Genomic DNA, 72089 nt, shown 5'->3' with positions numbered 1-72089 from the left:
AGACTGGGCCCGCCCTTTAATCTCGGCAGTGCTGTCAGACATCTCCGGGCTGCCCTTTTCCCTGTGTTGACAGTGATCCTTTCCCCCTGTCCAGTGGTTCTTCGTATGAAGGCTTCCTTGTGACATTAACTGACGTTTCTCTAGACAAGAATTTATTTGAGGGTAAATCGGCAGCCACAACCATAAATCTCCAGGAACCCGAGAATTCAGAGAGGGCACAGCCGCAGATGTTACAAAAACAGAGAGCTGGGAAGGGAATGCTTCCCACCCTGCCCTCGTGTTCTGACGCCTGGTGGTGCTCATTGGGTCCCCTTCAGCACAGTGGACTCTTGCCACCAGTATGTTGACCTCCAAAACTTTGCTATGCATTTGTTCAGATAATAATATGCATACCTTGTCATTGATTTATTTACTTCTCAATGTACTCTCAAAATAGTGCATCCGGTTAGGCAGACGCATAAGGTCTAGCTCATGCTGCACATGTGTATTCATCCCAACATCATGCCAACACACCTTTCAAGCTTCTTCCTGTGTTCACTCACTTATAACTTCCAGACGATTCGTTATGTAGATCAGTACTTGGATACGGGCTTTCCCTGGAAGGAGGCACCCCTCAAGGATGAAGGGCAAGTGAAGGTCATCTTCTGGCAGCCCTCACAACAGCAGGGAGAAAAATGCCCTCTTTCCTATAGATCTGGGTGGTCCATCACATTATCGACCACACACTTCAGTGGTTACTCAATTTACAAGGTTTACAGGAGATCAATGGATTACAAACCTTTTTTTTTTTTTAAAGAAACAGTACTTTTTGTTCCAAACAATAGCTTATGCAACATCTTTTTATATAACAAGGCCAAAAGCAGCTGCTTTCTCAGAATGTCCAAGAAATGACCCCTGAGATAACTCCACAGCTATTTAGATACCCAGTGTTTCTTGAAACACATTGGAAAACCTACTAGATGGATAACTGCAAAGCTTGGCTGATCATCAGAATCAACTGAAAATTTTTTCTTAAAAAAGCAAAACCACACAGATTCTTGGGCTTTGCACTTAGATATTCTCGTGGTCTAATTAGGATATTAATATATAAAGACACACATACACATGTAAATATTTATTACCTGCTGCGTGGAAAACACGTAGGTGTTTGGGATAGATTGGTGAACAAAACAAGACATCCTAGCAGACTGACAATAAACAATACACATGATAAATAAGTCGTTTTTAGTGAATGTTGCAAGATCATAAGTGCCATGAAATAAAGAAAAAGGAGAGCAGAGTAGGCAGAATCCAGAATGTCATGGAAGAAGGAATGGAGGTTGCGATTTTAAATAGAGGGGTTTAGATTAGTGTTGTTGAGAAGGTGACATTTTATAAGGGAGCTAACGGTGTGGTTACCTGGTTATCTGTTCCAGTTAACAGATAATTGGGTTCCTCAATTATGGCAACACTGACATGTGGGACTGGATGACGCCTTGTTGTAGGGGCTGCCCGATGCTTTGTAGGATGTTCAGCAACATCCCTGACCTCCACCCTCCAGATGCCAATAGTATCCTACCCTCCAGCTGCTGTAACAAAATGATCCCTATATTGCCAAAGGTATCATGAGGCCCAAATCACCCTGGTTAAGAACCACTGTAATAAACTGCATAAATAACTTTGTCTTTTTCTATATGAATGTTACCTCAGCACTGACTAGTATGGGATCCATCTTCCTGTTGAATCATAAAATGTTATTTTTGTTAAACAGTAAGTCCTCATATTTTTGAGGGTCAGAGTCCTACTCTATTATGTTTCAAAAATGTATCTCTCGCTGAATAAATATTCCCTTAATTACTATAACTTTGCAAGTCTTGCTGTCTCTTAGGGCAACTTCTTCATCCTTATTCTTCTTTTAAATTAACTTAACTGTTCTTGGCTTTATACCCTCTTCCATATGCATTTTCAGCCCAGCTTGTCACAGTCTATAAAAAACTGTGATGGGATTATGAGAGGAATTCATTAAATTTATAGATTAATTTAGAGGGAATTGACACCTTTATGAAATTGATTCTTCCCATCCATGACCAAAAGTATCTCTCCCCATTTATTTAGGACTGTTTTATGTCCTTCAGTAAAGATATTATTCATTTTCTTCATATAGGTCTTGGACCTTTTTGATAGATTTATTTCCGGCTATGTGATAGGTTCTGTTGCTAATGTGAACAGTGTCTTTAAAAACAATTAGTACATTTCCTTAATTGCTGTTTCTAGTGCATAGGATTGCAATTAATTTTTGTAGTTTCAATAGGCCAATCTTGCTTATTCTTTCTAGAAATTTCCTTTAGATTCTATTTAATAGTCCAGGAGGACAATCATATAATCCATGGATTATGAAAAAAAAATTCCTTTCCAATTCTTTTACTTATTGATTTTTGTTGTTTTTTTGCTTGGGTTTCATTCTGTTTCTGATCTTAAAGTGATTGATTCTAATATTTTATCTTAAGTGCAGTCATTGAAATACCTTTGTTGTTAGGTATCCTTTATTAAGTTAACGATGATCCCTTCCATATTCATTTTGCTATGAGTTTTCTCTCTCATGCCATTAAATATTATCCAATATTTTTTTATCTATTGAGATGATCATGTGATTTTCTCTTTTATCAATGAATGCAATAATTACATTAACAGATTTTTCTAAATTTAACCATTCTTACATTCCTGGAACAAATACTCTCTAGAAAAGAGAGCAATCCCACTTTGCAAATAAGAAAGCATCTGTTATATTTCTAGAGTGCTCATCCCTAGAGGAAGTAACCTGTGGAGGCTGACCCAGGTTTACAGCAACCTGAAGCATATTCCATTTGGCGTCTGCCTATAATAATAATCATGTATATCTTTGAATAAAAATCAGCTATAACATGAATATTTAAAATGAAATCAGCTATAACGTGAATATTTAAAATGAAAAAGAAACTATAAAAATTACAAATTTAAAAAGCTGATGAATATCACAAAATCTAGAAAAGTGACTTAACAGTTTTATTCTTCAACTGCTTGATGTTACACCACTTTAACACTTTTTTTGGGATATTTTTTGGCACATAGTCTTTAAGAGACAATGATTTTAAAATATTTTCTATGTAGATTCTGGAAAAATAATTCAGTCTTTCCTTTTAGCATGAACAATCAAAATTAGTTTTTAAAAATTATTGATAGTGAGTATTCATAAAATGTGCAATCTCCATGCATACACCCTCGCTGTTGTGAATTTCTGCTTCATGTCTGTCCTCTATGAACTCCACCAGAGTTCTAATCAATTCTATTTGGCATGATTTCCATAAAGGTTATGGGTGCATTTATAAGTATATATAAGCTGCATTATTGGAATATTTATAACAGAAGAAAACTTTTTTTTTTTTTAATAAATCCTCTCATGATATTTGGGAGAAATTTCCAGAGACTAGCTTCTGGCTCCACAAAATTCAAACTTGTGTCTCTCCCATGGCTCACACACTACCATTACTGAGATCTGAAGGATACCTTGAGACTGTGATAACACTTCTGGTGGGGTACTTTGACATTGTGTCATGGTGAATCGTCACAGTGGGCAGGAGAAGTATTTCTGGAAGCCATTCCCACACTGGGAATGACAGTAACTTAATTATACACAGAAGTGACTTTAACCAACTTAACTATATGTCACTAAATTAAAAATAAATGCATCCCCAAAAATGCTCGTGACAAAATTACTATCAGTTGGCACAAGGGGAAGTATGAAGAAAACTAGTGGAGGTAGAGAGAAACAGTGGTCTTAATGATCAGATCAAACAAATTTTACAAAAAACCTGTCACCATATGCCATTGCTAAGGCCTGTTCCAGGGCCTCGGGGAGAACCTGTGCCATTTCAGGACCTTGAAACTTGAAATTTATTAGCTTCATGGTTAATCCACCATGGTAAGGCCCACACATTGAGTATTTAAATAAATAAAAACAATTGAAAGTGTAATGTGTGGCATTAGTAAGCTTATGTGGCCTATTTCACAATGTATTGCCTTTGCAGCCTTGTGAAGGGGGGACAGAAGCTCAACTTTGCACAGAACATTTACCTCTATTCTGCTAATTAAAATAAGATGCTCATAAATCCTCTCTCTGATACAGAGCTCGCTCACTGAGACAAAGGCAAGGAAAATTAACTTTAAGAAAATGTCTGATAATTAAGTTTCAATTTCCCTTCCCATCCTGAAAATTTGCTTTCTTTTCCTACAGATAGAAATCAGTTAACCTTTTTTCCAAACTCACATAGCTCCCACTAATACTTGATAATAATGAAATGAGCACTACGAGGTCTTGCATATGACGATTCTTCATTTACTCAGTGACCAAGGATAAATAATAATTTCTAAGTGTTTTAATCCCAAAGCATTCATTTCCATTTGTTTTAACAGGGAGGTCTTTGGAAATAGTGAATAGATGTTCTTGAACCTGCCCTTTGTTGGAAAACAGCTCCACAAAAAAGTCAAAACATCTGCTCCATCATCTTCTCCCCAGAATACATTCGTATTTCTGAGAATTACTGGGGAACTCAAGTGGGAGAACCATTCTGAGGAACTCTGCAACAGATAATGTTTTCTTCTCTTCCTCAAATTTTCCCTTTCTGTGTATTTTTCTCCTCTCCTTCTAGGCTGGCCCCATATGGGTACCCACAGCATTCACATCATTGCTGCCCTTCTCAGTATGATATTAGGGAAGGTTCTGAGTAGCCTCCTGTCCATCGAGATGTACATTTCAGATAGATTTATTCCAGGTGGTTTGATTTTCACTGCATCTTCTGCTAGAATTCACGAAGCTTCAAGCACACACACACAATGGCACAGGCACAAAGAATGATTTTCTTTGGAAATGCTCAGAACAGAAAAATAAATGTTGCTTCCAAATGTGACCGAAAAGGATTTAAAACGAAATAGTTCTGATTTATTAAAGGAATGGTTAACAAGGAATGGGTATCTTTAAACAGAGGATATGGGAAAAATAAAAACTTGAGGGAGATACTGAGGAAATGACTTCTCAAAGTCAAAGGACATGCAAAGCTGCAGCAAGGAATTAGCTCCAATTCTAACACATCCAAGATGTCTAAGGGAAATAAACATTCTCAAAGAAACCTTGGGATTAGGGTATTAAAGCAAATATCTGACAAAGAGAATTAGCTGTGCTTATTTTGAACCCAGAGACCATGTATTTTAGTGAACTCAAAGGGTGCTACCCTCTGCCCTAAACATAAGGTTGAAAAAAATACCTGGTATTTTTACTAAGCACTCTAACCCTTTGTTCCTGGGATAAAAATCAATGCACCTAATGGGATAAAAACACATTGGGATTGAAAGATGGTTGGTACAGGCATACATTGGTGATATTGTGAGTTCGGTTCCAGACCTCTGCATTAAAGAGAGTATCACAATAAAGCAAAGGACAGGTAAGCCTGAAATGGCTGGTTGTTCTCTTTCTCATCATATGGCGATCTCCTCCCTGACGATGAAGGCAATGTGGATGGGGAGTGTAGAAAAAGAGACAGAAACCAGTGATGCAATGTGAGTGCCTGATTTCAGTCCCTCCTAAAGAGAATAGTGAATGTTGGTTACCTCTGTGAGTATTCTAGTTTTATAAGCTAATAAGCCTTTTTTTTTTTTTTAAGCTAGTTTGTACTGGGTATCTACCCTACTTTCAACCAGAAGAGTTCTGACTAGTAAACATATGATATCTTCTTTTGTCTGGCATACCCATGCCTTTTTACACATCTATGAAATCCCAGATTGTTTGTAAATTCCTCTGTAAAGCCTTTCTGAACCATTTCCTCATTTCCATCCTGGTTGAATGAATGGTTCCACCCTCTGTGCATTCCTCCAAGGTCGGTTATGTTAGCTGTTTTTTTTTTCTGTGTGTCTTCCTCATAGACTATGAACTCCCCTAGGGTTTGGACTAACTCCCATTCAACTTTGTAAGTTTAGCTTCTTGCCGGGTACCTAATACCTAGTAGGAGCTTAATGGCATCTGTTGTACAATCTAATGACTAAATGACTACAATAAGTCATGTGCAGTTGTCAAACGCAGAGGCAACGTTTTGTTTCGTCCTTCCCACATTCTGCTATCACTAGACTCAAGAACTATTTGAGCACAACATTCGCTGAATTGGATTATGGGAATCTGAGGGAAAACAGAGCATATCTTCCATGATGGGAGTTGTGAAGCTAATATAGCTCAAACTCTTAACTCATTGATGATTTAATGACTTAGAAAATCTAGAATAGATTGTGTACATAGTCCATTCAATACTCTTTCTCTAATATCATCTGTCTTAAATAATCCTGTAGCAGATGCTGGCTCGCAATCAACTTATGATTGGATTCTCTAGCAAATGCCTGTGGTGTAGATGGTCTCTCAAGCAGGGCTCCCCCGTGGGCAGAGGCTGCCCTGATTGGCTGCTGTGGAGAGTCAAATCACAACAGTCAGGATTTCTTCTTATAATTTATTAAAGTGACTTTCTAATACCAACCAATCCCTGTGTGTTTGATTGTGTGAGCCAGATTTCCTAGGGCTAGATGACAAGTAAGGCATTGAGGTTACACACCTGGGAGATGAGTGTGTGAACCCATGTCTACAGGGGGCCTGCCCAGTGGTAGCTGTCCGTCTCTTATTGCACTCCTCTCTCCTTTAAGTCCTGTCTTGTCCTAATGGAGGTATTCATTGACCATATCAATATTTCAACAGGGCAGGCATGCCATTTACCTTTAAATGGAGCATTTGCTGAACCTTCACATACAGTTTTGATTATGTCTTGGGGCCACTTTTACCTTGGACTCTCATCTCTGAAATTCAAATATAAGGCAATGGAGAGATATAATTTAACTTTAAAAAAACATTTGTTTTATTTTTAGATTTGTTGTTGTTGTTTTTACAAATTTTAAGAACAAATATATTATTGAAGTCTGGAGAAACTCTGGAGCATATAGTTCCCAGTGGTCATGAACTTCTGCCCAAATCAAAGACTTCACCCCACCTTCTTCCAGCTTTGGATTCTAGGGCTCAGACATATGTCACTAACAAATGCATTTCTCTGGGAAATGATCCCAACATCCTACTTAACACTGTGTGGTTGAAAGAGGAAGGGTGTCTTTCTCAGTTCTGAAAATGTCTTTAAGATAAAACAGTGCTAATCCTTTAGCATAATTAGTAAACAATTGCTCCCAATGGATGTGAATCAGGTTTTGTTTTGCAAACATTGGTGTGTGTTCCTTCAGAAGGATCTTCAGAGCAATAAGAACTCTAGCAGGGATTCAGGTGAGAAGGGGAAGATTTGGTTCATCAAACAGGCAAAAAGGAAAACAAACATATATTGAACACCTACTATGCAGTCAGTGGATCAAATGCGCTCTGTCAGCAAAACTCACTTAAACCTATGGGATGCCAGTAAATACAGCAATTATGGGTTCAAAACTCTTGGCATCAAATTACAATTCTGTCCTTTACTAACTGAAAAACAGGCCAGTTAGTTGGCCATTCAGAAACTCCATTTCCTTGTTTGTAAAAATAGTAATAATACTCCAAAACCACAGTGTTAAGGAATGAGAATTAAATAAAATAATGCCAGCAACTATCACCTTAAAAACCTGATAGTGTATAATTTTTTATTATTATTACACATTCATCATTATTTATTTAATTAGAAACTGAGTTTCAAATAAGATGCTCAAGGCCATTTATGAATGCAAGCTGACCTCCTTTGCAAGCCTATTTTGTGCTTTTGGAGGTAGAGGTGTGGGAAGCAGGGAGAGGGTGTGCCTTTCATTGGCAGAGAGGTAGGGTTAGGATTTTTGTGGAGCCTTGTGAAGCTGGATGATGACAGCAGGGCTCACGGTTCGGTGCTAAGTATTACATTATGATTGCAGCTACTCAGCCTCCCATTATTTTTTAGGGTCTGTTTTAGAGCCGTTGCCATTTTTAGTCTTGCTTACCACATGTCTCAATTTTTCTGATGTCAGAAATGGCTTGGAAGGGTTATACACCACTGCGGCAACCTTGGTCATTCATCAGCTCTCAAGCATCCAAAGTGCTGGCGCTATTGTTCGGCAACATTGAAGGAAGGGAATTCGCCCCTCGGGACTCGCTTTTGATTGCTATTAGATTTTTAGTCCTAGCTACTGCCCTCCGAAGAAAAATCCGCTCCACCTGGGCTACCCTGCAGTTTTCCATTATAGTGCCCAAGCCGTTCATTGAGATCCAGTGAGGGTCTAAGCAAAGCCATCTATCCCAGTCTTGTTTGACTTCAGAGTAAAACCCAGTGTCTGAAATCCCTGTCTCTTGCCATCCTAAAACCGAATGCATCCATCTTTCTTCTAGTAAAAATGACAGAGACAGACATTTTCCTCCTCCCTTTTCGGTTAAGGCTACGGAACATACTTTGAGATGTGTTGCCTATATCACATGATGCAGCTAGAACAGAGATGTAGCTGGTTCCCCGATGAATGCTGGCACTGCCTATGACCTTATCTTGGAAGGACAGTTTCCTATGTTAACACAGCTCCTTAGAAAATAGATCCAGGGTAGCATGGACCATTCAAACATTGTCTCCTAAAGTCCACTTTACTCATTTGCCACTAGAGAACCTCAGTATTCCTTAAGACAGGTACAGATGTCTGATGTTTTGGCTTCAGATCCAAACTAAAGTGGCATCAAGTGTAGGAAAGAACCATTATCCATTTCTTCAACTTTTGATAACATATTTTCTTACAAATCACAGTCATTTGTTAGTTTATATGGGCTTCAAAAACATTTAGGATAAATATTACTGGTGGAATTACTACTGAGTGTTCATCTCTATTGTATTTTTTTTCCGCCATGGCCAGACAATTTCAGTCACCGGCCAAGTAGTCAATATTGTTAGGGAACTACAGTGAGAAAAACAAGGGTGAATATTCTGCCTCAAGGAAACGGGGGTCTTGCTTGGAGACAAAAGCTTATAAAGCTGAATGAGAGGCTTGTCTTAAATATGTGAGTCAGGGCTTTATCAGAATTTGCCAGTATCAGGCCACAGACAGAACTAAATCCTTAGCCATCTTAATGCTGTAGGACAGCGATTTCAACTGGTGTGTCACAAGAATTTTTAAAACATGCAATACCTGACTGTTTAGTAAGGGGCACTGACCTCTTTTCCCTTATATTGTAAAAAAAATGACAATAGCCAACACAATAATAGCTGTCAGGTTTGAATGCCATGTCTTGAACCATAAATATATAGGTCATATAATAGATTTGCATCTTATTGGTCACGTCGCATAGTAAGGTTGCATCTGACTGGTTAATTCTTGGTACCAGAAAGCCTTATATACAAGCATAGGCACCTGATTTTTAAAAAAATATATTTTATTGATTTTCTTACAGAGAGGAAGGGAGAGGGCTAGACCATTAGAAATATCGATGAGAGAGAAACATCAATCAGCTGCCTCCTGCACATCCCCCACTGGGGATGTGCCCGCAACCAAGGTACATGCCCTTGACCCGAATCGAACCTGGGATCCTTCAGTCTGCAGGCCAACGCTATAGCCACTGAGCCAAACCAGTTAGGGCAGCACCTGATTTTTTAAAAAAAGTCACTTTGGAGCAAAAAGGGTAGGTAATTACTATCATTGTTATTATTATTTTTAATAAATCAAAATCATACCTATTTTTTGTCAGATTGGCAAAAAAGATAATATGTTTTTTGGTGTGCTGCAGAATTTTAGTAATTAGTTTATGTGTGCCATGAGATGAAAAGGATTGAAAATTGCTGCTATAGGAGCTTCCAGGGATGATATAAAGGATCAGTGATGCCAAGTTTTAGGAGTATTTGGAAGAATCCTATAAAATAAAAGGCAAATATGCAAATTGACCAAACGGCAGAACAACTGTTTGCTATGATGTGCACTGACCACCAGAGGGCAGACACTCAACGCAGGAGCTGCCCCCTGGTGGTCAGTGCACTCCCACAGGGGGAGCACCGCTCAGCCAGAAGCCAGGCTCACAGATGGCGAGTGCAGCAGCTGTGGTGGGAGCCTCTCCTGCCTCTGTGGCAGTGCTAAGAGTCAGACACCCCCCGCCCCCCGAGGGCTCTCAGACTGCGAGAGGGCACAGGCAGGGCTGAGGGACCCCCTGAGTGCATGAATTTCATGCACCGGGCCTCTAGTAGAATATAAAGATGAACAGGAAAGATTGAGGTATATGTTAGAAAATGTGGGAACTCCTAAATTGACTGGGTGGGTGTTTCTATAAGTGATGTCATCTTGTTCAGAGGGGGGCTGCTTGGATGAACAGGGTAGAGGCCAGAAACTCTACATCATAGATCTCAAATACTCATGTGTTAGTGTAGGTAGGCCTGGGAGTGATGCTCAGAAGATGATCAAGAAGTAACTAGAATAAGGACACATGGAATGCCAGGTCTAGAAACTGTGCTAGGTTTTTTCAAAGTTGAACCTCACAGGGCCTGGAACACTATTTGGCCATATAAAAGGAATGAAGTACTGATTCATGTTACAACATGTATGAACCTCAGCAACATTATGCTAAGTGAAAGAAGCCAGACAAAAAAGACCACACCTTGTATGATTGCATTTATAGGAAAGATCTAAAATGGGTAAAACTATAGAGACAGAGAGATTAGAGGTTGCTTATGGCTGGGGTTGGGATTGGGAGGAACTGCAAATGAGCACAAGGTTTCTTTTAGGGGGATGGTAGAGCTGTACTAAAATTAGCGGTGATTATGGAAAATTCCGTAAGTATACTGAATAACCTTGACTAGTTCACCTGAAATGGGTGAATTGTATGGTATGTAAATTTTATCTCAGTAAAGATTTAAATGAAAAAAAAAAAAGATCAGGAGGGGTCTTTACAGGGGAAGAGCATATCTAATGAACTCTGGCAGATGTCAACAATCATCTCTTTAAGAGAGCACACATCCTTGACCTGGTCCATAGGTTCAGGGACACCATCTCATTTTCAGTAGAGGAAAGGAGAGGCTAGGCCCCCCAGACTCCAGTTCACATTCCAGCCTCTGGGACAGTTATTTCAGTTGACACTAGAGGGCGTGAGTATGCCATTGCTATCATGGGCAATACTGGGCTGTCTTTGATCTATTCTTTGCTGCTGTATGCAGAGACACCATGGACCCAGGGCTCCAAGGGGCACTTAACATGGCCTTCCCTGTAGATGACCAACACTGTTGGCCTGGCTGTTGGTCTTTTAGATTGTGCAGGAAGGTAGGAGAGGCTCTGAAAGTCTTAGACATTTATCTCCTATTCACAGGAGTAAGGAGATTCTAGTCAACAAACTCAGCATATTCACCCAGCGCTGCCTTGTTACTGTGAGCTCTAGGATTAAAAAAAAAATGGGGCTCTAGAAAACACCAGGCTTTAGGAGATAACTTGCGAACAGTTACTGATGACTCAGACTGGGTCTCCATGGGCCTCGAGGGTAGTCCACAGTCAGCAGACACAGAACACAGCTGACTCTCACCTCCTTTTCTGAGTGGAGAATTTCAGGTTCTGTACTTGTAGGACCTGGGACAAAGGAGAACTTGTGTCAATGGCATGGGTGAAGGGAGAGGGGAAAGGCATTACATAATGATGGCAGATGGGCAGAGCTAAACACATTGTCTAGCATTTGGTTGACACAATTAATGTGCTAGGAAAACAAACAATCAAATAAACAAAAAATGAATTTAAAGTCAAGAAGGTTGGCAATATACTTTCAGAAAGACCAGAGCCTTGTTTTGGGAAGCAGCACTAGAAATTACCCTGTTTAAGTCAGAATTATGGGAGGTTTGCCAAAATTCTGAGTTAAAGCAAAAAGGTTGGGAGATCTTTAAGCCTGGAGTCTGGATAGGTTACCACCTAAGCTTTAAACCAAGTTAAAACTTAACTGTGGCATTCTCTTTGAATGAAGTAGAGAAGAAAGCAATTGCTGACTATTCATAATTTCTTTCGGCTAAACCTTTGACATTTTTAAATAAAGGAAGAATTGCCATTAACTTCCATTTAATTTCTTAGAAACAATTGGAATTAGAATAAAATTTCCAGGAAGGATGCTACCAACGGCAAGAATAAACATGAGTTTGAGTGATTGGTTGGGTTCACTGAGCTAAACCACAGATGTGACTTTCCTCTTCCACCAACACAAAGTCATCCCCGGGAGAGGGTGTCACAGGGGTGTCCTTTATGACCTGCTAGCAGGGAGCTCCATGTTTTAGAGATGTGGATCTCTGGTCTAGGGTACGAGAGGTCTCTGTTATTCACATATTCTATCGTTTCCATAAATTAAGGACTAGCAGCTGTTATCCATGCTGTCATGGTTGCTGTCTCTCCTGGCTTCTTTGTTGGTAATTGAATTTATTTTGTTAGAAATTCACACAGGCGTTCAAGTCAGAGAGTCTTTCTGAGCTGTGGCTGAGCATTTGTAGGGAGAAATAGGAAAGGTCATGTTCACTTAATTACAAGACTTCTCTTTTGGAGGAATATATGTCTTGTAATGTCTTTGGTTTTTAAATCAGAGTAATGCTATCCTCCTAAAATGAGTCAGAAAGTGTTCCCTCTTCTATTTTCTGGAAGGGCTGTGTGCACTGGTTTCTCTTTGGGGTTTATTCCAGGGTGGGGGGTTTTCAATCCCTGTTTCCATCACTGTTGCTTCAGAGGGAATTTGTTTTCCAGGAGGCGGAAAACCCTAAGACTGCGAGAGAACCACTCACCATTTCCCATCTGGGGGAAGCTTATTTGCAGCTCCCTAAACCTCCAACTGTCCTTCTGGCATTTTCCTGAAGCAGTTTTTCAGATCAGACAGACCTGGGTTTACTTCTGATTTTTTTTTCATAGACTTATTTTTTAAGAGTATTTTTAGGCTTACAGAAAAATTGGGCAGAAAGTACAGATAGTTTCTATATACTCCTTTTCTACTCCCTCCACAGTTTCTTTTTATTAACATCTTGCATTAATGTGATCTATTTGTTAGAATTGATAAACCAATCTTGATACCTAATTATTAACTAGATTTCCATAGTTTAGATTAGAGTTTATGCTTTGCCTTGTATAGTTCTTTGGGTTTGGACAAATGAATAATGTCATGTCTTAACTATGTAAGAACACCTTAGTATTGTCATCTCCATACACTCACAAGGAAAATAGCCATGGAGGGTAGATATCTCCAGTAAGTTCCATTTACCTTGGTTGCTCAAGCAGATGTGTCTTCAATAGCCCTGTAAGTCTGCAAAGAAAGGGCCTATCTAAAGAGGTTCATCAAGCTCTCGGGCCCTTGGAAAACCTCCACGTGATTACCATGAGACAACCACATGACCCTAACATGACACCCATGTGACCACAGTGTGACTCACCTTGAACTCAGTGTGACTCCCACATGAATGCCATGTGATTCTAGTGTGACCACCCCCACATGATCCATGTAACTCCAATGTAAGAATCATAGGATTCCTACATGCTCCCCATGTGATTCCCACATGACCACCTTGTGACAGCCACCTGCACACACACAGGAAACTCAGACTGAATATGTCAGTCAACATCCCCACCCCTTTCTAAATTCTTCCCTGTATCACTTCCCAGTAGGGTTTGCATTAGATTCAACCAATAAGAGGCACCCACGCACGATTTGGAGAGCAAATGAGAAGCCCTTATCCTCCTCCAGCTGCAGTGACCCCACAGGTGTGTGTGTGTGGGGGGGGTCAGGGGGAGCAGATGTGAGGTCTGCACCACCTCCCGGGCATTCTCCTGTAACTCATCTGCTTTAGGAGCCTGGGTGGCAGCCTCTTTACCTCCTGAAAGCCAGTAGTATATGGGAAAGCCATGAAATTAGATTCATGAAGATGGCCGAGTCCTAAAAAAAATAATCTGGACCTCTGTGTGAAACACTGGAATAAAATAGGTGGTTGGGCTGGCCACGGGGTCAAAGGTTCACAAAGAGGAGTAAATGCTAAAGATCCCAAGAAGAAAAACAGCTCCTGGAGCCCCTCAAAGCCAGCAGTGCCTCGTTTCCTACAACTCCATTTTAGCTGGACTGTGTGTTTTTATGATGTTTGGGGACACTTTTATTAAGCCCCTGGATCCCTCCGACAGGTATATAGCAACCGGGTGAAATAAAAAGAGAAAAAATGCTTGCTACACAATGGAGAGAATGATGAAAAAGAAGACCTTTTGTGGGGAGGCTCTGGAAACCGCAGGTCTCGATATATCTGCCTGCTCCTTCATTTTCTTCCCAGTTCCCTGAAGTTTAAACTCTGGGCAAGTAGAAGCTCGAGGGGCAACTCTGAAGAGGGAGTGGTGGCCCTTCTTGGTGTGTTGGAAATCCCTAGACTTGTGGGTCAGGAAGAAGACTGAGGGGTCTCTTGGCTACGGAAATGTAAGATTTACATTCCTGGGCCCTCAGATCAAACAGATCAGGGTTGACTCTTGGCTCCGTGGTCTTAAGCAAGTTCTTAACCTACTCATTCAGTTTTCAGATAACGATCACCTATTGTATCTATTATTTTGTGGGTTATGTGGGTAATTTATATAGAATATTGAGTGCAGGCAGGTAGTAAATGATCCAAACTATCATTGTTACTAGGGATTATTGTTGTTACTAGGAAGCTTCTTGGAGCAGCTGTGGAGGTGGTAACCATGACAGTGTGTCTAAGCAGGTGCAGGTGGAAGTGGAGAATACACCAAGAGTATGACCTCCAGAGCTTTGGATCTGTGGCTTAGCTCTAACACTTTCTGGTTGCATTTAACTTGAAAAAGTTCCCAACCCTCTCCAGGTCTTGGTTTATTCATCGCTGATGTGGGGAGAAATTATAATAAAAGACCCAGAAGATAATGGGCTGGTTAGAAGTCTATACACTGAACTATTACATGTTATAAGCGAACAATTTCTTATCTGTAGCAAATCTGGTCCACCCCTTCCCTTGCACCTCCACCCCCCTTCCTTTTTAACCTCTGAAGCTAGCTACACAGGCAGTCTCAGTCATAAAGGTGAAACAGGACTCTGCCTTCCTGCTTACTTGCTATGGCAATCTGCTCTGAGATCGTGTCCAAGTTTATTGTCACTTTTTCCCAGAAATGATGTCGGTCACTCACTGTTCTTACTTCCTCACCTTTCTAATTCTTTCCACCTGCAGCATCCAAATTGCACAGGACACCACCTTGCTGCCTATGAACCAGTCTTGTGTCACACAGGAGGGGCCTCAGTCACTCAGGAAACCAGGAACAAGGGAGGCCTTTTTTGAGAATGCCACTCAGTACAGTATTGTTAGCTATAGACACTAGGCTATATGGTAGATCTCCAGAGCTTATCGTGCAAGAGGGAAGAACTTATGTTGGTGTTTTTACCAAATAATAAGAATGATAATAATAATGGGGCAGAAGAAACATTGGGAGGTGAAGAATATGTCTATAGCTTTGATGGTGGTGATGGTTTCATGGGTGTATATGTGGCCCCAAACACACCAAGTTGCATACATTAAATATGTTCAGCTTTTTACATGTCAATCATACTTCAATAATGTGGGAGACAGAAATATATATATATATATATATATATATATATATATATATACATATATATACATACATATATATATATATATATATATATATATATATATATATATATAGAGAGAGAGAGAGAGAGAGAGAGAGAGGGCCATTCTGCACTGTGATTGCAGTGATATGGCCTCACTTTTCCTAGGCTGGTTTATGCAGTCTCCTCAAACAGTTAACTTTACCCAAGGGGACAAACATTATATTTTAGAAATTAGCTATCCTTGTGACGAGAGCAAAATTGCCAGCAATCAGGTCATTTTTACCTCTCTGGTATAGATCCTAGTACAGTGCCTTAGAAATATATAATAGGTGCTTAAGACATATTTATTGTAATGAACTTGAAATGTATTCATGTCTTCCTTTGGGTTTTTTTACCCTTAAGGGGAATAACTATGACTTATTTTATGTTCACCCTCTACACAGTGCTTTGCTCATAGCAGGAGCTTAGTAAACATTTAACTTTAATTCAATAAGTAAGTCTGACAATGATCAAATTGGGGAGGGGTTTTTCTGGGCCATGAGGTATGACTAGTGAGTCTCCATCTCTTTTTGACTCTGATAAATTACTGTCAATGGAATATTCAGCAACAAAATCTCAGCAAGTCATATACTTACTGTATTTCAATATTTAGTTATAATAGCTAATGGACAAGGAGAACAACAAACAAATATTTAAGGCCTCAGATTTCAGCATGGCTTGCTTCTGGTAATTAACACTATGGTTTTTAAATGTCAGTGACATCAATACATCACCTCACTATCCTTCATAAGATGAATTTAACTATTGCATATATATTAATTTCTTTTGAAGAAATGGATATATATAAATACATATATTTATCTAAGAGTTAAATATATATATCAATTTCTTCAAAATAAATTAATGCTGCTTAATATTCACCTTTGTTATAGAAAGTGCTTCACAATGAAAATGTTATAATTTTCTGGGGTGGGGGGAAATCATTGCACTTGGTATTTGAAATGTTTTGCAAATTATTGTGATTAATTGCTAGTGCAACTGGAATTTCTTTGGTCATATTTTTCACATGTAGTTGAAGGATGCATTTTTCCACTCATTTATCTGCTGAATGGCAATTGCTCTGTTTTCATTAACATCATTATTAGTAATTCAATATGTCTCCTTTATCTAGAATCAATCAGTTATATTATTTGGTGATGTGTTTTACTCCAGTCTGAGACATTCTTCCTGCTTGATGCAGAATGGTTTAAAAAAAACATAACACAACTTGTAGGTCTTTCCATACTTTCTACTTACATAAGGCCTTGTAAACAATATAATATTTTAACATGAATATTACATGTCTGGATATAGATTGTTATTTTTAAAAATGAAACTTAAAACATATTTCTTGGTAGAGTTGCTAATATTTTCAGAGCTTAAACATCATATTGTTGACTATTCAGATTAATCACATTTATTAAAATCTAACAAGTGTGCTAGGCTCCGGAAATGCAGAAAAGGATTATATAGAAAGCCCTACTTGGAAGGAACACATGATCTAGCAGTAGGATGTGCAAAAACATAAAGATGAAATCATGGTAAATACTCTCATAGAGTTACTGAGGAGGAGAGAGGATAATTTGGACCTAATACCACTTACAGGAGAATTGAGTCAGAAGAGAGTGAACAAGGAGGAAATGGAGTCAGAAAAAACTGAAAAAATGAGTTGTTTCTTAAAGAATGAAAAAAAAATATTACCACATAGAGAAAGCAAGGGCTCATGTAGCACCCCAGGCCTAGGGAACAGTATATTTAAAAGCATGAGGTATATACAACACACGTTTCTTGAAAAAGATTCAGATTGCTGAAACCATGTTTCACGATATACACTGAGTGGCCAGATTATTATGATCTCTGAACGCATAATAATCTGGCCACTCAGTGTATATATACATATATATATATTAGAGGCCTGGTGCATGAATTCCTGCATGGGTGGGCTCCGGCCAGCCTGGCCAGGGGGAGGGGACATGGGCGGTTGGCTGGCCTGCCTGCTGGTCAAACTCCTGGTCGAGCAGACAATTTGCATATTAGCCTTTTATTATATAGAATATACACTGAGTAGCCAGATTATTGTGCGTTCAGAGATCATAATAATCTGGCCACTCAGTGTATAAGAGAAAGAAGAAAGCGATTAAGCTAGAGAGAGATGCCAGGGTCAGACCTCAAGGCTATCATACTAAATCAGAGGTAAGCCTTTGCCTTATAGGAAATAAGCAGTTAGTGAGGTGTTTTTAACCAGGAGATGCCTTATCAGTTAGGACATCTTAAGGATAGTTATATTTTATGTGATATTCTCTTCCCATGGGGCATGGACATTGAGGATGGTAGGGCTGGTCAGAGAGTAAGCATTAGCTCATGGAATAACACAGGTCAGGGAAGCAATCTGCCCTATCCTGATAGCCTCCTTAGTTTACAATGGCGTGTGCACATGTGCGTGCATGTGTGTTTTCTGAGTCATCTACTTCTCCAGTTGTGGAGGGAAAACAAAACACAGTTGATCAGAAATAATGATAATTGCAGATCTTTCATCTTTCCCATCTGGCTCCTGGACTCCAGTCAAAGCAATGAATCTTTCACTATTTTCATAACATCTTGAAAATTAGAGTATTCTACGATGTCGTAGCGGGAAGTGTTAATCTACTTAATCTACATAGTGGCCAACTTAGTTGTGGTCCAGCTAACAAAGCCCACTAATATAACATATCCGTAGGCCTATCATGACTATTGGTCATGGTATTTGACAAAATATTTCTGAAGCTTCCACAGTATTGAATAGTGCTTCTGTTGGGTAAGGCGAGTGTTACAGATCTCTACCTTTTCCAGAAATCACTTCTTGGGGAGAGAGCACCAAAGGTGAGGAGAATACATTTTGTTTTTTCTCTTCTTCCCCTGTTTTCTGACAGTAACTATTGAGAGGTTCCTTGGATGTGTGCATTTGAAATGACACAGAAAACTATATTTTCACTTGTCAAAATGGGCAGGGTTTACCATTAGTGACTGAAAACAAAAGCAAAGTTTGAAATGTGATAGATGCCTGCTACCTTTTTGGTCTGTGCCGTCATTTTTGCCTTCCTTTTTGGAACGTTTCCACCCCAGTGGCAATCCTGGTGGAGAGGTCAGCCATGACATAACCTATTATTTCCTAAAATAAAAAACAAGCATTTGACACACCTGGGGAATGGTAGGCTGATGATCTACTTTTCCAAACTTTCAAAAGTCCTGATTTGTTGTGTTTGTATTTATGGCATCTCACACCCTCCCACCATGGCTGACTTCCAATTACCAACAAGACATCACCAACATGTGGCACTGGGGGGAAAGCCTGGAATTGGCTTTGTGAAGTTGATACAAGCCCACTTCAAAAGTCACTGCCAATAGACCCATCCTGATTGGTTATATCCCTCCGTACACAGAGATTGGTCCAGAATCAAGTATATGAACCCAAACAGTGCTGAAAAACACCAGTGTGGAGAGCTGGTGCAGATGCTGTGGGGAGAGGGCCACCTGCTTTCCCTTGTGATTCACGCTGTGAGGAATATGTGAGCCTAGGGCTGTGCATCGCCGTCTTTGCTACCTTATGAAGAGAATGTTTGTGAAAAGAATGGCAGAGTGAAGAGGTGACTACAGAGAGTCCTAATAACAATATGAAGGCCTGGTTCCTCTTTAAGCTGGCCAGAGTCAGCTCTCAGGGATTTCTGATTACATAAGCAGGTGACTTCAGTGTTGTTGTTTTTTTACATAAACTCATTTAAGTTGGGTTTCTGTCACTTGAGAGCAAAAATACTCCTCACCCTAGTGGATAAAGAATGTCTTAGAATAGGGGATTTATATTTTTGTATTCCGAGTGTGGAAAGCTTAGAAATCTTTGGGGACTCAGATAAGGATGATTAGGCTTTCTTTAAATAGAGAGTATGCAGAAGGACACCTGAAACTTCCCTCGGGAGCAAAACAAGTGAGGAAACCAAAACACAAAAGCAAAAAGGAAAGCAGCCTGAAACAAGATTTCAGGATCAGCATCAGCCAGCGGACTGGACCAGGGACTTTGTGCTTCTCCACACAAGAGGCTTCTCTGTCAACCGACTATGCATAGAGGGGAGGGGTAATGACACATACTAGATGCTCAATCTATTCCCAACATTCTATCCTTTGTACAGTGACCAAAATTATCTTTAGGTGTGGACATTTGATTACTTCACCTTAAATGTGACATGCTTTCATAGTTTCCCTTTTGTGATACTAGGATTTATAATAAGCGAGGTATATTTAGTCTTTCCTATTCTGAGACAGAGCTCCTAAAACACTTGGGATTTCCTACTTCCAATAAAGGTGTCTGTTGTTATGTGAATGCTCCAAGGTTGGGGGATCTTTTCCGGGAGAACCAACGACTTAATTGAGAGGGTTGGAACATCCAGCCCTATCCCCAGGACTTCTGGGAACAGGGGAGGGGCTGGAGGTTGAATCCGTTTCTAATGTCCAATGACTTAATTATGCCTGTGGAATGGAGCCTCCATAAAATCCCTCCAGAGGATGAGGTTTGGGGAGCCTCTGGGTTGGTGAACTCATGGAGTGGCTGGTGCACATGGAGAGGGCATGGAAGCCCTGTCCCCATACCTTGCCCTATGCCAGTGGTCAGCAAACTCATTAGTCAACAGAGCCAAATATCAACAGTACAACGATTGAAATTTCTTTTGAGAGCCAAATTTTTAAAACTTAAACTTCTTCTAACGCCACTTCTTCAAAATAGACTCGCCCAGGCCGTGGTATTTTGTGGAAGAGCCACACTCAAGGGGACAAAGAGCCGCATGTGGCTTGCGAGCTGCAGTTTGCCGTCCACAGCCCTATGCATTTCTTCCATCTGGCTGTTTCTGAGTTATAGCCTTTTATAATAAACTTGTGATCTAGTAAACAAAATGTTTCTGAGTTATGTGAGCTGCTCTAACAGGTCAATTCAACCTGAGAAGGGGGCCGTGGGAACTTCTGATCTGTTCTCCATAGGTCAGAAGCATGGTTGACTGATTAATTACCTGGACTTGCAGCTGGGTTCTGAAGTGTGTGTGTTGGAGAGCAGTCTTGTAGGGCAGAGCTCTTTACCTCTGGAATCTGATACTACTTCCCTGTAATTGGTGTCAGAATTGAATTGAACTAGGACACCAGATGGTGTCAAAGCAATGCTTGTTGGCATGGGGAACTGCCACATCTCCCAAACACACACACACACACACACACACACACACACACACACACACACACATTGATAAAGGGTGATCAAACCCTTTACCTTTACTTTTGTAGGAAAAAAAATAAAAACTCCTTTTCATGGTATGTTGGTCCCTTTATAATTGGCTTTTTTATAGCACTTTTGCCCCGTTTTCTTTCACTCTCTTCTAAACACCTCCACTCCCATAATTTTAACTTCCTGGACCCCTAAATAGACCTTGCTCACATGGATATCTGGATATTTGTGTACCTAAAAGGTGGTCACCCTGCTGTTGACCTAGTTAAGACCTACTCACCATCTGTCTCAGCACAATCTTCGTTTCTACAAGAAGTATTTTCAGATTCCTCCAGGAGGCATTCGTGACTCCACCTCCGTTCTTCTTTATCGCCATATCTATCTACTGTAGCAGTTATATGTTTGTTTGCTTCTTTGTTTACTTTTGTAAGACTGTATCTCACTAGATTGGCAAACTCTTGAAGATGGGGTTCCTGTTGACTAAGCCTGTGAAAAACATGGTCTACAGTTTGGTTGTAAATGCAAGCCTTCAGGTTGCCTCAGGCATTAGAGTAGCAGGCTGACTCTATTCCAGCATATTTGTTAAATCTCAGACAGTCTGCAAGGAAGTAAATATATTATCAAGACATGGCTTAAGTCCTTTACATTCTAGAGCAGAAGACAGGTAGAAAAATGGATAGATAGATAGATGATAGATAGGTAGCTAGGTAGATAGATATAGAAAAATGGTCACTTAAGGGGTAAACACTTCAATAATAGCTTGGGGTATTGTGCCTAGATCAACTGCAGGTTTCATAAAGAAAATAACATTTAAATGGGGTCTTGAAGGATATAGAGAAACCCTTTGAGAAGGAGAGGGCAAAAGGAGAGGGGGAGCTCATTACAGACCGAAGAGACTGCACATGTCCAACCACAGACATGTGCAGTTCATGCTGTATAACCAGATTGGTGTGGCTGCTGTGTGATATTTAGCTCAGTTTCTGGCATATAATAGGTAATCAGGAAATTTTTGGTGACTGAATGAATGTAGACCTCATGAATAAGAGTGATGGGGAGTATGTGGAAGATAATTTGGTACCACACTTGGAAGGAGCTTACTATTTCAAGCTCAGGAATTGGTACTTCAACCACACTTAAATAAGTCAGTGTCTCCTAGTGGTTAATCTCCATCACTAGTCAGACTGCTGGGTTTGAAAGCTGGCTCCATCAGTGTACCAATTTTGTTGCTGTAGGAAAGCCTAAATCTTGTGTTGTTGTTTTTTTGCCTTTAAAGCGGAGTTAATAATTATACTTACTTTGTAGAGTTGCAGTGAGGGTTAGCATTGAAGCCTTTGGTATAGAGATTCATAAAATGTGAGTCTCAACCCCCCCCCCCCACACCAAAATGAACAAACCAAACAAATAAATAAGCAAACCAAAAAACAGGTTAACTAGCTAACTAGCTCTGTATGCCCTAGAGAGCTTTGAAGAATTTTAAGGGAGAGAGTGATGAGAGCAGGTTTTGTTTCTTTAAGATGCTACAGGGCTGTTGGCCTACCACAGTCTACAGAAAGTCATCTTTCTTGATTTTTTGGGGCCTCTTTTGATTAGGGGGGAAAAACACCCTCACAGCTTCATGAAAAACATTGATGATTTCTGAGAGAGAGGCCAGAGGCATGGAAAAGTATCAGTTAAGGCCTAGGACTAGATAATGATATATGTCTTTGCTTGCAGAGACTGTTTTAGCCCTGGAGGAGGAAAGCAGTAGCTTGGTAATAGGACTGAAGTAGGACCCTTAGGAATGAGAGTTGGAAAGGCTAGTAGCATTAAATATCAAGTTTAACTGGGTATGGGAGAACAGGCAAGGGGAACTAGAGAAAATGGAAAAATGACTAAATGGCCAATAATAGTTACCAGAGAAGGAAAATGCATTGCAATGTATAACCATCTTCACTGTTCCTGTCTACCTCTAACCTTTTAAAAAAAATACCCACGTATATGTTCTTACTGACTTTTAGAGAGAGAGGATGGGAGAGAGAGAGAGAAAGGGAAAGAGGTAGAGAGAAAGAAAAACATCTATTGGTTGCCTTCCATACTCTTGACCTAGGTATGTGCCCTGAACAGGAATTGAAGCTGCAACCTTTTGGTGTATGGGATGACATTCCAATCAACTGAGTCACCTATCCAGGGCCTACCTCTAACCCTTAAGGACAGCTCCAATCTCTCATATATTCTAATCTATAATAATAAAAGCGTAATATGCAAATTGACCGAACGGCCAAACAGCAGAACGACTGTCCCAATGACCACGCTATGACATGCTCTGGCGCCAGGCCAGCCAAAGTGGGTACGATGCGATTGGTTGGAGGGGGCGGGGGGAGCACCATTGCCCCACGATCACCCCGCAGAGGGAGGTCCAGGCCACCGGCTGGCGGGGCGATTAACCCAGGGGGAAGAAAGGGGTGGTGGTGGATGTGGGCAGTGCCAGGCCAAGGCAGGTGTGGGCCAGGGGCAGGGCTGGCTGCTGGCAGCCAGGGGAAGCCTGGGTGCCAGCAGCCGGGGGAAGGAAGGCCTACCCTTGCACAAATTTCGTGCATTGGGCCTCTAGTTTGGGATCAATGCAGCCCTGGGTGGGTGGCTTTGGCCTGAAGCCCCATTCAGAATGGGATGAACAGGCATGGAGGTGTCTAGCCACGTTTTGCAACTTTGACTTGGGTCCTTTGACTGTGGCTGGAGTTCTAACACTCCCAGTTGGTATTTGAAAGCCATTATTCCTAGCAGCTGTATTTCTCCACCTATGAATCCCATTGCACATCAGTGAACCTCGTTGTAGGGATTGACAGCTCAGTGACAGCAGAGAGGAGGAAAGCACTTGAACTAGGGCTGTCCCAGCTATTTCTTGGAGGACTTGTAAGATATTAACAGATGTTCTGTGAAAAGTGATTCTGTGGTCATAGTTATTTAGAGACAGTGACTTAGGCAGGATGAGATCAGTTGATTCAATATAGGACTGACTTCTCAGATGCTTACTATGCCATGTTCATTGTTAACCTCCTAGAGGGTAAATCTAGGCAGAGGGAAAGATGATGGGGCATTGGATACAAAGTTCTGCTCTCAATGTAGCCAATCTAGTGAGACAAACAGAAGGGTAATTCAACTACAGCAATAGTTTGTGAATATTCTGTGAATGCCTCTTGACTTTCTCAATGCCAAAACCACATCACTGATCTTATTTTACTGCCATTTACCTGTCTGGCTTGTGACATCAGGAATTAACTAAATACTTAATTAGGCTCCTAGGTATGCAAAGGGGAAGCTCAGTCTTACATCTGACCCTGCATTGCATGATCAATTCCACTTAGTGCTCCTGGTCTCAGTCCTCCCTCCTAGATTCAATGCTATTCATAAGACAAAGTCATGAGCTGTTTCTTTCAAGTGTGTAGAATTCATAGAGTCAGATGTTAGAACAGAAGGAATCTCAACTCTCATCATACTCAGTCTCTTCATTCGATATTATTATGTGCAATCCTTTAATTTTATAGCAGACTTTTACTAAAATAAGTAGGCTTAGACATAGCTGCCAATGTGTGCATTGCACCAAGCAAGGTGCCTTCCACTAGACCAGTGGTCGGCAAACTCATTAGTCAACAGAGCCAAATATCAACAGTACAACGATTAAAAATTCTTTTGAGAGCCAAATTTTTTAAACTTAAACTTCTAACGCCACTTCTTCAAAATAGACTCGCCCAGGCTGTGGTATTTTGTGGAAGAGCCACACTCAAGGGGCCAAAGAGCCGCATGTGGCTTGCGAGCCACGGTTTGCTGACCAATGCACTAGACTATGATATGATCAGCACAGAGAGTAGCCCTGGCTTAGACATAATAGTGTTTAATTTATTTTTCCTCAGAAGAGGTAGCTGTGTGTTTTACGAGAGTTGAGAATAGTGATTACAGTGTCATAATCAAAAGCGTATACATCTTGAAGCCTGGAAGGTACTAGTATATTTATGTCTCTAAAACACAATGCTCCACTGGGAAATAAATTGCTAGGATGAACATGTTACATTTATCTAGTTAAAACTTATATTATAGCTCTAATTTCAAAACCTCACCTTCTCTATTTAGAAAATAATTAAAAACTAATCGAGAAAGAGGTTGGGAATAGAGAAGCAACTCTGAGTAACACTGAGGTGTTTAGAAACGGGATAGAGGCGACCGAAAATATAGTCAGAGGGGCATCTAATAGTCACCAGATGCCAGAATACCAATGAAATATATAAAAATACAATCTGAGGTTTATATAACATCCCTTGGTGAGTCATCTCACATGGCTAGTTAAGTTGCAAAAAGAGTAACCCCAGTATTTTAGTTTGTAGGTGAGAAACTGGAGGAAAAGGAAGTTTTCATGTGCTTTCTGATACCCCTTGGGAGTTAATTTCCAGAATGCCTAATGCAGGCAGCATCATCATTATATCTCAGCCTCATACCTGTTCCAGCTTAATGATCTGTCTGCACTTGGCTTGTGGAGGTGCTCTAAACATATTTAAGTGGTCCCCAGGAATAGGGACTCTGTTCTCTGCCTTCCTGCGAGGTTTACCTTGTCAGGTAAGATCAGACTTACGTCACAGAGGGGACCTCCCAGCATCACTCTGGCTGCCTTTCTTCCTTTGCTGGCTTTCCCTGTTTCTCCCACTAGGCTATTACTCCGTGGGGCACGGGGACTTGATTCCATTCTGAACCTCCCTCATCTCTAAACACAGAGCCTGCTGCGTGGAAGACACTCAATAAATAATTGTAAGGGCATGAGAGTTGTAGCTTCTCTTACCCAACCTTTGAGAATCTCAGCTCCAGTCCCTGTAAACTGGTTTCTCCTGCCTATGAAACCCCACACTCATTAGTATGCTACAAGGTCCAACAGGCTATTTTACTAGTAGCCAGGAAAGATGTTTGCACAGCTCCCGCACTGCCCTGGCACGTCTGGGGGTGGGCAAAACTCAGACCCATTCTGGATTAAGATCAGGAATTCCTGTTTGTTTAGGTTCCAGCGGCAAATCTTCCTGTACATGGAAATGCATCATGTTGATGTTCCTGACGGGCAGGCTGCCTGGAGCTTCATTGAGTTATCACTGTTTCTACTTGATCTATTGACAAAGGAGGATGGCAAGTAAACAGCTTTGCCAACTCTAAATAGCTGCATGGAGGCCGGCAAACAGGGAAGTTTTTCACAAAGGGAAGAGCTGGCACAGGGCTTGGAGTTCTCAGTCTGTTTCTGCCATTGGCTTCAGGAGGGGAAATAGGAGTCTGGATTTTAAAACAAGGGTGGGAAGTTAGACCTTGAATTCAACCTGTGTGAAGAGGGAGCATGGCCCTATGCACTGTGCTTGTATAAGAATGAGATGGTAGCGAGTTTGAAGTCCAACTACCACCTAGTCATCTGACTTCTCTGATGTCAAATTTCTGAGTCATTTCTATATCTCAAACAAGGATGCAGTGACAGCAAAGATGACTTGATAGAAAGGAATGTGTGAAATATTGACATTCAAGTGAGAAAAGCTGGATTGCATTCATGGGCCTACAAAACCCTACCCGTGAAAACCAACATACTACTCAGCTTTGCTTTGGCTACTTCGTCTGTAAAGGGGTAGTAGTACTCTCAAGAGTCAGCCAGAAATAATGACCTTGATAATCACATAGCATCATAGGCAGAGCTCAGACAATTAACACTGACTGAGGAAGCAAGAATCAGAATACGCACAAAGCAGTGTGTGTGTGTGTGTGTGTGTGTGTGTGTGTGTGTGTATGAATTTCTATAGTGAAAATGGAGAGACACCTTTTAAATAGACTAGAGTTGGAGGCTAAGAAAGGAAGGAGAGAGTGATATAAGGTAATAAAAGGTAAAAGTAAAACAAGAGAATTGTCTGGAATGGACCATAGGCAATTGTGCCCCTGAACATAGTGATTCACTTGAATCTGTGGTCCATGAAGGGGAAAAAAAATAACCATGCAAATAAATATGTAACTACAAATCATGATAACTGGTGTGAATGTAAACTACGCTGTGATTAAAATAAGGGATTAATAACATAGATGTTAAAGTGATCCAGGAGAAGAGTGGAGGAAAGGACATTCCAGGCAGTGGGAACAGCCTGCTCATAGTCCAGGGGGCTAGGAATAGGTGAATGCATTCAAACCACTGAGAGAGCCATGAGGCTGGGGGGTGAGGGACCACGTGGTGAGAAATGAGCCTGCGGTGGTAGACAGAGGCTAAGTTATGCAAGGCCAGTGGCCACATGAAAAGAGTGCATTTTAACTTAAGTGCAATGAGAAGCCATTAATGGTTTTTAATGCAGGAGCAGGTGGATAGCAATTGATGGATTCGGTGGGCAGAGAATGTATGTGGCATGTTTAGATTTTTGTTGGATAGTCTAACTGCTCTCAGGGAGCCAAAGTAAATGTACATAGATCTATTAAGAGCTTTCTTGCAGCAATCCAGATGGACCATGAGTGTAGTTTGCACAACAGCGTGGGCAATGGGAATGCAGAGAAGTAATTGATTGGAAAGATACTCGCAGATAGTATCAACAAGTCATATAAGACTAATATGCCTTTGGCATGGATTATCTATGTATTTAAATATTAATTGCCCCTTTCTGTTGTAGGAGTACATATCCCTTTCTGATTGACATCAGGAATAGCCATGTTTCTTTTCTGTAGAATGTGAATTAAAGTAGTATGTGTCACTTCTAGGTAAGAGCCAGAGAATGCTTTGCTACACTTTGTTTCCTGGGACACGAGATCAGCAATGCCACAGATGGTGGCTGCCTCACCAACCTGGGTCTCAGGATGTTAATGATGTATGGCAGAGCCTTAACTGACCATTGATAACATGGGTGAGAAAAAATATTTGGTGTTTTTTGTTTGTTGTTTATTTCAGAGAGGAAGGGAGAGGGAGAGGGAGATAGAAACATCAATGATGAGAGAGAATTATTGATCGGCCTTCACTGTGGATTGAGTCTGGAACCCTGGCATATGCCCTGACCGGGAATTGAACCTTGACCTCCTGATTCATAGGTCCATGTCCAACCACTAAGCCACTCCAGCTGGGCATGGGTAAGAAATTAGTCTTCTTGTTTAAGTGCACATCAAATGCTTGCTAATTTATACCATATGCTAGGCCTGTGGTCGGCAAACTGCAGCTCGCGAGCCACATGTGGCTCTTTGGCCCCTTGAGTGTGGCTCTTCCACAAAATACCATGGCCTGGGTGAGTCTATTTTGAAGAAGTGGCATTAGAAGAAGTTTAGGTTTAAAAAATTTGGCTCTCAAAAGAAATTTCAATCATTGTACTGTTGATATTTGGCTCTGTTGACTAATGGGTTTGCCAACCACTGTGCTAGGCCATAAAACAAAAGTTCACTATGTTTCAAAGAATTAAAATCATACTAAGAATGCTCTCTCACCATACTGATATTAAATTTGAAATCAATAATGAAAAATATTTGAAAAATCTCCAAATATTTGGAAATTAAACAATTTACTATAGAATAATCTATAGATCAAATAAGAAACAATTTGAAAATTAGAAAATATTTCGAAGAAATAAAAATGAGAACATATATCAAAATTTATGGGAAGAATCTCAGTGAAATGTGAATTTTAAATTACTATATTGGAATAAATAAAATATAAAATCCATGCTCTATGATTGTGGGACAGGTTCAAGTCTTGGACTGACAAGAGGGCACAGTCCTCTCGTGGCCACATGCAAGTCCCAGCTTGGAGGGCAGAGCCCTCCCAGCACAATTATAGCCAACAGGTATAGTTGTAAGCTTGAACCTATGGTCCGAGCACGTGGCCCCACGTGCCTAAGTGATATAGGCTGCAAGTAAACAAAGCTTGATCAGGTGCATGTAATTGAGTAGGATCAAAAATGCTGTAAACATCTTGACCACGCCCTTACTTTGCCTCGTGGCATTGGCTATAAAATAAAGACATGGCTTGTAGTCTGTGGCACTGTCTTTCTATCAGGGAAGTAGCGTCCCACCGAGACCCAGCTTTCATTCTCTTGTCTTTTCTAAGCCTCTCAGCTGCCCCCACTCAGGTTCACCCTTGGCGGGCACATAAGGCGCCCTGGGGCTGAGTAAGCCATGGCCTTGCCGGCGCGCCACATATGATTTTGCCTTTAGAAGCTAGAAAAAGAAGAGCTAATCAAATCCAAAGTAAAGAGGAGTCTTTAATAAAATGTGTGTAAATCAATGAAATAGATGATGAACAAGCAATTGAGCAAATACAAAAAAAATAGATACTTTGAAAAGTTTAGTAAAATTGATAACATCTAACAAGATTTAAAAAATGACAGAAAATACAAACTGCCAATATCAGAACTAAAAGGTAGGACATTATCACAGATCCTAGAAACACTAAGGGAAAGGGTTTTTATGAGAGAAACTTTATGCCAATAAATTCAGCAACTTAGATGGAATGAAAAAATGTTTAAAATGCACAACTTAGTCAAGATTCTCCTAGAAGATGTTTTCTAAAAAGCTAAGTAGCTTCTATCTATTTAAGAAACTAAATTAAAACTTTAAAATTTTTCTTTGTGGAAAGATTTTAAAGATTTTTTTTTTCTAAACTTCAGGTGCAAATGCAAAGGATTCTAGAATCCCACCAAATCTTGAAAATGAAGAAAAATTGGATTACTTTTGCCATCTGATTTTAAGACATACTATAGGGCAAATGTAATCATATTCTTGAAATGATATACATGTAAAATCAATAGAATGGAATAAAAAAAGGTCTAAAAATGAATATATATGGGGCTCAGTATATATATATATATATATATATATATATATATATATATATATATATATACTAGAAGCCCGGTGCACGAAATTCGTGCACGGCGGGGGTTGTCCCTCAGCCCAGCCTGTACCCTCTCCAATCTGGGACTCCTGGAGGGATGTCCGACTGCCCGTAAACGGGCAGTCGGATATCCCTCTCACAATCCAGGACTGCTGGCTCCCAACTGCTTGCCTGCCTGCCTTCCTGATTGCCCCTAACCGCTTCTGCCTGCCAGCCTGATCACCCCCCAACCACTCCGCTGCTAGACTGGTTGATGCTTAACTGCTCCCCTGCCAGCCTGTTTGCCCCCAACTTCCCTCCTCTGCCAGCCTGGTCACCCCTAACTGCCCTCTCCTACAGAGTTGATCACCTCCAACTGCCCTCCCTTGTAGGCCTGGTCCCTCACAACTGCCCTCCCTTGCAGGCCGGGTGCCTCCCAACTGCCCTCCCCTGCTGGCCATCTTGTAGTGGCCATCTTGTGTCCACATGGGGGCAGCTATATTGTGTGTTGCAGTGATGATCAATCTGCATATTACTCCTTTATTAGATAGGATAGAGGCCTGGTGCACGGGTGGGGGCCAGCTGGTTTGCCCTGAAGGGTGTCCCGGATCAGGTGGGGGTTCCCTTGGGGCGTGGGGCTGCCTGAGCAAGGGGCCTGTGGTGGTTTGCAGGTGGGCCACACCCCCTGGCAACGCAAGTGGAGGCCCTGGTATCTGGAATTTATTTTCCTTCTACAATTGAAACTTTGTAGCCTGGAGCGGAGCCAAGCCTGCTGTTCCCTCCGGGGCGGCAGCCATTTCTGTGGCAGTTAATTTACCTTCTACAATTGAAACTTTGTAGCCTTAAGTGGGTGAGCCCAGCCAGGGTGTGCGGAAAGCTTTGCTTCCCCTGTTGCCGCCGGCAACCCTGGCCTGCTCTCTCAAGCTCCATACTGCCACCATTTGTTTGAATTTGTTTACCTTCTATAATTGAAACTTTGTAGCTTGAGTGGAGGCTTAGGCCTGCAACGGCTATGGGAAAGCTTGGCTTGCTCTGTTACCTGGGAAACCTTGCTCTCTGTGGCTGTAGCCATCTTGGATGGAGGTTAATTTGCATACTCGCCCTGATTGGCTGGTGGGCATGGCTTGGCTGGTGGGCGTGGCTTATGTAGCGGAGTGATGGTTAATTTGCATATTACCATTTTATTAGAGAGGATATATATACACACACACACACATACATACATACACACACACCTGGGATGGATCAACAGCTGGAGGCACAGCATGGACACAGCTGCGAGTTAAAAACTCCAAGGGGATACAATTCTGAGGAGTTTATATATACTGAGCCCCATATTTATATATACACACATATGATTACAATATAAAGGTGTCATGGCAATTCAATGGGTAATGGACAGTGCTCTCACAAATGGTACCAGAGCAACTGGATATCTACATGGGAAAAATAAAACTCAATGCATGCTTTATACCACATAATACAATTTATTTGAGAGAACATATACCTAAACATAAAGAGCAAGTATATACAACTTCTCAAATAACATGTATTTTCACAACTTTGAAAAAGCCAAATATTTTCCCCTTTGGAAATAATATAGGCAAGACAGGAACTAAAAGGAATACGTTGATAAATTGAACTTCAGCATAACTAAAAATCTCTATATATCAAACAAAGACAAGGCAAAAATTGGGTGAAAATATTCTCACTGGATATATTTGACAAAGGACTTAAATCCAACATATACACAAATGTCCTACAGCTTAGTAGTAAGAAAAACAACCCAATTAAAAACAGTCAATGATTTGAAGAGACACTTCACAAAGGATGATATTCCGGTGGTCAATGAGCATGTGAAAAAGCGTTGAACACCATGAGTCATCAGGGAAATGTAAATTAAAACAAACGAGATACCTCTGTACACCCACCAGCATGATTAAAATGAAAACTTCGGCATGCAGACACAGCAACTGTAATCGTTAGCATTTTTGGTGGAAGCGTAGAATGGTACAACTGCTTCAGAAAAATGCAAAACTGTTCAGCAGTCTTTTAGACATGTATTTATTCTGTGACTCAGCAATTTCACTCCAAGGGAAATGAAATCATACACACCATAAAAATTTGTCCCTGAGTGTCCATAGCAGCTTCTTAAAAAAATAATTGTTATTGATTTCAGAGAGGAAGGGAGAGGGAGAGAGGTGGAAACATCAATAATGAGAGAGAATCGTTGGTCAGCTGCCTCCTGCACGCCTCACCCTGGGGATCAAGTCCACAACCTGGGCCTGTGTCCTGACCAGGAATTGAAAAGATTAGAAGCAATCCAAATATCCATCACTAGGAGACTGCATAAGCAAATTGGTATAGTTATGTGATTCAATACCACCCAGCAATAAAAAGGATGAACTGGTGATATATTGTGCCTTTCTGAGCCGATCCTACATTGTCAAAACTGTTTACCACTAGTCATGACCTTGGCATGCCCATCTCTCCCCTTTAGTCATGCTCCCAGCCACAATGTCCTTCTTTCAATTTTAAAGGCTCAGAAACTTGCCAGGTGAATGAGAATCGATTAGCATGGAACATGTCATTCCTGTATCAAGAATGCCTTCCCTTAACCTCCACCACCTCTAATCCCGTGGAAAGCCCACTCTTTTCTTCAACATTTTATCATAACATTTTTCAAATGTTGAAAATTTGCACAGTAAACATCTGTATACAACCTAGGTTCTATCATCAACTACTTATGCTTATTTTATCACATATCCATCTAGTAGCCATCCTTCTATTCTTTGGCCCATTATTATTCCATCAATTCTTCAGGGAAGCTTTCTCTGATTACCAAAAGAGGTGAAGACCTTACATCTATTCCGGTACCCTCCCTTACAATTTCTCATTTGTCTTTTATGACACTTGATTTAATTACCATGAATAACTTGTCCAAATTGAGCTTGCATCAGATCCTCTGGGAAGCTTGCTAAAACACAGGCTACCGGGCCCCCTTCTCCCAAATTTCTGATACAGCAGGTTTCTCTGTTGGAGTTAAAATGTTGCGTTTCTCACAAGTCCCCAGGTGATGCTGACACTGCTGGCCCACAGACACCACCAAGGCTGACTGTAAGCCCCCTGCCTGCAGGGATCAGGTATGTTTTATTTATTGCTGATTCCCATAGGTTATCATAGGCCCAGAGTGGGTCCTCAGGACATAGTATGGATTTGCCGAATGAATGGGGATAGATATATGTGATATAGTACATATATACCATTCTACACTTCCACAAAATCACCATAGGCACCATTCTCACCGGATATTGGACACAGCTCTTCTCATTGGAAAGTTGTCACGAACCTATTTACAATGTTCTTTATTCCACACAGGATAAAATTGTTTAAGTAGAAGCACAATTTACTTGAAGATTACATATAAAACTCACATAGATATATTTACTTACTGTATCATAGGAATTCCTTAGAACCATAAGTGTCAAAGAATATCTCCATCAATCAGCATATCCTATTTCCTTTTCTTCCATTATTAGATATTAACATTGTTTCTAATTATATCCTATTATATTGATTATGATACTTTACTGAGATGGGTTTTGCTTTTTCACAAGGATTTCTTAACCTCAGAAAAGCAATTGTAGCTAACAAAGGATGAGTACACTTTCTGATTTTATTTCTTTTCTTGTGTAAAATCAACATGTTGTCTCCCACTTAAATGAGGTAGGAATTAGGACTTCAAAAGGCACTTTTCTCAAGGGAAGGAGCAAAAAGCCAAAAACGCAACCCTAAGCATGCTGTAGCTAATTGCAAACAAGCTAACGTTGTGTGAGGTTGGGTGCACAGGTGTGAAGGTGGAAGGTGAGGCCACAGTGTGGATTAGCCTCACTATGAAAACACCTGGCTCTAAATGCGTGGCGGGATCCATTGTAACTAAAAGAATTTCCTGGCACTGACATTGAATTCTTCAGATAATGGGGGAGAAGAATGTCCTTGAGTCGAGTGTGGCTTTTTAAAAACGAAGTTTTATTTTTTAGAGCCATTTTCAATTCAGAGCAACATTGAGAAGGTACAGAAATTTCTCATTTATCCTCAGCCCTCACACAGGTACAGCCTCCCTCCCGCATCATCAACACCCCCCAACAGAGTGGTGCATTTGTTACAGTGAATAAACCTGCATGGACATCACTAAAGTCCACGGTTTACATTAGGGTTCTCTCTTGGTGGTGTATATTCTATGGGTGTGAACAAATGTATAATGACATGTAACCACCATTATAGTATCATGCAGAGTATTTTCACTGCCCTAAATTCCTCTGGGCTCCATCCTTCCTCTCTTCATTCTCTCCCCCTCCCCCCTCCCCTGGTGCCCTTCTCAATCACCGATCTTTTTACTGTATTGATAGTTTCGCCTTTTCCAGAATGTCATATAGTTGGAATCATACCATATGTACCCTTTTCAGAATGGCTTCTTTCACTTACTAATACACATTTAAGTCCCCTCCATGTCTTTGCATGGCTTGATAACTCGTTTCTTTTTAGCCCTGAATAATATTCCGTTGTCTGCATGTGCCATACTTTATCCATTTACCTCCTGAAGGACATTTTGGTTGCTTCCAATGTTTGGCAAGTTTGAATGAAGCAGCTCTAAGGCACTGAAGTGCCGGTTCTTGTATAAACATAGGTATTCAACTCTGGGTAAATACCAAGGGATGCCATTGCTGGGTTGTATGGCAAGAGCATATTTAGTTTTGTAAGACACTGCCAGACTGTCTTCCAAAGTAGCTGTACCATTTTGCATTCCCACCAGCAATGAATGAGAGTTCCTGTTGTTCTGTCTTCTTGCCAGCATTTAGTGTGGTGAATGTTCTGGATTTGGGCCATTCTGATTGGTGCCTGGTGGTGTCTCCTGGCTTAAACTTGCAATTCCCTTGTGACATGTGTGGGGCATCCTTTCAGATGCCTATACCATTTGTGTATCATATTTGGTGAGGTGTCTGCTAAAGTCTTAGGCCCAATTTTTTAATTGGATTGTTTGTCCTGAGTTTTAAGAGTTCTTTGTATATTTTGGATAACACTTTTTCATCAGGTATGTTTTTTGTTTTTTACAAATATTTTCTCCTAGTTTGTGGCGTATCATCATTTTCTTGACGATATCTTTCTCAGTAGAAAATTTTAATTTTAATGAAGTCTGGCCACCTTGTCACTTTTGGTTGACAGGTGGACACATCGATAGATGGAATGTAAGGAACTGTCAATAGGCTTTTAGTCCCGTGGAAGTAAGGCTTGGGGGAGGGGAGGCATTCTCTAGTTCTAGCTTTAGGACTCAGTCTTTTTAGTGAACCTGTGCCTTTGGACTGAACTTCACAGGTGTTTCTTAGTTTCCCCCCCTCTTTTGACGCAACAGCGTGGCCAAAGTGGGGTGCAGTTGCATATTTCCTTTTCTCCCTGTGGTGGAAGGCTAGAGCCGGCTGGTGGCGGGTATTTCCCTGCTCTTGGGCTCTGATGGGACTCCAGCTGGTTCAGCTCTCATTAACTAGCTTCTCCAAAGGGCAGAGCTTGTTAGGAGAACCCGGATGCTCAGGCAGCTTCAGAAGCGGTTCCTCTTACCCTCCCCCTTCCCAAAGCAGGAGGGCATTCTCCCTCTGGGACGCGCTGTCAGAACCCAGTGGAGCTCCTGCTAGGAAAACTCACAAAAGTGAGGGGCCTCCTCAGGACTGTACCCCTTGGAGTTTTTAACTCGCAGCTGTGTCCACGCTGAGCCTCCAGGTCAGGCTCTCCTGCCCCGGCACTGGTTCCTGCTCAGGTGGGTGTGATTCTCTGTACTCCGGTTTGTCTCTCCAATTTGGGGGTGGGGGAGGGGGTGTATCGGTTTGCTCCTCTAACAGATCTAAGAATAGTTGTTGATTTTCCAGTTTCTTTAGCTTTTTACTTGTTTGTGAGGGGACGGGCATCGTCTAAGCATCTTACATCTTAACCTGGAAACTAGAAGCCCCAGTACAACTTGGACAGTGGTCGGCAAACTCAATAGTCAACAGAGCCAAATATCAACAGTACAACGATTGAAATTGCTTTTGAGAGCCACATTTTTTAAGCTTAAACTTCTAACACCACTTCTTCAAAATAGACTTGCCCAGCTCATTATATTTTGTGGAAGAGCCACACTCAAGGGGCCAAAGAGCCGCATGTGGCTCGCGAGCCGCAGTTTGCCAACCACGGCACTTGGAAAATCTGTGTATGTGTGATTCCTTGGCTGCAATATGGGGGTGGGTGGGGAGGGGGCATTCATTGCAGAATTTCATTGCTTTGGTCATCATTTCTGCCTCATTCAAATGATGGAAAAATTTCCAAGTAATTTTTATCTCCTCTGTCTTAAGATGACGGAACATAGGCACCATTCTCACCAGATATTGGACTCGGCTCTTCTCATTTGAATGTTGTCATGAACCTATTTACAATGTTCTTTATTCGACTCAGGATAAAGTTGTATAAGTAGAAGGCACAGCATTCATCCACCCATAAATTCATCCAAACTCCCCTTACTGAGTGCTTTCCTCTTATCCCAGGTATCCTGGGAACATGAGCTACACAAAGCTTGTTTCCCTCTAGGAATTTAGAGTCTAGCAGGGAATAGAGTTAATAATCTCAGTGCGATGTGATGTGATGTAATCTTCAAGTATGCATGGGGCTTGTGGGGAAAGATAAGTGTTTAAATGAGCTGGGGCATCAGGGAAGAGGGGAGGCACAGAGCTGAGTTTTGAAGGCCAAGTTGCTTTAGTATAAGAAAGGCAGCCATTGTACACCTTAAACTTGCAGATGTCATATATCAATAACATCTCAATTAAACAGGGGTTGCCAAAGTCACTTTAAGTGGAAGATAGCATCTAGGAAGACAGAAGGTATGAACAGAATGAAGCATTTCAAGGAACAAGAGTCTTTCAGTGTCGTTAGAGGTCGGATTGCCTGTATGAGACAGTTCTGAGAAAATCAGAAAGTTTGACCAAGAGGAGGTCATGAATTGCTGAGAAACTGACCAGCCAAGTCTGGCCCACGCTGACCTCTTCAGCCTTATTTTCACTACTTGCCCCTGTTATCTGGGTTCCAGCCCCACTGGCCCTAGATCAATCTCCTACAACTCTCCTGTTGTCCCCTCTCTCTGGACCTTTGAACTCTGCCTGGGAGGTTCTTTCATGCAACCTTTATCCAGGCGATGGCTACTCTTCTGTGGTAAGCCGGCTCAGCCATGGCTTACTCAGCCCCAGGGCGCCTTATGCGCTGCACCAGCTCAGCCAAGTTTAGTGAGCCTGAGAGGGGGTGGTGAAGGATTGAGAAAAGACAAGAGAATGAAGGCTCGGTCTGGGTGGGACGCTGTCCTCTCTGATGGAGAGCTAGCAACAGCGCCCTGGGCTATAAGCCTTGTCTTTATTTTATAGCCAGATTCCACGAGGCAAAGTAAGGGCGTGGTCAAGATTGTTTACAACATTCTCATGGGTTTCGATCCTACTCAGTCACATGCACCTGAACTCTATCAAGCCCACATCACTCAGGCACGTGGGGCCACGTGTTCGGACCATGGGTCAAGCTTACAACTACAGCTGTTGGCTCTAATTGTGCTGGGAGGGCCCTGCCCTCCAAGCTGGGACTTGCACGTGGCCATGAGAGGACCGTGCCCTCTCATTAGTCTGAGGCTTGAACCTGTCCAAACACTGTAGCCACTCTCCACACCCTTCCTTCAGATCTGGTCTCCAGTTCTACTTTCTCAGGGAAGACACTCTGTCTCTGTCGTGCATGTCCTGTTTCCTATACTCTATCTGCATAGCCATTCTCTTAGTTGGTATTTATGAACACGATTACTCCACTGCTATTCCTTAAGTTCTAGCAGGAATATGTTCCATCTGTTTTTCTCCATATTCTATTCCTCTTAGTAGCAGAAATTCTGTCATACAATGGATGAGTACAAAGCAAGTACTGAATAAAAAAAGACAAAAACTAGTATTTATTCAATGTCTATAACCCCTGCTCTCTGTGTATATGTATGTGTATGTATACAAACGTTTTCTTTTTTTCTTTCCACTTAATCCTAGCCCAAACTCTTTGAGGTTGGTGAAATTATCCCCATTTTACAATTAAAAAATACATTGGGTTAATGGAAGTTAGTGTCCTTAAAGTGGCAGTATGCCCTCACATCATCATTCATTATATGTGCTACCCTTTCTGTCAACCCACGGCCTCCAAATTCTACCCAGAAATAAACTAGTAATCTTATCATCTGAGGTCTTAACCCCTCAGTGGGCCATCCCCTGATCCTCCCTGCACCACAAGCAGGAGAGTCTAGGCCATCTAAAGAGGTAGATTTGTCTAATTTTGCACTAATGTTGTTTACTTATCTATCTCCCCATCGACACTGAAAACAGGGATTTTGTCCTGTTCATTGTATACTGCAGCCTCTGAGGTATCTGAGTATACAACAGGCACTCAAAGTATACCCAGGGTGGCTTGTCTGAGACAAGTTTACAAATTATCAGGGATGTTCAATATCGGATTACCAACTGCAGAGACATGAAGTCTGTCACCTGCCTACCTTTAAAAAGAGCCTGCTACCATGAACTCCACACATACGCACTAAATACTTACTATAGGCGTCCTCAAACTACGGCCCGCGGGCCACATATGGGTGTTTTTGCTGTTTTGTTTTTTTACTTCAAAATAAGATATGTGCAGTGTGCATAGGAATTTGTTCATAGTTTTTTTTTTTTTTAAACTATAGTCCGGCCCTCCAACGGTCTGAGGGACAGTGAACTGGCCCCTGTTTAAAAAGTTTGAGGACCCCTGACTTACTATGTAGCAGGCACTGATCTAGGACCTGGGAATAGCAGTGAGCAATACCAGTCAAGTCCAAGTTTCTATTTTCATGGAATTTGTACACCAGCGGGAGTTCAGTTAGCCTACCCACCCTCCCCCGCCCCAGTCTCAGAGCTGGAAGGTGGCAGAGCCAGCCTTTGATTTAGGTCTGCTGGTCTCTGAAGCGTTTTACAGGCTGCTGCTCCCCAACACAGGCTTCAAAATAAGCATATTTTATCTGATGGTCACATTCAGCCCGAGTTAAGCCTTGGGCATTGCCCCTTTCCGAAGGGCACTCTCATCAGTTAGTAAAGTGACCCGAACTTTCTTGCCATCTTGAAGAGAAAACATTGCTTCCATTCTCGCCCCTCCATCATTTCTTTGCTATTTTAGCATTTATTCGTATTCCAAAACAGTGAACACATCCTAATTAGAGTACAACGGAACATCCCAGCTTTAGAGGAATTACTGGGCTTTGTATCATGAAGGGAAGAATCTTTGACTTTGCATTCCAGCAGGCAGCCCAAGTGCATACATGCAATCAATTTGTCAGGTGCAGTGCTTTTGTTATGAACCTAATTTCCAGTACGTAGCCTCCAAAGTCCACATTTCCTTTCCCAGGGACTCTGAATAATCTCCTCCCAATAATGTCCTTTAAACCGAATTCAGAGAAAGTGCTTCCTGTTCAAATGCTCTTTTCCTTTTGTATGCATTTATAAATCTGGTGTTTCTATTATCTAATTCACATTTTCCTACTCAGAGCTCATGTCCTTTTTAAAAAATTTTATCTTTATTGTTGAAAGTATTACAGAAGACCCATTTTTCCCCCCATAGACCCTCCTCAAAACTGCCCCAACCACCACCCCCCCAGGCCTTCAGTACACTATTGTTTATATCCATGGGTTATGCATATATGCACGTAAATTCTGTTTTAAACAATACACTTTCCTGTACTGCTCTTTCTTCTCTCATCGAACATTGACATATCATCAAGTTAGTCCCATCGTGGAAAAAACAATACTGATTTTTATATACCTCCTGTTTTTCTTCAGAGTTCAGTAGGTGACACCTCTAAACTTCTATAGTCCTCCCATTGCCCGCGCTGGAGTTTGCTAGCGAGTCTTCACAAGCATTTCTTGGATTTTAGTTCACCCATCTAGCTTCCTTGGTACCCTTTCTTTTCCCCCTTTGATATTTTTCTCGTTCCTTTTCTATTTATCGGTTCCTGCTGGCCCCGTTAACCTAAGACTCAAGTTCCTCAAGCATGGGCCTCCTCTGCAAATTAGCTTTGATCTTCCCCATTAGGTTCACTGCCCCACTTTTCTGTATTTTCCTTGTGAACTCCAGCCAAAGCTGAGTTTGATAAGGCAGCTGATCTTCCCTCATCTTCCTGCTTCAGAAGACGCCTGCCTTCTGCTATTTTCACATTGTGCTCTTTGCTCAAAACTAACCGTTATATTTCTCTCTCTTCACTGCCTCCTGAAATTTACCTTTCCTTTTCGTTCATTTTTATCCCAAGGCCTATCCATTCTCTTCTCCTCCAGGCCCAGGAATATTCCCTGTGGACTTTGGGAAAGACACCAAGATGTTAATACTCACCTCATGAATCTTGGCCTCCCCCTGTTCCTTGCTACTTTTTATAATTTTTTCAGAATCTTTAGGTATTTATCCCTCTTTCCCACAAGGGTGATATAGCTAGCCCCCTTTTTGAAGGGCACAGCTGTGTTCTTTTTCACATCACCTTTTTGTTTTATGATTATGAGTGGAGTCACCTTATGTCTCATCCATAGTATGTGTTTTCTTAATTCCAGAAACAGCTGTTGTCCTTTAGAAAACTTAAAAAACAACACTTAACAATTATGTACATGTGCTAGTGTTATTAAATAGTTGTATGGCATGTTAATGTTATGTCCATTTTACAGATGTAAAAATATAGACCCTTTATTATGATGATGATGTTTTTACTACAAATATTACAAAGCCAATATAAACTATTTAACCCCGGGACTTTTAATTTTTAAAAAATGTTACTTTGGTTATTCTTTCACTTATTTGAGTACCTTAATACGTCAGATTGTGTGCTGTGTTCTGAAAAAACAGAAACAAATTCCCTGCTTAAAAGGAAACTGATATGGTTTGAATCAATTAGATTCCTTAAGGTGGGAAGATAGAGATTAAATGGGCAAAGTAAGTCAGTAACACATTGCAGCTATCCAGAATTTGGTTCTAGTCAAAGGGGATTGCCGATAAACCCTGGAAACTTGCTAGGTTAATATGCAGGTGTCTCTTTGTTGAAATTGTTACATTCAAGTGACTTATTTAGTGGTGGATGATGATCTTTGGATCTGCAATTTATTGGGCTCAGTCTGAAGCTGATTCTGCCATCTTCAGCTTCCTGGATATCAACATCTACCCAGCAGAGGGAAAGGAAAAGACATAGTAGAGGACAGGACAGGAGGCTTTTAAAAGCCAGCACTGGATGCAGGGCCCTTACTTCTCCCCATATTCCATGGCTAGAACTAACGTACAAAGTGATCCCTACCTGAAAGGGACACGGGGAGACACAGTGGAGCCTGTGCTCAGGGTAAAAGTCTCTGCCCAGCAATGTAAACATTTTAAAGTGGTGAAGGTTTTCAAGTAGGGAAATGACGCATCCAGATTCTGATTTGAATGAAGAATACCAAGAAAGCAAGTTTGGAGGAAATGTAGGGAGTTGAAGTTTGTATTCATTGAGTTTGAGGTGGTGTTAGCTTAGAAATCTGAAAGGCTAGGTCTGGAGCTTGGAAGCACTTAAGGTTATTGTTAAACCTTTGAGAACTAGCCAAACAAAAGTGAGATAGTGAAAATGACAAAAATTGATTATTTGACCAGGGATAGGGTGCAGGGCAAGGAGATGAAAGAGGAGAAGGCATACCTTAAAAACTCTTACTTAAATAATTGAGCAGAGAAAAAAGGAATCATAAAAGAGCAATATTTGTCAGAAAAGGAGGAAGGAAACTAGAATAGAGCAAGTCACCACAGCCAAAGGAAGAGATGGTTTCACAGGAGGATTTATTCAACAGCAAGAAATGCAATCCAATGCTACATAAGGAAAGGACAAGCCGATGAGATTATTAACTACGGGTTTTTAATAGCCTGTGAAAAAGCTGTTTCAGTTAAGTTGTTGGGGTAGAAGTTAGAATGTCATGATTTAAGGAAACGGTGGGAGAGAACAATATAGAAACAAAGTATTTATCTCTTTTAAGAAACCTGGAGAGGAAGAAAAAAAGAGAGAGAGAGACAGTGACTTTAGGGAGAACTGGGTTGAGATAAGGTTTTCTTTTGAATCTTTTAAGGATAGCAGATATTGGAATGTGTCTGTAGGATCAAGGGGAGAAGCCAATGGCAGAGGTTTGAAATATCCAACAGACAGAATAATTGATGGAGGAAAGCTTTAGAGGAGAAAAAGTTGCAAACATAGGTAGAGGCATCAGCTTTAGGAAGAAAAGATCGATATCTTCTTTGGAGAGGACAAAAAGAAAAGTTTAAAGAGTACATGCATTTTAGGCCAGAGGCAATACATGATTCAGAAACTCCAATTCTATAGTTATTATTCCAAAGAAGTAGGAAAGAGAAGGTCTTTTGATGGGAGTGAGAGGAGAGTTGATGACTGGAGAAAATGGAAAAGGTCTAGAAGATTCATGGTTAAGATTAGAAGGAGGCAACCACGGTCATGTGAAAGTATACAGACTCTCTGAAGACCCAACCAGGATAGAAGTTATATAATGTCACATATCTTGAGAGAATATCCTCTCTTTAAGGCCATACCCTTCAGCCTCTGCTCTCCGAGAGACTGTATAGGTTTTCTACAATTTCCTTGGGTCCACTATCCTTCATGGAATCCTTTTGACAAACAAATTTGTTTATCATAATCTGCCAACCAATCAAATTTGATATGCCCAATAGGCAAAGGGACATAACGCTGGCTATTTCCGTGTTTTCTTTCTTCTTAAAAATGCTTATTTGCAGATAACTCTTACATCCTAAGTTGGAGGAGATCATTCAGATCTGTTTCTCCAATCCTGTAATTTAGCTTTTTATTCTGCATATGCATTAATAAAGCATTAGTGATCCCATTCCTTGCACATTCACAACACTCATTTAAGATCTTGACTTGTTAGCTCATGCTTCCAAAAACAACTCAGAAGCAATGCAGCTTATCACCAGGGATGCTGAGATGAGGAAGGAAATTGACTTGGGTAAAATTGGGACTAAAGCCTAACACTGCTTCACCCTTAGCTTGGTCCTTAGAGGGGTGGGGATTCAGATATTTATTATTTACTAACAGAACCATGGGCTCAAATGTAGCTTAGATGATTACCAATGCCAAGAGAGTCCAGCCAGTTCTTAGTTAACTCGGGCTGTCATAACAAAACACCCTTTCATTTTTTTGTTTATACAGAAATGGGACAGTATTTATTTTTCCACGGTGTTTTTCATTACCTAATGTACCTTGAGAAACAGTTCCATGTAAATATATATAGATCTACCTTACTCTTTAATACTCATGTATTATTTCATAGTATGAATGTACCTTAATTTATTTTACTACACTGCCCCTATTGTTTATACACTAGATTGTTTTCTGTTTTCACTATAAAAACAATGCTTCCGTTACCATTATTGTGCATATATTTCCATGCACACAGATGTATTTCTTTAGGCTAGTTCCCAGAAGTTGGTTTTTGTGCACATAGTGTCTTACTGTGTATAAAGCATTTTAAAACAGTCAGTGTTTGTTAAATATATACTAGACACCAGACACAGGGCCAGGAGTTTAAGTATATTGTGTCACTTAACCTTTACTATCACGCCATTTGTGGATGAGAAGGGCTCCTAGAGGCTAAGCCACTTTTTCTAGTCACACTGCTAGTAAGTGGTATTAAATGTTAGGGTTTTCTTTGGTGCCCTTCGGGGCAATTTTTATGCTCAGAGGAGAGTATTCAGAGGTTTAAATTGGCTTTAGAAGTTAATGTTTAATTTATTAAAGCAAAATTCCAATACCCTTATTCTTATGCTTTTAAATTTAGCTTATACACAGTATGGTTCTATTCATAAGTCGAGAGAATTTTAGCAATTGCATAGAAAGGATTTGCCTAATATTTGCTTCAATTTGCAATCTTAATTGATTAAATATCTTCAAACATTTAAAAATTTATAAAATTATATATGCAGGATTTTATCATTTAAGTAATCTACTTGTTGACTGACAAGCCTTATCAACCACTTACATAACTCATGGAGACTTAAAACATTAAACTTACAAAATATGCTGAACAAGAGTCACTAATATTGTACATAAATTGAGTATGATTTCAAATTCAAATACATATATAAGTCAGTCCATTACACATTTCAAATTAGAGTTTGAAAAGTGGAATCTCATTCTAATTAAATTATGTAAAACACTAAGAATATAAAATATCCCAAAATGCACAGACTCTTTTTCAAATATTAATATTATGGGTTTTATTACCTAGGATTCATCCTAGGTCTTTTCAGAATTTAAAGGTATGAAACCATCCTCCTATATAATAAAAGGTTAATATGCAAATTGTCCCCTCGGGAGTTTGACCAACCCAGAGTTTGACCACTCGCTATGATGTACGGTGACCACCAGGGGGTGGCGCGGAACGAAGGAAGGCCCTAGCTGGCAGCTGGCAGCTGGCAGCCAGGGGAAGGAAGGCCCCGATTGGCCCTAATTGCTGGCCAGGCCTAGGGACCCTCCCCATGCACGCATTTTGTGCACTGGGCCTATAGTCCTATATAGTAAAAGCCTAATATGCAAATTGTTCCTTCAGGCGGTCGTTCGACTGCTCACTATGACGTGCGCTGACCACTACAGAGACCAGCGGCCCCGATTGATTGCCCCACGGGTGGGATGGTGGAGCAGGTTGAGGGGTGGCGCCAGGCCAAGGCGGGGTGCCAGGCGGGGCTGCGGGGCTGTGAGGCTGGAGGCGCCAGCTGGGGCCCAATCTCTGCAGGTCATCCCGAGAGACCCCACCTCTAGTTGAGAATAATGATTTATCTCACATAATTTTAGGGTTAATTTCTAATGAAGATTTTTGGTGATTGAATTCTCAGACCAGAAATTAATGTGGGGATACTGTCTACAATTTTTTCAGCCATCCTGGTAAAAATACATTGGACTCAGTTTAGTCACTTGTTTAATTATCAAACTGAACTGTATGTTCAGCACCAACAATCTGAACAAATATTTTTCAAGCAAAGAATGAGATAATAGTTTGTTACTTACAATGTCATATTTAAAAACACATTGAAATTAACATAATTTCATTTCCCCAAGTTTTCTGAGAGTATCTAGTAAAACAGATGTCTGTAAAAAATGAACAGAAAAATAAACATTTTTTAGTCTTTTGGATACACTACTCAGAAATTGAGGCAGTGGATTTCTTTAATAATGCACATTAAAATTTAATTATTTTGTTAAATTCTTTGCCTTTTACAAAACTAATGTAGGACCCAAGGCCAGGACCAGGGTGAGATAAATGAGGCACCAGGGAGCAAAATTTAAGAGAGCATCACCCTCAGGGTCATGCACCTGCCCATTCTACACTTGTATGACTTTGACAGGGAGGGAGTCCTTGCTTGTCTCACCCCAATTCTGGCCCTGATACTACTCAACTAAGATAGTTGATAGATAATTAAAGACAATTTTAAAAATTAAACTTATTGGGAGGTAACATTGGTTAATAACATTACATAAATATGAGGTGTACAGTTTTAGAATACATCTTCTGTACATTGCATTGTGTGCTCATCTCCCAAAGACTCATCTTCTTATGCCACCATATATTTGATAACCTTTTGCCCTCTTCATCCTTCCTCTTCCTCTCTGGTAACCACTGTACTGTAAAGACAATATTTGACATTAGGTCATTGTGTAATTTTTGTTGTAGAGCTCAGGAGGGGTTCAAGAAAAGGATTATCATTGCTACAATGAAACTGTTATCTTTTAGGACAGACTTCTTCATGCTTACACATATAAAATGAAAAATAGGTATAAAATTAACACTGAATGCTGCCTCTAGCAATGAGTCAAAATCACTCAAGGATAAGTGGACACATATTTATACAAAGCTCTGTATTAGTTTGCTATAGTCACCAACTTATTGGCTTAAAACAGCACAACTCCTCAACATCTTGTCATTCTGGAAGTCAGAAGTCCAGTGAGCCTTATAGGCGTTCCGAGAGCTGCGTTCCTTCTGATGGCTAGGGGAGAATCTGTGTCCTTGCCATCTCCAGCTCCTAGAGGTCACCTGCATTCCTCAGCTCATGGCCTCTTCTTCCTCATCTTCTTTTTCTGACTCTGATGCTTTTGCCTCTCATAACAACCCTGGTGATTACAGCATATCCACCTAGATAATCCAGGATAATTTCCCCATGTCAAGAGCCTTGATTAATCACATCTGAAAAAAATCCTTTGATTCTGTAAAGTAACATGTTCAAGAAGAGCTATTTCATGTAATATGTAAATGGATAAGGCATGTGTTAGATCTGAAATGGTACTTAGATTCATTTGAATTTTTGAAAATTTAAAAAATCCTCTTATTTTAAAAAGTTACTGTTTGAAATATGTCAGGAATTATATATTTTACAGTTATTTGATTTTTGGTGGAAACCTTTAGGTGAAAATGTAAAATTGTATGATAAGCTGCAGAATTTCAAAATATTTTATAAAAATAAATGAGCAAATGTTTTCAGCCTGAAGTTGCAAGGTCTTATTGAAATAATTGTTCCAGGTCAAGAGAAGACTATCAATCCCAGAGATGTTGCAAATAGAATGCGATGCATCATCAGTACTAAACCTACTTTTATTCTCAATCTCTCAGACTAAGAGTCCTTAACTATAGATGCTAGTAATAGCACCAGCTTTGGTCCCAGGGTTTTTGGCAATGCCAAGTGCGACACGTCTACATCCTACATAATAAAATGGTAATATGTAAATTACCATCACTCCGCTACGCCCACGATTGGGCCAGCAGGAGGCGCAGGGGGCGGGACTCAGGGTGGCCGGGGTAGCTGATTGGGCCAGCAGGACGCTGAACTCGCGGCGCCAGTGGCGCCGCAGCGTCTGTGTCATGGCTGCCCCGGAGGCTTTCCGGCTCCCCCGCGATCAAAAGCCAAAGCGGGGGAGCTGTCTGTCTGTCTGCGCCGGCGCAAGGCCTTCCGAAAGCCTCTGCGGCGCTGGAGGCTTTCAGAAGGCCTGGGGCACCGGCGGACAGACAGCCAGCTGGTACACCAGGTGCATGATTAAATCATGCACTGGGCCTCTAGTCTTTTCATAAATTGTAAAGTGCAATGCCAATTGTAGTTATTAGTGTTGCTTCCTTTGATGGAAACACTACCCAGAAGCAGGGCTTTGCCTGCAGTCTTTGTTTTTGAGACAAGTTTGCCATGAACCTGCTTAGGAGGAGATCAAGTAGTAGGCAATCCTGACAGCTGCTCATCTTCTCACTCATTATATCCTCTCCCAGGGACAGCTTGTATGGGAACCACTGTGACTTTACTGAGTTGTAAACATTCAGGTCTTTGGAGACTTCCATTTTACACAAAGTCTTTCAAAGAGGGCTTTAAAAGGTTACATTAAAATATGTCATCCTTACCCTTTCACCTTCGTGCTTCTAACGTCAGAAGGACACGAATACTGTAATAGCTTTTTGAAGGGGCATTTGCTGCCCCCTAGAGGCATTGGCCATGGTTTCTTGGTGGTTAAGCTCTTGATGTTCTCACCTGTAGGAAGACCGGGCGCGCCCACCAGTTGTCATCCCTTTGGTAAACTGAGTGGCGTTTCTCATGGTAACGTGGAGAATAAATGAACTGCCCATGGAGGAGCTGTCTGCACAGGGAAATGTATTGACATTTCAGCATTGTCTGGACGGTGTGTGAAGAGTGGCTTTGTCAAATTAAAAATGATATCAGTTTACATCTAGTCCCATCCCACCACCCCAAGCACCTACCTTCATCAACATTTCCTCCATTTTCTGATTCGTCATTCTCCTTTTCTCCACTAGCTTCTTCGAGTTAGCCTATAAGCACATTCAAGTTTTTAGTCTCTTAAAATGGTGACAGCAACAAGGCCAAAGATGCAAACTGTATGATACTGGAATGTGCCTGCAGCTAACGTGGCCCCTGGATGTGCCAGTTCAGGGTGCATGGCGACCTGGGCAGTCAAGAGAATGGGGGAATGAGGCATAGGTAGGCAGTCAAGTAAATGTGCTCATTAGTGGCATGTGTTAGGAAAGCCTGTGTGCACAGAGCCTGGTGCATCCTCTCCGGCGTGCTTAGTAATTTTGATATCTAAAATATAGAACCAGGGTAGCAAACCAACTTCAGAGAGCCATGTGTGCCATTCATAGTGAGGCTCAATTGCTTGGGGAGTTGGCCAGGGCAGAAGCAAGTGATTATCAGTAGGGAGATGTTGATGAGTTTATAGCATATGAAGTGATCTTTAAGCACCTGAGGTATTCTGCTAATACTACTTTTACACCCTTGTGGAGGAGAGATAGGCCATTACGTAGAGGTCTTTCAAATGGATCATACAAAACCAGGACCCAGTTGGGAGCCTTGATGCAAGATTAAGTGTTCAAAGACCTCCTTCTGGAAAACGGCTATGCTTTTTCTGAGGGAGACATTCTGTGAGGGGACTGGGTTAGCAATGAGTAACACAATTGTACTAAAACAAGTCTTTGCCTCATAAAATTTAAAATCAATCCTTGCGGGCGAGGTCTGAGTATAACATACTAGTATGCTTTTAAATTAAATTGATTGAGGTAACATTGGTCAATAAAATTATACAGGTTTCAGGCCTACCGTTCTATAATACATCATTTGTATTTTGCATTGTGTGTCCACCACCCAAGTCAGGTCTCCTTCCATCACCATTTGTTCCTTTTTCCCTTCTTCTCCCTCCCTTCTCCCTCCCCGGCTTCCCCCTGGTAACCATCATACTGTTGTCTGTGTCCATGAGTCTTTCCTTTTTTTTTCTCCTTAATCCCTTCACCCTTCTCACTTTTGCATGTGACAGCTGGACTATTTGTTTGCTACCTCCAAGGCAGAGGGCCTTCTAGACCTTCTGTGATTGGTTGTTTGAGAATATAGTGCTTTGGGCAAAGGCAATTGTACACTGAAACGCAAAAGCTGGAAAACACAGAGTTCATTACATTTGGCACTGGATTAACTTTTCCAGAGGGTGCCCATCTCCTCTGCTTCTGTGGCTAGGGTACGGAGGACCAGCAGAGAAATCACGCAGCCAGGCAGACTGGCGCTTCCACAAATGTGTGGATATGAAGCTCATCTCTGCCCCTGGGACTATCTGGCAATTCATCCCTTGTCTCTTTTTCTGTTCCTCACAACACTGTGTCATAAGAATTTCCCCCTTGCAACTCAGTGTGTTTTGAAAACACCATTTTTATAAAGGGCTACTTTCTGTTCCATCATATGGTTATTTTATAATGTATTTAAACATTCCCTTATTGTTAAGCATCATGGTTGTTTCCAATTTTTAGCTGTTATGGATCATGTTGCCATGGATACCTTTGTAGTGAATCGTGAACAAATTTCTTAGCCTTGCTTTACAATATATTTCTACTTGTAGAATTACTAAGTGAAAAAGGAGAAAATTTAAATATGTGTTGTACATTTCTTTTATGAATTGATTTTCATGTTTTTATCTTTGTTCCCTTCTTTTTGTGGGGTATGTTTATTTAAAAATCTATAAAAATACAAAGAAGAAAACAACAGTTATTCAACTATCCATCACACAGAATTAGTCATTGTTTTTATTTTGGTACAACTTCTCTCTTTTTATTTTTATAAGTTGTTTATGTTACACCAGTAGTGTATGATCACATTGATTTGATTAATTTTAAAAGCACATTTTATATCAAATTAGAGTCTCCCCTTGACTAGACACCCCCAGTTTTTATTTTCCCTATATAAAAACTAATACGCATTTGGGTTATCTTCTAAAAATCTATCATCCATCTATCTATCTATCTATCTATCTATCTATCTATCTATCTATCTATCATCTCCCCCATGGGAAGTATACAATGTAGTCTTATATCTGCATTGGTCTTCAACCTTTTATTATACATATTTCTTAAGTACCCGTGTTGATAATATTGAGCCAGTAAATTCCTTTACACAGCTATATATGCTATCTGGATTCACAGTGTACGTACATACAGATTTATCTTTCCTTTCTCTTGTTGTTGGACATTTGGTTTGTACAATTACATAAAAAGAAGTCTCAGTTCTCTAAGGGTATATGAGAAAGTTTTATTTTTCTCAATAACTACAATAGCTGTGCTTTGTCAAACTCTCTCCCGCCCCCACCTGCTGGGTAGTAGGGTCCCTTAATGACAGCTCATTTGAGTCAGTAAAGTTACTTTCTGTTATTAAACCAGTCCCACTTCAGTTCTTTAAGACTCGGTAATGTACATTTTATCACTGTAATCTCATATTCGATCCAAAGCAATACCTCCTTTCTCTTCTTCACCCCTGCAGTCAGGCCGGCATGTGGTTGGATCAGGGGCAGGAGTGACTATTCCTGAATCCACATCCCTCCAGTCGCCCTCATTTCTCCTTTCTCTTCTCTCTCCTGGTGTTGGCCAAGATAAGAGGGAGAGATGAAACGCATCATCTAAGAGCCAACCTGGAGATCTTCTCTTGGGCTGGTTGTAAGCACTTTCCCAGCTTGCTGATTTCATTGTGGAAAAGTGGTAGCTGGCTTTCCACAAAACAGCTCACAGCATTGCTCTAAAACAGCAGCCTTTTGGCTTTACTTCGCAGCATCCCCAGCAAGAAAGAAGGGCTCAATCTCCCTGCCTCCTGTGGCCCCTGAACTCTGGGTCTAATATGTAAAGGCAGGATCAACTTTGTAGACCTATGGGAATGGAAAATGTGAGTGGACTGTCAATGTCCTCTCTTTATTCTTTATTTTTCAACCCAAAGAGGTCAGGAAATGTAGTTAACAAGATATAGCGAAAGAATAAAACAATAGTGGGGAAGGAGACAGGCAAACCCAATAAGATCTTCTTCCCTTGTTGCAGGCTTTCTCTAATAATAGTTCATGGATGAGTGGGATGGGAAGGGTGTGGAGAGGCAGCAAAACCTTCGTTTTAAGGACCCTTGGAATTTGGAATATGGATAGAACTGGACATTACAATTCTTAAGCTGACACAATATTTTATAAGTTAAGAATTATCGAGAGTGTCGGAGGCATGCCTGGGTTTCTATAGGGAAGGAGAAGACAATGCCTCACTAAATGAATGGGCAAACACAATGAGAGACAAAGTAGAATGACTGTATAGTTCATTCCATGAGTCATGCTTGTTCAATGTGCTGATGACCTTTGACTTCGAGGCTGGTGAGCCCTGTGCAGTGGCAGCTGCTTAAAAACTTGATGCCAAGGTAAACTGTTTTAATAATTTATATTTTAGATTAGTCCTATTATATTTTATAGACATGCAGATGATTCCTCTTGCATTTCCCCTAGATGTCAATGCTTAGTTTATTTAATTTTGGTCTGTGTTTCCTGGACCTCTTTGGTCTAGTTTAATAAATGAGAAGTTGTACATGGCAAGAGACTGACTCAGGTAAGCTGGAATAGATTTTGCTACTCTTCCATTCTGGCCTCCTGGATAGAATCAATACTATTGATCACAGTGGCTGAGTTGGCCAGACAGCCACTACCCCAAGAAAAGGATCTCATCAGGCTGCTGGTGAAATATCACAGGCAGACACAGACGCATTTGGGGAGAATGATGTTTTCTGTGCAAGCCAGGTTAGCAAATTCACAGAAGAAAGGGAAGCGGAGTAGACACTGATATCAGAAATATTCTATATTCTGTTTATTATAAAATTGTTGCTGACTTTCAAAAGGAATGAAGATTACTCTTTATTTTTAGGTTGGGTATAACAGTGTGAGTTCTATCTGAAGCAAAGACATTGTGAGTATTGTGGTGTAAGGAACTTAATATAGGAATTAGAACTGATGTATTTGAAGGAGGAACTAAAGAATTAAAGGTCTGAAAAAGAGTTAAATGATGAGAGAGAGAGAGAGAGAGAGAGAGAGAGAGAGAGAGAGAGAGAGAGAGAGAAGGGGGTGGCTAACCAGAGGGGGCAGGTGAATGAGTTGGAGCTCAGAGGGAAATCTGGAGGTTAGGCATGTCTGGTGTAGATGCCCGTGGAAGGTCGAGGCTCTTCATAGCCATCAGCTCTGGGAGTTTACAGCAAAGCACCTGGTGATGGCCTGGGGTTGGCAGGACCAGCATTTAGGAAGGAGAGCTAACTGTGGAGTGGGAAAGAGCTTCGATCTACTGGAATCTTCTGGGTTCTCTGTAGCTCTCTCTCACCATTTCTGACCTCACAGAATGATGCTTATACTTCTGCTTCCCAAGTATCAAACAACTTAATTTCTGAGAAACTTTAACCCAGATTTACATCAAGAAGGAGATTCCAAAAATAAAGCTCTCAGTGTGACCAAGTTGACAATAGAACAATCCACCATGGTCTACCCCTATCAAATTGGCATTCATTAACACCTTTTTTTTCTAAAACCTATGTTTAACTTCCAAATGCAGACAATAGCAAAATGAGGCTTCTCTCTAACATGATATAACGATTCCTTTGTCAGGCTGCAAACACACTAACTTCCTTTTCAAAGGAGAATACACATATTTATTTCTCTTCTTCCTTACTCACATTCCCCCTTGACATCCTATGATTTAAATACGGAATTCAAAGGTTGACTTAAACGGAAGAAGAAGAGAGAAATGAAATGAGGGAAAATCAAAAATAATCAGTGAATACCCATATACATATATATAGTCACATCAAAATAAAGAGGAAGCACTCATAGGAACTACACTTGTTTTTCTACAATTGTTTACATGATCATAGCTGGTGCTTATAACTTTTTTCTTCCAATATTTGATATTTTTTAACCCTCAGAATCAACTTCAGTTGGTCATGGTTCCTATCTATGAAAGTGACCAAAGCCTTCATTTCTATATGGGGTTGTTGTAGTTTTCCATTAACTTTGACTACAGGACCTGGGACAATCTAGTGGGCATCCCTGAATTCTAGATGTCCCTCCCTTCTCCCATTGTATAAAAGGAAAATAATTTCCTCTTGTTAAGAAAAAATTACTAGTAGTCAGGATCCATCACCCAGACAGTGCAGTAACCCAGTCTTTGCCCATTGTTTCACTGGCTCAAGTGAATTGAAGTGATCAGGTGGCAGTTTCAAGTTTTAGTTTAATGGCATAATTATTATGTCCCCTAATAGAAGCTTTTCTCTTTTGGGAGCTAAGACCCCAAAATAAGCAAAGCCCAAAATTTTGAAGATAACCCAATCAAAAAATGTGGAATATTTTTAAAATTAAAGTATACATATGCAACATCATACTCAATGGGAAAAACTAAAACCATTTCACCTAAGAATAGGAATGAGACAGGGATGCCCACTTTCACCACTCCTGTTCGACATAGTACTGGAAGTGCTAGTCATAGCAATTAGACAAGAAGAAGAAATAAAAGGTATCCAAATTGGAAAAGAAGACATAAAACTGTTAGTATTCGCAGATGGCATGATACTGTATAGAAAACCCAAAAGACTCCATCAAAAAATTATCAGACTTAATAAATAAATTTGGCAATGTAGCAGTATACAAAATTAATGCTAAGAAATCTATGGCATTTTTATACACCAATAGTGAACTTACAGAAAGATTTAAAGAATCTCATTTACCATTGTATAAAAAATAATTAAGATACTTAGGAATAAACTTAACTAAGGAGGTAAAAGACATATACTCAGAAAACTACAGGACACTGAAAAAAGAGATAGAGGAAGACATAAACAGATGGAAGAACATACTGTGTTTATGGATTGGTAGAATCAACATCACTAAAATGTCCATATTACCCAAAGCAATCTATAAATTCAATGCACTCCCCATTAAAAATGCCAATGGCATATTTCACAGACCTAAAATGAACTCTCCAAAAATTCATCTGGAATAACAAAAGACCCTGAATAGCTGCAGCAATCCTGAGTAAGAAGAACAAAGTAGGAGGGATCTCAATGCCAGATATCAAGCTATATTACAAAGCCACTGTTCTCAAAACTGCCTGGTACTGGCACAAGAACAGACATATAGACCAACGGAATAGAATAGAGAACCCAGAAATCAACCCAAACCACTATGCTCAATATTTGACAAAGGAGGCAAGAACATACAATGTAGTCAAGACAGTCTCTTCAATAAATGGTGTTGAGAAAATTGGACAGATACATGCAAAAAAACGTACACCATACACACAAAAAAAAACTCAAAATGGATAAAAGACTTAAACATAAGATGAGAAACCATAAAAATATTGAGGAATCCACAGGCAGCAAAATCTCAGACATATGCCAAAGCAATATCTTCACCAATACAGCTCCTAGGGCAATGGAAAATAAATAAATGGGACTATATCAAAATAAAAAGCTTCTGTACAGCAAAAGAAACATCAACAAAACAAGAAAGCCAACTGCATGGGAGAACATATTTGCCAATGTCATCACCAATAAGGGTTTAATATCCAACATTTACAGGGAACTCATACAACTTAACAAAAGGAAGATAACCCAATCAAAAAATGGGCAATGGACCTAAATAGACACTTTTTGAAAGAGGACATAAGGAAGGCCAAGAGATATATGAAAATATGCTCAAAGTCATTAATTATCCGAGAGATGCGAAGCAAAATGACAATGCGGTACCATCTCACCCCTGTCAGAACAGCTATCATCAACAAACCAACAAAGGACCACAAGTGCTGGTGAGGATGTGGAGAAAAAGGAACCCTCCTTCACTGCTGGTGGGAATGCAGACTGGTGCAGCCACTGTGGAGAACAGTATGGAGTTTCCCCAAAAAACTAAAAATGAAACTCCCATTTGACCCAGTGATCCCACTTCTAGAAATATATCCCAAGAAACTAAAAACACCAATCAGAAAGGATATATGCACCCCTATGTTCATAGCAGCGCAATTTACCATAGCTAAGATTTGGAAACAGCCTAAGTGCCCATCAGCAGATGAGTGGATTAAAAAACTGTGGTACATATACACAATGGAATACTACCCTGTACTAAGCTGCTGTAAAAAAGAAGGAATTCTTACCATTTGCCACAGCATGGATGGAACTGAAGAGCATGATGCTAAGCAAAATAAGCGAGTCAGAGAAAGATAAATATCACATGATCTCACTCATTTGTGGAATGTAATGAACAACATAAACTGATGAACAAAAGCAGATCCAGAGACAGAGAAGCATCGATCAGACCATCAAACCTCAGAGGGAAGGTAAGGGAGGGGTAAAGGAGATAGATCAACCAAAGGACTTATATGCATGCATATACCCCTAACCAATGGACACAGACACTGGGAGGGGGGGGGAGGGGCAATGGGGTGATAAGGACACATATGTAATGCCTTAATCAATAAAAAAAGTATAGTTGACATACAATATTACATTAGTTTCAGGTGTACAAAATCGGGATTAGATATTTATATACCTTACGATATGATCACCATGGTAAGTCTAGTAACCATCTCTCACCATACAAATTTATTACATTATTGACTATACTAGAGGCCCAGTGCACGAATTTGTGCATAGGTGGAGTCGCTCAGGGAGTGCACTGACCACCAGAGGGCAGCTCCTGCATTGAACATCTTCCCCCAGTGGTCAGTGCGTGTCATAGTGACCATAGTGCATGTCGTTCGGTTGCTTAGGCTTTTATATATATAGATTCCTGTGCTGTACATTGCATCACCGTGGTTTATTTTATAATTGGAAGTTTGTTCCTCTTATTCCCCTTTACCTTTTTCACCTAACCCTTAACCCCTAACCCCCCGCTGGCAACCAACAGTTTGTTCTCTGTATCTATATGTTTGTTTTGTTTTGTTTATTTGTTTTGTATTTTTAGATTCCACGTATAAATGAAATTGTACATAGTTGTCTTTCTCTGTCTGACTTATTTCACTTAGACTAATACCCTCTAGTTCTGTACATGTCGTTGCAAATGGCAAGACTTCATTCTTTTTTATTGCTGAGTAATATTCGTGTGTGTGTGTGTGTGTGTGTGTGTGTGTGTGTGTGTGTGTGTGTGTAATCTCACAGGGTGATCTGTTTGTAAATTCCTAACTGGCAGGTCATAGTTGGTAATCATGCTCCGGGTCTATAACTACTTCAGTAAAAGGTTTATCTTTATCTTAAATAAGACTTGCCCATTATTTCGGTGCATCTAGGTTAACACACCTTTGAAATAAACCCTAACCACCCTTAAGAGAGTGCATAATCTTATTAATCTAATCCCTGCCTTGCTTTCTTCCACCTCCATGGAATTCTCCTTAGGGTCCCTCCTTAATTTCAAATGCATAAAAGAAACTGCAAACTGTTTTTCTCTGAAGCATTTATTCAGTCTGTGGAGATCTTGCTTCCAGGTATATTTTTCTTTCAGCTCAAATAAATTTTTATTAAAATTCTCTTTAGGTCTGAATGTTCTTACATTGATATCACTAAAACTGGTTTTTTTCTTTTCAATTTTTCTTGTGCTCCTCTCACTTTCTCAGCTTCAGTATCAACATTGATGGAAATGATTCCCAAATCTGAGTCCTAGATGAAGACTTATTTCCTAATTTTGAATCCTACATTTTCAGATATTGACTAGATATTTTACCCAAAGTTTCTGCCGTGTCTTCAAAATCAACTGAAAATTAATATATATTTTAAACTGACATAATCAGTTTTTCTCTGGCTTTCTCCCACTTATACAATGGAGTTCTTTTTCCATCACTCAGCTTTGAAAACTTGGTGTCAATCTTGAGTCTTCCCTGTCCATTCATTTCAAAAGGTTGTCAAGTTCTGTTACTTCTGGTTTAACTCAAGCTGCTTCGAATGCAAGGCATTCTGGGACCATTCTATTGTCAAACATGGAAAATGGAAGGAAGGTGGGGCTGAGTGGAGCCAAAGTTTGAGCATCTGGCCTAGCTCTAGTGAGCTAGCTTCACTAGAAGAGGCCCTATAGACTCTATGGTTCCTATTAGGTGTTACTATAGGATAAGTCTTATGGACCCTATGTCCTATTTCATATTACCATAGAATGTGATTAATAAAGGCTTATTGAGATCAATCTTGATATCACCAATGTCTAACTAGAAGGCTGGATAATTCTGAGAGCACAAATGATACTTGAAATCAACCACAAACCAGTGAGAGGACAATCATAGAACCCCATTGTCAGGGGACTGACCTAGTTCCCACAGGGCCCAGGGCTCTGTTGATGTACATTTATCTTGTTAATTTTCCTGAAGTTCAGCTGCAATTATTTCAATTGCATGGTCAAAAATTTTCAGACACTTCACATTGTCAACTAATTGGTATTCTAACCTTTCTATCTAGCTTTTAAAATTCTCAGTAGTACCAACAACCCTTTTCTTGCTAACTGTTCACACTCTGTAAACTGAACATTGGGTTACTTCCCAGCATCTACTACAGAAAATTAAAAAAAATACAAATAATAAAGTAAGCCAAATGGTGATTGGTGCTATGAGGAAGAATGAAGTTAGTGTAGGTGATGGAGAATGAAATGGGTTATTTATATAGTGCTTAGGGAAAGCTACCATGATAAGGTAACATTTAATAAGAGTCTTGAAAGAAGCAAGGAGTAAGCCATAAAAATATCTAAGGGAGGGGTGGTCCAGGCAGAGGGAACAGCAGTTCAAATGTCTGGAGTTGGAAGCCTGCTTGGTATGCTCCAGGGGCACTATGGAGGCACTAGACTGCAGTGAGTGAGGAAAAGGGGGACAAGGTCATGATGGTGACCCAAAGTCCTAGGTTTTTTTCCAACACTCTTAATTCAGGCTTGTTTTCCCAGCATATATATATATATATATATATATATATATATATATATATATATATATGTATATGTATATGTATATATGTATATATATGCATATGTATATGTATATATGTGTGTATATATGTATGTGTGTGTGTGTGTGTGTGTATATATATATATATATATATATATATATATATATATATATATATATAAAAGGCTAATGTGCAAAGTGTCCCCTTGGCCTGGAGTTTGACTGGGAGAACCAGAGTTTGATCACTCGAGGAACGAAGGAAGGCCCCAGCCGGCAGCCGGTAGCCTGGGAAGGAAGGCCCTGGGCCAGCAACCAGCAGCCAGAGAAGGGAGGCCCCTGACATCCAGAAGGCCCGGATCAGCCCTGTTCGTGGCCAGGCCTAGGGACCTAACCCGTGCATGAATTTCGTGCACCAGGCCTCTAGTTTTTAAATAATTCCCCTTTCATGCTCTAACATGTTTTGGTTTGGAGAATACTTACATTTGTATAGTGTTCCTTGGTGAACATGGGGTGTGAAAGTTATAAGATTATGTGAGGTCATTCATTAATTGTTTCAACAAACTTATAAAGCATTTACTATGTTTTTATTATCTGTAGATACAAAGATGATTAAGAATTAGTTACAGTCCTCAAGGAATTTGTAGTATATATGACAATCAAAGAAATTTAGTTTGATGCGTTAAGGGTAGTATTGTATGTAAAAAGTACAGAAATAATACAGGGCGGTTGATTCTTCTAGAGCCTTGCGAGTGTTCTAGTAAAAGGCTTCACATAGGTGATTACATGTCTGTGGAATTTTACAGGATAAATGACAGGTTGACAAGCAGACAAAGAGAGGGAGCAAACTCATGTTCCAATGGCAAGAAACAGTCTATTTTATTTAAGGGCCAGTGAGTGGGTAATATTTTGAGAACTTCACATGGTAGAATCAGGATTGGGGGAGATGATCTGTGGGAAATGAAGAAGGAGAAAGAGGTAAGAGCCAGCACTTAAAGGTTTGTTTTTATAACTCCAAGGAATGTTATTATCTAGTCAATAAAGAAATGCAGAAGAGTGTCCTGGTCATTAGGAAAGTGATAGGATCAGTTTGATTTTTTTAACATTATTCTAGGACTATCTTAAATGGATTGCATGAGTGAAGTCAAAATAAGTTAGTGAGTCATTGTTATAATTCACACGAGAGTTATGTATAAGAAACATATCTGAGAGTGCAATGCCTAATAAATATTAGATACCCAATGTGACGATTTCTTTTCTCTGCTGACAATTCTCTGGGTTAGTAATGGAAGATGTTATTATACCATTTTACAACTTGAAGAATTGAGTTGTTAGTTCAAGTGACTTTCCCTGGGGGGATTCAGATTGTAAATGACAGGGCCAGCGCTACTACTTTTGTTTCTGCTTTCAGATTCAGCACTCTTTCAATGTCTAAGAGGTTTGAGGATACAAATGAGAGTAGCATGTTTTTTAAAGAAATAGAATATATATTTTCTGTACGTGGCCTTCAAGGGTCCAAGAACAAGTCAGATCCATCCTTAATCAAGTCCCATCTCTACTGTTCATTTGTTCCATGAACTTTTGAAGAGGTTATTATAATCAGGAATGGGGGACACAGTGAAAGAAGAGATAAAACAAGCTTGCTCTTATTGAGCTTAAATTCTGGTGCATGAGTAAGTCGATCAACAAGCAAATGAATAAGTGGACTAACCTATCTAATAAAAGAGTAATATGCAAATTAACCATCACTACACAACACCCACAAGCCACACACACCAGCCAATCAGGAATGAGTATGCAAATTAACCCAACCAAGATGGCTGCAGCCACAAAGTGAGCAGGGGGCTTGGGTTTCCCTGGGAATGGAGGAAGCCAAGCTTTCTTCACACCCTGGCCGGCCCAGGCCTCCACTCAAGGCTACAAAGTTTCAATTATAGAAGATAAATCCCAGATACCAGGGCCTCTGCTGGGTCGCCAGGGGCATGGCCGGCCTGCAAACCACCACAGGCCCCTTGCCCTGGCTGCCCCATGTCCCAAGGGAATCCCCACCCTGATCCAGGACACCCTTCAGAGCAAACCAGCTGGCCCCCACCCGTGCACCAGGCCTCTATCCTATCTAATAAAAGAATAATATGCAAATTGACCATCACTCCAACACACAGATGGCTGCCCCCATGTGGACACAAGATGGCTGCCACAAGATGGCCAGCAGGGGAGGGTAGTTGGGAGGGACCAGGCCTGCAAGAGAGGGTCATTGGGGGCGATCAAGCCTGCAGGGGAGGGCAGTTAGGGGTGACCAGACCAGCAGAGGAGGGAAGTTGGGGGTGACCGGGCCTGCAGGGAAGGGCAGTTGGGGGAGACACAGGCCTGCAGGGGAGAGCAGTTGGGGGGGACCAGGCCTGCAGGGGAGGGCAGTTAGGGGTGACCATGCCTCCAGGGGAGGGCAGTTAGGGTGACCAGGCCTGCAGGGGAGGGCAGTTAGGGGCAAACAGGCTGGCAGGGGAGTAGTTAGGCATCAATCATGCTGGCAGGGAGTGGTTAGGGGGTGATCAGGCTGGCAGGCAGAAGCGGTTAGGGGCAATCAGGAAGGCAGGCAGGCGAGCAGTTGGGAGCCAGCAGTCCTGGATTGTGAGAGGGATGTCCGGCTGCCCGTTTAGGCCCTATCCTACCAGGACCGGGCCTAAATGGGCAGTCGGACATCCCTCAAGGGGTCCCAGATTGGAGAGGGTGCAGGCTGGGATGAGGGACACACACCCCCGTGCACAAATTTCGTGCACCAGGCCTCTAGTGTAACTATAAGCAGTGATTAAGTAATATGGCAAAGTTAATAGAAAGTTAAGGCACAGAAAATGATGGGAAGTCTAGATTAGATGAGGTGATCAGAAAGACCTATCTTAGAAAGTGATATATGAGTTGATACCTGAATGATGTGAAGGAACAAGACTTATGAAGATGTAGGAAAAGATCATTTCAAGGTGGCAGGCCCCTCAAAGATAAAGGATTACCAAAGATGAAGGCCCTGAGACAAAATGTTGTATAGTTAAGGGTCAGTAAGATGGCCAATGGGGGCACTGAATAAGATGATACTTGAGACAGGAGGGAGTCATAGAAAAAAAACTACATTTTAGGTTAGGTTGTTTTTTGTGTGTTTTTTTGTTTTGTTTTGTTTTTCTCCTGAGTGACTGTGTACATAGGATAAGGTTGAGAAGTCTACTGAAAACCCAGGTAGAGATATTGAGCTACTTGATATTAGTGGAGAACTCAGGGGAGAGGACAATTGCAGAAATAAAAATGTAGCAGGCATCAGCCTACGAACGTTTGTAAAGCTTGGGAATCTGTTAATATCATCTAGGGAATGTGTGTATGTAAAGAAAAGAGGGCAAAAGACCAATGTTTGCAAAATTTACGTGTGGGGAAGAAGAGGAGTTGCTGGTCATGAAAACTGAGAAGCAGCTGGCAAGGAAGGAGAAACACCAGAAAAAATCGGTTCCCCCAAATGTTTGCCGTAAGATGTAGATTCAGGTGAATCGCATCTTGTTTATATTATTTCTGCCAATTGAATTGAATGGGGTTCTTTTAGGTCCCCACCTCATTTATTCCCTGAACATCACTATGCCAAGGCCTTGCATTTGGGGAACAGAGAGAAGGCAGGCAGGCAACCAGAGACAGAAAGCTTTCTTTAAAGAAAAGGATGATTGAATGATCACTTAACTGATTACCTCATTCCAAAAAGAATTTGAGGAAGTTTCCAGAGATACAGAATATGAGTGAATATAGTTAAGGACTGAAATTAGGGAAAATTGAAATAAGTTCTGATCATGTATAGGACAGAATACCTCCCATAAGTTGTGAAGATTTGGCCAGAGTTAGGGGGAGAATTCACATGCAAATATAGAGCAGATGCTCTCTAACTGGATAGAAATGGAATAATTATGTTAATCTGTCTCTTTTTATTAAAAAAAATCAGAGAAGGCTTTATTTCATAGTAAGGATTCAAAATTAAAATATATCCACTTTGCCTCCATCTCTCCTTTCAGGACAAAACTATCCTCTAATGTCACCTTCATAAAGCATAGATTTCTCTTCTGAGGACCAGGTCAGCAGATCTTCTTATGCCATTCACCTGTGCCCACCTGGCTCTCGGACAGATGTTTTTCTGTAGGGTACAAAAATCGCCCAACATGACGTTTTAATTGCACCTCTATAATTGTTGTTTAAATGTTGGCATTCATTTTGGGAGCTGATTTTGCTATGCTAATCAGTGCTCAATTCATTTCAGTGAAAACAAATAAACAATAACAACAAGAGACACAGAACTCCTATATTTATAGCTTGTGACTAAAATAGCACCTCAAATCACAACTGTGACTAATTGTTTGCTGTCTAACACAGGACCAACACAGACCTCCTCTTCACTCAGCTTTCATCAAGGTAAACAAAAATCTGCTAGGATTTGTTTCAGAGTTGGTTTGATTTGAGAAGGCACTGGGGTTGTGTCAGTAAGCAAGGAACAGAATGCAGTTTCCTTTGAATGGGACTGGGATCATGCTTTGAAGGGATTGCCTTTCTGCTTCTGAAGGAAATTGGGAGAATGAATCTGGAAACTTTTCCTACACGTGCAAAAGGCAGAACCCAGTTGTTCAGAACCTCAGATGCTTTACTTCAAAGTCTTTGGGCAAGACTTTTTTTTTTTAAAAGGGCCAAATTGTTGAGAATTAATTAATCAACACATAGGAGAGGTAGCTTAATGGAGTGAAATGGGTTTTGGCTTTGGAGTCCAAGGGTTTGGCTTGGGTATGGGTTTGGAAAGGGTATGGGTATAACCAAAACTGTTTTGGGCAGATTTGGGGCAGCCCCATGTCTCTTCTGCTTTTCAGATTCCTCTGCAGCCGAGTGTGATAGTAAATAATTCAAATACTATATGGCCATTGAAAGAATTCAATGAGAAATAGATGTATGAGTATTTTATAGATGATTGAGTTAGATAACAAGGAGACATGTCTTAAAATAATGCCTCCGTACATATTTGACGCATAACTCAGCATTAGCCACTACTTTCTAGACTTTTCTGAACTCCCTACTTCAAATTTTGACATAGAAAGAAGTGGGCATTTGAATTCTATGGTTTAGAATAAGTAGAAATTTCTGCTGTTGTAATAGCAGATTTAGTATTCAGCACGTTGTGGATTTGCTATGGTCTTAAAGTTGGAGAAATTTGCTTCAGTGTTAAACGCCAATCCCAAAGACGGTTGCTTTCAAACCATTTTCTTGATGGTTGACAGGGACGCAGTTTTTCACGAGGGCCTTCCTTTCAGTTTCAGGTCTCCTAATAACTGAAGCTCTGTTCCTACAACAGACCTTCCTCTGCACTCAAGTACGTTAGCAGAATTGAGCACCAATCAGATAACGGGTCAGAAAAATATCAGAAACTTCCCTAATTGCCCTAGTGTGCATTACCATTTGTCATCTTGATAGAAAACCTAGGAGGAGAGGGCAGATGATACAACTTTACTTAAATGTGCTTATTGCTAAGATGATGTTAAAACGGATGTAAAGCCTGGTCTTAAGCTGCCAAAAAGTGGCATCTTTTTCTTTTTCTTTCTTTTTTTTTTTTTTTTAGTAGTGTAGGGGGCCAGAGTAGTTTCTCTACCTTCTTCTCTGCTTTCTGATGGTTTTTCAACAGTTTATGAACTCTGTCCTCATCACAATATGGTTTCATCCTTTTTATAGCGATTCTAGCAAGTTCAGATCTGGCATATGCTTAGCCCTCTACAGTAAAATCTCAGCAGTATCAACTCTGGGGGAGCAAGAGTAGAAGCAAGGAGCCCCATTAGGAGGAGAATGCAATGATCCAAAAATCGATGGCAGAGCTTCCAAATTTTAATGTGTAGAGTGATCATAAAGACACCAATGGGTAAGGCCTAAGATTTTGCATTTCTGTGGGCTCCCAGGTGATGCTGACACACGGTTCTCGGAACACACTTCGAACAGCAAGGTGTGTTTGTACCTTGTTCCTACCTCTGTGCTTCTCTCCTTCGACTTGACACATTAGTTTAGTGTTTCTCTACTTGGGCTTTATATTCATTCCAACTACAGTGTTAAAAAATACTGACGTCTGACTTCAGATCTCAGAAATTCTGATTGAATTATTCTGGAAGAAGGCCCAGATACTGATAACCATATTTAAAAAAAAAAAAAAAAAAAAAAAAAAGCTCTCCAGGCAAGCATTATCCTAAGCGAAATAAGCCAGTTAGACAAAGATAAGTATCACATGATCTCACTCATATGTAGAATCTAATGAACAACATAAACTGATGAACAAAAATAGATCCAAAGACATAGAAGCCTGGAACAGACTGTCAAACCTCAGAGGGAAGGCAGGGGAGGGTGGGCTGGTGGCAAGAGATCAACCAATGAACTTGTTTACATATATGCATAACCCAGGAACACAGACAATAGGGTGGTGAAGGCCTGGAGTGGAGTGTGGGGGCGGGCTAGGAGAGGTAAATGGGGAGGGGGGGGGGAAGGGACATATGTAAAACTTTCAACAATAAAGATTAAAAATAAATATAATAATAAAAATAAATTAAATTTAAAAAGCTCTCCAGGTAATTCTAGTGTGCAGGCAAGATTGAGAATCTGGCATTGGTTTATGTGGCTAGCTCCCAGCTTTACCCTTTGATGATACTTTCAGGTCTGTGTTGGCTCTGTAGTTCACAGCACATGGAATGGTTACCCCGTTCAACGGCCCCTGAGTCCTGGCCTATGACCCTGACTTGTGCAGCAGAGAAACAACGAGACATCACCCTCTCTTCATTTGGTGTCCTCAGCTCTTGGTCCCACAGTATATTTATTATTTTATTTTCTCACAATTAGCTTATATGTTCATGTCTCCCCCATTCAACTGATGTGGCTCAGTGATTGAACATAGACCTATGAACCAGGAGGTCACGGTTCCATTCCTGATCAGGACATATTCCCTGGTTTTGGGCTCCATCCCCAGTGTGGGGCATGCAGGAGGCAGCCAATCAATGGTTCTCTCTCATCATTGATGTTTCTATATCGCTCTTTCTCTCCCTTCTTCTCTGCAATATATATATATATATATTAACAAAATAAAGGATAAGGACTGTGCTATAATCATGTTTATTTTACCAGGCCCTGGGATAGTGCCTGGCGTAGACTACACACTCTGTACAGATGTAGAGAATAAATAAAACTAATTGATGCAGTGTGCTTGTGGTCTCCCAGAAGATCTCCTTAAAATTCTTTAATGAGGCATTCATGTGTGGAATGTGGGTGGTATACAGAGCTGCTTCCATTTCCCAAATGCGGGCAAGAAAAGCCAGATTGAGGAAAACATCGACTAAAGTAAACATCTCATAACAATCTGACTTCCTGTATATTCGCATAGAGTTGTCCTACCGAAAATTCCAGGATAGCATCATTCATATCATAATTTATGGTACATAGTTATAGATTGTATTATTATATTATTGGGTACTTTTTGTTTTTATTTACTTTTTAATTAAATTTTATTGGGGTGACATTGGTCAACATGAACATATAGATTTTATGTGTGGATTTCTAAGTTAACAAAATCTGTATATAGCACTAGGTGTCCATCACCCAGTCAAGTCTTCTCCTGTCACCTCATATTAATACCCCTTTCACCCCCCCACCCCCATGGCAACCACCACACTGCTGTTTGTGTTCATAAGTTTCAGTTTTATATCCCACATATGAGTAAAATCATACGGTCCTTAGCTTTTCCTGACTAATTTCACTTTGCATAATGTTCTCCAAGTCCATCCATGTTGTAAATGATGCTATTTCATCTTTGTTATGGCTGAGTGCTATTTCATTGTGTATATGTAGCACATATTCTTTATCCAGTCCTCTATCGCAGGACACTTTGGCTGTTTCCATATCTTGGCCACCATGAATAATGCTGCAATGAACATAGGGGTGTATATACCTTTGGGTATAAATGATTTCCAGTTACATACCTAGAAGAGGAATTGCTGGGCTGTATGGTAGGTCTATTCTTAATTTTTTGAGGAATCGCCAGACTGCTTTTCATAGAGGTTGTACCAGTCTACATTCTCACCAGCATTGAATGAGGGTTCCCTTTTTTCCACAACTTCTCCAACATTTGTTATTGCAACAGGTGTATGGTGGTATCTCATTGTAGTTTTAATTTGTGTTTCCCTAATTGCCAGTGAGATTGAACATCTTTTCATGTATCTGTTGGCTGGCTGTCTTCTTGGGAGAGGTGTATTTTCAGGTCCTCTGTCCACTTTTTGATTGGATTGTTTATTTGTTTAATGTTAAGTTTTATGAATTCTTTATATATTTTGGAAATTAAACCTTTGTCGGAGCTACTATTTGTAAATATCATCTTCCATCTGGTTGGCTGCCTGTTTTTTTTTTTTTTCCATTTCTTTTGCTGTGCAGAAGCTCTTCAGTTTGATATAGTCCCGTTCATTTATTTTTGCCTTTACCTCCCTTGCCTTTTGGGTCAAGACCATAAAATGTTCTCTACACTCAGGTCCATAAGTTTGGTACTTAAATTTTCTTCTATGTAACTTATAGTTTCGGGTCTTTTGTTTAGGTCTTTGATCCATTTTGAATGAATTTTTGTGTGTGAGGACAAACTGTAATCCAGTTTCATTCATTTGCATGTGGCTTTCCAGTTTTCCCAGCACCATTTATTGAAGAGACTATCTTTACTCCAATGTGCATTTCTGGCTCCTTTGTTGAAAGTTATCTGTCCATATACAGTTGGGCTCTCAGTTATCTTCCCTTGATCTGTGTGTCCGTTTTGATTATTGTAGCTCTGTAGTATAATTCGAGTTAGGTAGCATGATACCTCCTCCAGTTTCGTTCTTTTGTTTCAGGACTGCTTTGGCTATTCTGGGTCTTTTGTGGTTCCATACAAATCTGATGACTTCTTATTCTATTTCTTTAAAAAATGACAGTGGGATTTTGATGGGGATTGCATTAAATCTGTATATTGCTTTGGGTAATATGGCCATTTTAACTATGTTGATTCTTCTAATCGATGAACACAGAATTTTTTTTTCATTTCATTGTGTCTTTTTCAATCTCTTTTAATGATGCTTTGTAATTTTCAGTACCTAGGCCTTTCACATTCTTTGTTAAGTTTATTCCTAGTATTTTATTCTTTTGGTTGCTATTTCAAAAGGAATTGTTGTTTTCATTTCTTTTTCTGAAATTGTGTTGTTGGTATACAAGAAGGCAATGGATTTTTGCACATTGATTTTGTATCCTGCAACTTGAGTGTATTTGTTTGTTGTTTTCTAGTAGTTTTTTTGGTAGAGTCTTTAGGTTCTTTTATATGCAGCATCATGTACTCCCCAATTTACTGATGAGCTAACCATTGCATGGAGAGTTTATAGAGTTTGGCTTGAATCACATAGCTAGTCAGTGGCAGAGCTGGGATTTTAACCAAGCATTTTGGGTCCAAAGATCATGCCCATAAATACTACCCTACACTTCCCTGCCTGCTACAGGTGGCAGGACTAGTTGTGAAGCAAGTGGGGCTATCACACTTATTTTAACCACTTCTCCTTTTTTGCTGTTTGTTTTTTTCTTTTTACTGGTCATATCTCATGTTATGCTCAAAACCAGCTTACATTTTAATTTTTAAATGCTAATAAATCCCTTAAGTGATCCTCTTTTGTATATTCAGTCCTTCCCTATAATCTGGATCTTCCCTATCAACTTTTAAATACCCCCCGATGATGCCAGCCACAAACATGAAAGGATCACTATGTAATGTCATAGAGGTGTTAATTATCACTGGGATTGCAATCACAGGACAACATACCAGTGATGCAACATGTTGTACACCATACATTCACACGATGTCATATCTCAAAATACATTTCAATAAAAATATGAATTAAAAAACACCCTTTGAAGCTTCACAATTAAAATAATACTAATATTAATAATAATAAAATAAACCACCTCCCAAATTTATATTCCTCTTCATTTGCCACCCTATCTCTCCCCTTCTCTTTATTATAGTACTAGGAGCCTGTTGCACGAAGTTTCGTGCAATAGATTTTTCCTTCACCTGGCTGCCAGCACCAGTTATCCACCAGCAGCAGTTTTCCTCTGGCCACCCGCCGATCAGAGCGCCTCCCGCCAGCACGATCGGCCACCCCGAGAGGAACTCCGATCGGGGAGGCGCTCCGATCGGGCGGGTGGCCAGAGGAAAACTGCTGCTGGCGGAAAACTGGTGCCAGCAGCCACGCAATTGGCCACCCTGAGTTCCGCCACCAGCGTCTTCCGCAGCGCCGGCCTAAGCAGCGCCAGCCATTTAAGCCGGTCCCCGCCCCTCGCTCCTACCGCCAGCCAATCGGCCACCCTGAGTCCCGCCCCCCGCGCCTCCAGCTGGCCCAATCGTGGGCGTAGCGGAGTGATGGTAATTTGCATATTACCATTTTATTAGGTATGATGATTATATTTTGTAATACCCTTTCTTCAACCCTGATTTAATCCTCAGCCCAGTGTAGCTTGACACATATCCTCGTCATTCCATCAGACAGTTCTTACTCTGCCACTCATGACCTCCACACCATGAAACTCCTTTAACCTATTAATTTCCAGGCCACACATTACTTGATATTTCAGTAGCTTTTGACAGTATTGGCCATTCTCTGAAAACACTCTTTCCCTTGACTTCCATGATGCTACACTGCTCTGTTTTTAAGATTTTTAAAATGGATTTTTAGAGAGAAGAAGGGAGAGGGAGAGAAATATCTATGTGAGAGCATGTGAGAGGCTGCCTCCTGCACACCCCCTCATGGGAATTGAGCCCACAACCTGGGCATGTGCCCCAACCAGGAATTTAACCAGCAGTCTTTCCATGTACAGGATGATGCCCAACCCAATGAGCCACACCAGCCAGGGCTACCCTGCTCCATTTGGATTCTGCATCTCTGGCTTCTTTTCAGGTTCATCTCATCTGCATAGCGGTTATAGGACAGAATTCCTCAAGCTTCTCTCCCTGGCCCTCTTCCTTCTCACCCAGTGCTAACTTAGGTAATACTCTCCACCTTAACATTTTCTTTTCCACTGTATGGAAGTGACACATTCCCTGTGAGCTCTCAATAGTCTACTTGGCTGAAACTTTTGGATATTTTGGGACTCCATCAAAATTAACAGAACCGATTATTTCCCCCACCTGCCCTCGGAATCCCCTAACTCAGTGGTTGGCAAACTCATTAGTCAACAGAGCCAAATATCAACAGTACAACGACTGAAATTTCTTTTGAGAGCCGAAAACCGACTTCTGGGCATGGGCCACGAAGTTTCAATCGCACTGTACGTGCGCGCCCGCATGTGGTATTTTGTGGAAGAGCCACACTCAAGGGGCCAAAGAGCCGCAAAAGGCTCGCGAGCCGCAATTTGCCGACCACTGCCCTAACTAATCTTCCTGGATTTTCTATCTCAGTGAATGGTACTTTCTTCCATCTCGTTATGCCTCCCACACATTCACATGTCGTCCTTGACATCCTTCTGAATTTTATTCCCTTTTTCCAACCATTGATAATATCTCTTGAGTACACTGACTATTGTTAAGACCATTTTAATGCCTTCTATATGTATGACAATTTGGGGGCATTTGATTTTTTTCTTCCCGTGTTCTGTGTGTCAGATAATTACTCAAGCCTGGCTCATTCTCCTGAGACCCTAAACAATGTTTACTTGAACCTTTAACTCTTGAGTACTTTTCAAATTCTAAGTTCACAAAGCCATATCAGTCATCTAAATGTGGACACTAATCTTCAAAGTCACTATTTTTCCTAACTAGAGAATTCAATTTTCTCTCTAATGTGCAACCCAAATTCTGTGCAGACCATTCTCTCCTCCAGTTGATGAGCTGATTTGGGGGGAGAGAGAGAACACAGAGACCAAATCTTTCCCCTTCATTTCAGGAGTCTCATTAGGTCTACATTTTACTCTATTGGTAAGTACTCTAGTCTGCCTTCTCCTTTTCTATTTCTGGAGGTTTCTGAGGGTATGTAATGATTTGTCAAGCATTTCAGTCTTTCCAGTTGATTCTCCCCTTCTCTCCCCTGCCTGGCACACACAGTATGCAGACTCACACATCTCTGAGAGCAGGTTCCTCGCCGCCTCTTACCTGAGTGGAAACAGATGCTCACTGCAGACATCAGCTTCAGATGGATGCACAGGGAATAATCATCCTTCTGAAGATGGGCTCCCCGTGGTAAGAGAGCAGAACACATTCAGATTAGAGCTGAATAAATGAAAATGAGGAGTGCCGCCGAGAGGGGGCCGCGCATTGAAAGGATGAACACCCGTTGAATGTAGGAGAACCAATGCTGCAAGTGACTTCAGTTATGTAACTCAGCCTTTTTGTTTTTTCAGATGAGAAAACAGACGCCTAGACCAGAGAGTAGAAATAATCTGCTTCTGTAGCAAAACTAGCTATTGCAGGGGCAAGAATCATCTGCTTTCCAAACCTATTTGGAGACCAGCTGATAAGCTCCTCTGACATTGCCTACTTCCCTGGTTGAATACTGCCTATCCTATTGATAATCAATCAATCAATCAATCAATCTCTCCTTTCCTCTCCCTCCTCCTTTCCCCCCTCAGTGTCCAACTCTGCTGCCATCTTGGACCCACCGCCAAGAGTGTATCAATTTTAAAAGACCTTTTTGGGGGGATGGTAGAGAAAAAGGTAACGGGACAAATAGGTGTCAAAGATTGCTAATATGCTGCTACCAACTTTTTGCCATATTCAGAGATAGTGGAGAGGATTTTGGCTAAACCACTGTCTATGTAGGTGGAGGAAGGGGTGGTTAGTTTTGAGCCATCCTGCTTCTAAGCTGTCTATACATAGATCCTTCTTTACAGTGACTGAATTCACTTATGTTCTGCAGGTGCCCCCTAGAACCTAATGCTTCCTTTTCTTAAATATATTTTTATTGCTTTGCAAGAGGAAGGGAGGGGGAGAGATAGAAACATCAATGATGAGAGAGAATCATTGATTGGCTGCCTCTTGCATGCCCCACACTGGGTTGATTCCCACAACCTGGGCATGTGCCCTGACCAAGAATAGAACTGTGACCTCCTGGTTCATGGGTCAATGCTCAACCACTGAGCCACACCGTCCGGGCCCTACTGTCATCTTGATTTTGGACCTGGCCGCCGCAACTGTGAGAGAATAAATTTGTGTTCAGTCACCCAATTTGTGGTAATTTGTACAGCAGCCCCAGGTAACTAATGCAATGTCTAAATGAAAATATCTTTCTCAAATGACTTTATCCCTGGCTCCTGCCAAAGAGGTGCTGACCCTTTACTCTTCTCCCAAACTACATGCAGGGCCATTATGCATGAACTGAAATAAATTCATACTTTTACTATTTCTTCTGGGATTTTTCAAACCCTACAGTACATTTGACCAATGAGGATTTGAGGACACAGTTGGGAAGAACAAGACAGTCTTCAGGGTGCACCCTTTCAGCATAACCTCTGATTTATCAATCAGTCCAAGTACCCTGCAGTATGCTGTGCCTACAAGGCCGCCGCCAGTATTTGTGGGGATGACAGTAGCAAGTGCAGAGTGGGCCTCTGGTTTGGATTTCACAGTCGGGTGCATCTTTAATCACCTGGGAGTGACAACACTGTCAATATGTGCTCCTCTTTCTTTGACAACAGCTTTATTCCTCTTAATAGAGTCAGCGTTGTGAGTTCACCAGATATGATGGGGCTGTATATCGTGGCATGAAACAGAAACAACATCTAGTGCAATAGCCAACCTTGTTTCTTAATAGGAATGGCAATTACCCAGACAAAGTGTTTTCATGCTGAGAAAATTTAGGCATGGAACCATAAAATGCTGTCTGTTCTGTCTCGCCCACACACCTTCTTCAATCATGGCCCTAAACAAACCACCCTCCAAATAGCATGTTTGCATAAGTGCCCGCAGCTCTTCGTGATGATGAGTGACTTTCATAGTGGAGGCTTTGAATCGGGGGACGTTGGCAGAGGACTAGCAAAGGCTGGGTTTAACCCAAGTCTGAGGAAAAGGGAGGCCCTGGAATGGATGCAACTATGCAGAAGCTTAAGCATTTAAATGCGTAACATCAGGGAAACTTTCTCACTTTCAGCTTGACAATTTCTTACATAATAGTGCACCTCTCAGCTTTCCCATTGGGGTATTTTCATGCTGCCACTCTCAGTTCAGGTGCTACTAATATTTATTAAATATCTATGACCTCCCTGACAATGTTAAGTGAATTATATACTTTCTTTTATTAAATCCTCAAAATAACAACGTAAGGGCAAGAATTTTCCCAGTGGAGTAGAAACTAAGCAACTAAGGGTTAGAAAAATTGCTTGGCCCAAATTACAGCCTGAATAAATCTCAGAGCTAGGAATTTCATCTCTGGTCTTTAGGCCCCAATTTATTTATTTCCCCATTCTTTTTGTTTAATAAATTGAATTGGTCAGGTATTTCTTAATATGACTTAGAGGCCATTGTGTATAAATGCAGGTGTTCTCGAAGGGCATGATTTC

Source organism: Cnephaeus nilssonii (assembly GCF_951640355.1).
Source record: "Cnephaeus nilssonii genome assembly, chromosome: 19".
NCBI classification, from domain to species: domain Eukaryota; kingdom Metazoa; phylum Chordata; class Mammalia; order Chiroptera; family Vespertilionidae; genus Cnephaeus; species Cnephaeus nilssonii.
Note: the sequence above shows the minus strand (reverse complement) of the source record.